Source organism: Solanum verrucosum, unplaced genomic scaffold (assembly GCF_900185275.1).
Source record: "Solanum verrucosum unplaced genomic scaffold, falcon-dt-bn FXZP01000163.1, whole genome shotgun sequence".
NCBI classification, from domain to species: Eukaryota; Viridiplantae; Streptophyta; class Magnoliopsida; order Solanales; family Solanaceae; genus Solanum; species Solanum verrucosum.
In genome coordinates this window covers 1,564,635-1,636,723 of record NW_026020379.1, presented here as the reverse complement: position 1 = coordinate 1,636,723, position 72,089 = coordinate 1,564,635, and the positions used below count along the sequence as shown (strand labels likewise).

At 34.7% G+C, this 72,089-nt stretch overlaps 4 protein-coding genes, 1 non-coding gene and 1 pseudogene across 7 annotated transcripts in view; 1 reads left to right on the top strand and 5 right to left on the bottom strand.

Annotated features, from left to right (window-relative positions):
• The first annotated feature begins 21,961 nt into the window (after positions 1 to 21,961).
• LOC125839064 (desmethyl-deoxy-podophyllotoxin synthase-like) lies at positions 21,962 to 23,631 on the top strand. Its single transcript, XM_049518040.1, has 2 exons — positions 21,962 to 22,867; positions 23,008 to 23,631. Exons 1-2 carry the CDS (start codon positions 21,962 to 21,964, stop codon positions 23,629 to 23,631), a joined length of 1,530 nt encoding a protein of 509 aa, XP_049373997.1.
• A 297-nt stretch (positions 23,632 to 23,928) lies between these two features.
• On the bottom strand, positions 23,929 to 28,436 carry LOC125839056 (uncharacterized). The gene is made up of 2 exons (XM_049518036.1): positions 28,272 to 28,436; positions 23,929 to 24,246 (listed from the first exon to the last, which is right to left on the bottom strand). Exons 1-2 carry the CDS (start codon positions 28,383 to 28,385, stop codon positions 24,112 to 24,114), a joined length of 249 nt encoding a protein of 82 aa, XP_049373993.1. The 5' UTR covers positions 28,386 to 28,436; the 3' UTR covers positions 23,929 to 24,111.
• A 2,404-nt stretch (positions 28,437 to 30,840) lies between these two features.
• LOC125838958 (LIM domain-containing protein PLIM2b-like) lies at positions 30,841 to 33,232 on the bottom strand. Its single transcript, XM_049517957.1, has 5 exons — positions 32,922 to 33,232; positions 32,314 to 32,413; positions 32,187 to 32,215; positions 31,972 to 32,061; positions 30,841 to 31,263 (listed from the first exon to the last, which is right to left on the bottom strand). The coding sequence occupies exons 1-5, from the start codon at positions 33,054 to 33,056 to the stop codon at positions 30,979 to 30,981; spliced, it is 639 nt and encodes a 212-aa protein (XP_049373914.1). The 5' UTR covers positions 33,057 to 33,232; the 3' UTR covers positions 30,841 to 30,978.
• A 1,690-nt stretch (positions 33,233 to 34,922) lies between these two features.
• LOC125839024 (desmethyl-deoxy-podophyllotoxin synthase-like) lies at positions 34,923 to 41,749 on the bottom strand (annotated as a pseudogene).
• A 27,754-nt stretch (positions 41,750 to 69,503) lies between these two features.
• Positions 69,504 to 69,577, bottom strand: TRNAV-CAC (transfer RNA valine (anticodon CAC)). Its single transcript has one exon. It is a non-coding gene; the product is annotated as a tRNA-Val (tRNA).
• A 1,117-nt stretch (positions 69,578 to 70,694) lies between these two features.
• The window catches only part of LOC125838959 (integrin-linked protein kinase 1-like), a 7,586-nt gene continuing 6,191 nt past the window's right edge, over positions 70,695 to 72,089 (bottom strand). For all 3 annotated transcript variants that reach the window (XM_049517958.1, XM_049517959.1, XM_049517960.1), the window contains exons 9-12: positions 71,924 to 72,036; positions 71,752 to 71,837; positions 71,340 to 71,458; positions 70,695 to 70,864 (exon numbers count right to left, since the gene is read on the bottom strand). In XM_049517958.1, coding sequence (XP_049373915.1) covers positions 70,726 to 70,864; positions 71,340 to 71,458; positions 71,752 to 71,837; positions 71,924 to 72,036 — 457 coding nt within the window. In that variant the 3' untranslated portion in view covers positions 70,695 to 70,725. The remainder of the gene's footprint in view (positions 70,865 to 71,339; positions 71,459 to 71,751; positions 71,838 to 71,923; positions 72,037 to 72,089) is intronic.

Sequence of the window (72,089 nt, the reverse complement as noted above, 5' to 3'; positions counted from 1 at the left end):
CTTAAAATATACTAATTATATATGAAATTATATTTAAAATGTATTTATTATTTAAAAATTATATAAAAAAAAGTGACTAAACTATTTAGAATAACTTGCAAACTATTTTTTTTTATAAAACTAATTATTTTAAATCGCTTGAAATTGATGAAGCTCGATGATTATTCTGTATTGTGGAGGTCCAAAATTGGGTGTCAACACTTATCACCCTACTTTATCCTCTATCCAGTACCCCTAGCCTCAAACCTCACTACCCACCCACCCCAAAAAAAAATATTTTAAATTTTTTTATTCGGGATGGGGAGAGGAGTGAGATAAGAAAAATATATATACTTTATTTTAAAAGTATTATTTTAGGGGGGGGGGGGAGTCGGGGTACTCAGTGGTGTTGGATAAAAGTTTTTTTAAAAAAGACTTTTAATTTTTTTTGAAGAGTGAGTGGGTGGGTGTCACGACCCAAGTCTACACCCTGGGCGTGGCCGGCACTCGAGAACCATTGTTGGTCTCCAAGCGAACTCTCATCCTAGCTGACTACAAGCGGAAGACTAACTCAAGCATACAAAAACTTAAAACTGAATCAAATCTCATTAAACTCAAATACTCAACTTTAAAAAGTTTGAAAAAAATACTCAAAAGATATCTCATAGTTTGTAAAACAACTTCAAAAGAAGTAAATACAGAAAACTCCTCAACTATGTCAATCTATGAAGCCTCTACAATTACAGAAAGACATCGGGACAAGACCCACGACATCTCAAAACTACTAACTATAAGGTAAAGGTGAAGTCTTCTGAAATATAAGAAGGCTTACCAAAGCTGACTAGAATATCACATGACCTCAACGAAACGCATATTGATGATCCTGAATACCTGTATCTGGATCATGAACAATGCATACTAAATGACGTCAATAAATGAAATGTACGAGCATGCAAGGGGAACTGTGCAACATAAAAGTATAAGCTCGATCTAATAAAAAGAAAGACATACTTACCTCGTCTCAACTCAATATGACTCAAGAATACTCAACTCAACTCAAGGTACTCAACTAAATTCAGGATACTCAACTCAAAATGAAAGCAACAATAAAAGATGCTATATACATGAAACTTTTAAAACATTAGATAATAACTCAAATGTATATAAAAATACAATAATAACTCATTACTCTTATTTGGGAGATTCTCTAACCGACAACCATCACTATGAGTAACGTGACGATACGTCTCACCCACGTTGCCAAAACTGTCCTATACCTTGCCGGAGTATAGAATATCCTCAACTAAGTGGATCCACTAAGCTATGCTTAAAAATAATAAAGAATCATATGTTTTGTTCCTTCCTTGGCAAGCTTGGGAGTTTCCTGATGTAAGCTCCCTGATACGGTTTCAGGTAAAAAGTATGGCCCTTTACCCATGTTGGCATACATGGTTTATGAGGATTTTGAGTTGTCTGAACTCATCCCAATATCGATGCTCAATACTACTCCCAATCAGGGGTGTATCTAGCTTTATGGGTGAGGGTGCCACGATACCCAGTGACCTCAGTTAAAACGTTGTATATATATGTGTATAAGTATAACAAGTTGAATATATATATTAAATTTGCCACCCAGTAAACAATACGTTGAATGGTGCAACTGCAACAGACGTAACTTTCCAAGTGAGCGTTGAGGGTTCGAATCTCGGTGACAGAACTAATTTTTTTTTATCCCTCTGCACTTTCAGCTCCTCTTATTTTTTTTCCTCTTTTTTATTTGTCTTTGCTTCAGTTTCTTGCCCCCTCAATTAGTTCATTACTTATTTATTTATCTTTAATTGATACGAGTGTTGCGTGATATTTTATATTAATTACGTATTAATATTAAATTTTGAGCGTCGTATAGAATATTAATAAAAATATATTTAAATAGTATTTCTTTTTGAAAAAGCTTTTAAAATGATGGATATAATCATGTTTGTAACGACTCGGAAAATGATAGAGTGAAACTAGAGCCTCACATGTGAGTTTGGAGTCGAGAACTTAATGAAATGATTATATTTGAATTTGACCCAAAAGTTCTTAAAAATGTGCTTCGGAAGTTACCAGAAACTTGTTTAGTGTATATAAAAAGATCCGTTTCGTTTTTCGAAAATCCGACTTCATATTCTTGTTTAGGGGGTCAAATTGAGTGGGAAATGGATCTAACCCAAATTTTAGAGCAACCGTATCAAAATCCGAAATTTCCAAGTGAAGCCTTTTTCGAGGGTCTACTTTGGAGGGTCATATCTCCTAGCACACAAATTATTTGGTGGCCAATAATATATCCATGGAAATCCCTTTGAGTTAGCTACCTAACTCACTTTGTTTCACCTCATTCGGAGTTCGGACGAAGAAGTCATGCCCATTTTCGTAAAGTCTGTCCGGCAGAAAATGCAAATTCCAATAGCTAATTTTACTGTTCATTACTGTTCACCCGCCTGAAATTTTTTCTAAGTGTTGGACCATTTTTTTCAAAGGACTTATATTATTTCCTAGATACCATAATCCAATTCCCATCCCTAAAAACATTTCCCTCTCTACAATCCTCCATTTAAGAAAGTCAAGAACTTGGAGCTAGGGCTTGGTTTGAAGGTGGTGTCTTCATCAATTTTCGTGGGAGATCATAGCAAAGGTATGGTGGTCTTGATCCTTGTCTAATTTTCCATTCAAGGAGCCAAATCCAAAGTTATTTCAAAGTATAAAAAATCTAGGTTTTCACTCAATCTCATGGGTTCTTCCACCAAATGGTTTTAAAAGGTTTCTAATGGCACTTTATGGTTATATTGTTGTTGTATTGACGATTTAAGATGAAAATACTCCATGAACCCATGATTTCTCTCTATTTCTAGTTTATGCCTTCATGAAGTGGGTTGCTAGATAATGAATGTATATGAATCAAACTTGTTTAAAGGTCTTTAGATTGTTGAAGTATGTCATTACCCATGCTTATTTTATGGTGTATTGTTGGTGTATTGGTATGTGAGGCTTATGGCCTTAAAGGCATAGTATGAGAAATTGGAGTGTTATCATGACATTATATGAATGAGAATTCAATGAAGATAATGTGATCATGTTATGAATGTAAAGGTGTTGTTGTAGGTTGTTCACTGGTTTGGTTGCATAATTACTACCCTAATTTCCATGCTCTTTGATTTCATTACATGCCTTCAAGGTGTTTGACAAAATGTCCAACTATGGAGAATTGATGAATCGATGCTTTAAATTTTGAGTTATGAGATGTATGGAAATCCAGAGATGTGTTGATGACACTCATGAATGTTGATGATATAATATGAAGGATTCTTCAATATAAAGTATACTTTGAATCGGTAGGCTTATGGCACTCTTTCATGTGTGATGATGTCAAAGTAATGAACTATTCTATGGGAATGTAGGCTAAGCACCGAGCGGATTTGGTTAGATGGAAACTCCCCCGACAGTTAGGCATGAGTTTCAATGATCGTCTACCTTATCCCATAAACTATGTGCCCGCATAGGAAGCTAGTGGATCCATTAAGCTATATATACCGGTCTTCCTTAGGCAAGTAGACCACCTCTTTTCGGTGTGGGGACTCATGACACCGGATTCCATGACAAGCTCTCATGGTCTATGTCGGTTAAACGCTTACTTCCCATCATGTGAGATTTCATTATGGTTTCTTGACAGGTTCTACAAAGTGTAGGTAGTAGTATGGGATGCTACCTATACATTGCACGAGTAGGCTTGGAGAGGGTCATAGTGAGTTTCTCTAAATCCTAATGACTGTGACATGAATGTACCCTAAATGAGGTTATTAAAGAATGTTGGCTCTTAAATGCTTAATATGTTATGCATGTTATACTTGGGTTATATTACGAGTTATTTTCCCTTGTCATGTCTTAATTAATGATATACCTCTTATGTATGAATATTGTGCAAAAGTGAAAGAAAGGAATGATAAGTTACTTTAAGTGACCTAAATGTGGTGCCTTAGTATGGATGGTGGTATGGGACGCCATCCATACATTGCACGAGGTATAGCATAAGGGTTTCTTGAGGTGAAGGTCCAAGGTAAAGGTTTTCATGTTGATATTGTTTAAAGGTGATATTATGACTTACTTGATGTTATGCTTGTCTTGTATGTCTTTTATGCTATTGTTCATGATATTTCAAAAAGGTGGCATAATGCATGGTTTCTAACTAAAATGTCCCTTTTTAAGCATGTTTTGCATGGTCATCATACTTAGTACATTTTGTGTACTAACCCATATTCTTCATATTTTTACTATAAGTGTAGGTTCCGGCAAGTGATCCCTCCTAGCTAGTTTGAAGTGTTGGATTGCTTTCTTCCAAGACTTGGTATGTCCTCATGGATTCGAGGACAAGACTTTTAAGTTCTTTTGTTCATGTAATAGACTTCTTTTGATTGTAAAGGGCCGTGTCCCTACTTATGTTTTGCGACTGTGTCTAAGATGGCCATGTGAGACTTAGACTTCCGCTGTGTGTTTTTAAAGTTGTTTTAAGAAGTTTAAATGTGTGGATGTAAATAAGTTTTTTTTTATTCCGCACTATTTTCATTATTGAATGCAATGAATGACTATGTGGCTCGTATAAGACCCCTTCGGGGTCGAGTACGCCTTGTTACGACTTGGGGGTGCTCCCGGGTCGTGATAAACATGGTATCAGAGCATAAGATTTTGGAAATGTTTTTTTTAGGATCGATGTCTCACATGCCACATCTAGTAGAGTCTTGTTCATCGGTGTGAGTCGCGACACATCTATGAGCGAGAGGCTATAGGATGCTAGAAGTTACACTTCTTTCATATTCTTAAAGTCGTTCCTTAGAGTGTGGTTCTATAAGTGTTCTTATCCTTATCCTTCTCTTGTGTTTATAGAATATGAATACAAGAGGGAGACCCGCAAGGAGAGTAGGAAAAGAGGATGTGAATGAGGAAGTTCCTCCCCAAGTTGTGCAAAATGGTCAAGGTGTGCAATGCAATCAAGTTCCTATAGGTGAGCAAGAGAATGAGGTTCCGGTGGTTCCCCGGATATGACCAATGAAGAGATTAGGTCGGCTTTCTTAATCTTGGCCCGAGCCATGGCGGCTCAAGCGACTAGAGATATGGGGCCTAGGGTGAATGCTAATGAGGGTACTATGGCTTCTAAGTTGAGAGACTTTGTGAGGATGAATCCTCCGGTGTTTCTAGGTTCTAAGGTGGGAGAGGATCTCCAAGAATTTTTGGATGAAGTGTATAAGGTAGTGAGTGCTATGGGGGTGACTTCAAGAGAAAAGGCGGAGCTTGCCTCCTATCAATTGAAAGATGTTGCCCAAATTTGGTTCACTCAATGGAAGGCTAATAGGCCGGTGGGAGCGGATCCTATAGAATGGGAGGAGTTTAAGGAAGCTTTCCTTGGTAGGTACTTTCCCCGTGAGATGAGAGAGTGTAAGGTTGAGGAGTTTATCAATCTTCGGCAAGGTAATATGAGTGTGCAAGAGTATTCCTTGAGGTTTACCCAATTGTCTAAGTATGCCCCATCTTTGGTGTTAAACCCTAGGGATGAGATGAGTAGGTTTGTGACCGGCGTATCCGACCTAGTCAAGGAAGAGTGCCATACGGCAATGCTCCATAATGACATGAACATTTCTAGGCTCATAGTGTATGCTCAATCCATTGAGGAGTCCAAACTTAAGAGGATGAATAGGAATGTGAAGAGGGGTAGATCCGATGAGCAAAGTCAACCTAGGTTCAAGAAGAGGGCTCAAGATCAAGATTTTTCAAGTGCTCCTAAGGTTAACCAAGATAAAGGTGGTGGATCTCAATTTTCTAAACCTACTTGCACCACTTGTGGCAAGAGGCACTATGGGAAGTGCCTAGCCGGTACTAATGGATGCTATGGTTGTGGGAAGAATGATCACAAGGTGAAAGATTGTCCTACTTTTACGGCTAGAGGAAGGGAGGCAAAGCAAGCTTCTAAAGATGGAACGGTTCCTATTCCTCCAAATTATGGTCGTTTCTATGCTCTCCAAGCTAGCAAGGACAAGGAAGCTAATCCGAATGAAGGCGCCGGTAAGTTTTAGTTCCTTATGGTCATGAATGTCTTGATGAGGTTTCTATGGTGTTGTTTTTCATGTTTGCCTTAATTGGGTTTTCTTCTAAGTGGGGGATGGTAGGTTGAATAGCAAGGTTGTTGAGAGTGTTGATATCCTTATCTCATTCCTTCTATTCTTATTCAAGCTTGAGACCAAGAGTTCCTAGTAGCTTGTTTTATGTTTTGGAGTCTTGGGTGAAAATGAGTTTCCATGGTCTCCTTATGTTATGCATGTCCTATTTGAATTCTTGTTAAATGATAAAATGAGTTTTCATAAACGTGTTCCTTGTGTTGATGTGCATTTAGTTGAGTTGTCTATATGCTTCATGAGGATAAATGTTGAACATGCTTAAATGTTGCATGAGTTGATTTATTAGGCATGCTTAAATGTGTTCTTGAGAATGTTGCATAATTGTACTTTTGTGAGAAAATTGCATAATGTGCCTAATAATTTTGGGATGAGTGTGATGTAAATTGGAGAAGGAAGTTCATCCAATGAAATGAGAAATGGTAAAGCTTGATGCATAAGGAATTGGTAGATGTATTCCTAATTTCTTGAATTGCATGAAGTTGTTTGAGCCTCATTGATGTGGAGTTGATGTTTCCTCCGATATTTATGTACTTGTATTGATGTTGTATGCATGTTGATGGGCTGTATACTTGAGTTGTTACCCCTTATGTGTTTAAAGTGTCATTCGAGGACGAATGTTCCTAAGTGGGGGATAATGTAACGACTCGGAAAATGATAGAGTGAAACTAGAGCCTCACATGTGAGTTTGGAGTCGAGAACTTAATGAAATGATTATATTTGAATTTGACCCAAAAGTTCTTAAAAATGTGCTTCGGAAGTTACCGGAAACTTGTTTAGTGTATATAAAAAGATCCGTTTCGTTTTTCGAAAATCCGACTTCATATTCTTGTTTAGGGGGTCAAATTGAGTGGGAAATGGGTCTAACCCAAATTTTAGAGCAACCGTATCAAAATCCGAAATTTCCAAGTGAAGCCTTTTTCGAGGGTCTACTTTGGAGGGTCATATCTCCTAGCACACAAATTATTTGGTGGCCAATAATATATCCATGGAAAGCCCTTTGAGTTAGCTACCTAACTCACTTTGTTTCACCTCATTCGGAGTTCGGACGAAGAAGTCATGCCCATTTTCGTAAAGTCTGTCCGGCAGAAAATGCAAATTCCAATAGCTAATTTTACTGTTCATTACTGTTCACCCGCCTGAAATTTTTTCTAAGTGTTGGACCATTTTTTTCAAAGGACTTATATTATTTCCTAGATACCATAATCCAATTCCCATCCCTAAAAACATTTCCCTCTCTACAATCCTCCATTTAAGAAAGTCAAGAACTTGGAGCTAGGGCTTGGTTTGAAGGTGGTGTCTTCATCAATTTTCGTGGGAGATCATAGCAAAGGTATGGTGGTCTTGATCCTTGTCTAATTTTCCATTCAAGGAGCCAAATCCAAAGTTATTTCAAAGTATAAAAAATCTAGGTTTTCACTCAATCTCATGGGTTCTTCCACCAAATGGTTTTAAAAGGTTTCTAATGGCACTTTATGGTTATATTGTTGTTGTATTGACGATTTAAGATGAAAATACTCCATGAACCCATGATTTCTCTCTATTTCTAGTTTATGCCTTCATGAAGTGGGTTGCTAGATAATGAATGTATATGAATCAAACTTGTTTAAAGGTCTTTAGATTGTTGAAGTATGTCATTACCCATGCTTATTTTATGGTGTATTGTTGGTGTATTGGTATGTGAGGCTTATGGCCTTAAAGGCATAGTATGAGAAATTGGAGTGTTATCATGACATTATATGAATGAGAATTCAATGAAGATAATGTGATCATGTTATGAATGTAAAGGTGTTGTTGTAGGTTGTTCACTGGTTTGGTTGCATAATTACTACCCTAATTTCCATGCTCTTTGATTTCATTACATGCCTTCAAGGTGTTTGACAAAATGTCCAACTATGGAGAATTGATGAATCGATGCTTTAAATTTTGAGTTATGAGATGTATGGAAATCCAGAGATGTGTTGATGACACTCATGAATGTTGATGATATAATATGAAGGATTCTTCAATATAAAGTATACTTTGAATCGGTAGGCTTATGGCACTCTTTCATGTGTGATGATGTCAAAGTAATGAACTATTCTATGGGAATGTAGGCTAAGCACCGAGCGGATTTGGTTAGATGGAAACTCCCCCGACAGTTAGGCATGAGTTTCAATGATCGTCTACCTTATCCCATAAACTATGTGCCCGCATAGGAAGCTAGTGGATCCATTAAGCTATATATACCGGTCTTCCTTAGGCAAGTAGACCACCTCTTTTCGGTGTGGGGACTCATGACACCGGATTCCATGACAAGCTCTCATGGTCTATGTCGGTTAAACGCTTACTTCCCATCATGTGAGATTTCATTATGGTTTCTTGACAGGTTCTACAAAGTGTAGGTAGTAGTATGGGATGCTACCTATACATTGCACGAGTAGGCTTGGAGAGGGTCATAGTGAGTTTCTCTAAATCCTAATGACTGTGACATGAATGTACCCTAAATGAGGTTATTAAAGAATGTTGGCTCTTAAATGCTTAATATGTTATGCATGTTATACTTGGGTTATATTACGAGTTATTTTCCCTTGTCATGTCTTAATTAATGATATACCTCTTATGTATGAATATTGTGCAAAAGTGAAAGAAAGGAATGATAAGTTACTTTAAGTGACCTAAATGTGGTGCCTTAGTATGGATGGTGGTATGGGACGCCATCCATACATTGCACGAGGTATAGCATAAGGGTTTCTTGAGGTGAAGGTCCAAGGTAAAGGTTTTCATGTTGATATTGTTTAAAGGTGATATTATGACTTACTTGATGTTATGCTTGTCTTGTATGTCTTTTATGCTATTGTTCATGATATTTCAAAAAGGTGGCATAATGCATGGTTTCTAACTAAAATGTCCCTTTTTAAGCATGTTTTGCATGGTCATCATACTTAGTACATTTTGTGTACTAACCCATATTCTTCATATTTTTACTATAAGTGTAGGTTCCGGCAAGTGATCCCTCCTAGCTAGTTTGAAGTGTTGGATTGCTTTCTTCCAAGACTTGGTATGTCCTCATGGATTCGAGGACAAGACTTTTAAGTTCTTTTGTTCATGTAATAGACTTCTTTTGATTGTAAAGGGCCGTGTCCCTACTTATGTTTTGCGACTGTGTCTAAGATGGCCATGTGAGACTTAGACTTCCGCTGTGTGTTTTTAAAGTTGTTTTAAGAAGTTTAAATGTGTGGATGTAAATAAGTTTTTTTTTATTCCGCACTATTTTCATTATTGAATGCAATGAATGACTATGTGGCTCGTATAAGACCCCTTCGGGGTCGAGTACGCCTTGTTACGACTTGGGGGTGCTCCCGGGTCGTGACAATGTTAAAGCTTTTGAATTTAAAGGTTCTTTCAATCTTTAGCGTCACCCCTAAGGGGAGATAATTAGATTGAAGCTATAATTTTTATTTTTTTTCTCGACTATATGGTATTAGATGATGTATTTGAATTTTTAAGGTGAAAAATCTCTTGTTTTCTCAAAGTTATAGAGAATAAGGTCTCTTATTCCAAAAAAAAAATCAAAAAACAAACTATTTAGGTGTATATCTTTAATATTAGAATATTTAAAAGAAAAAAAAACATTACTAAATATGTATATTTGATCAATGTATTTATTGAAATAGAAAAAACTAAATAACTCAAATCATAACCTAAAATGAAGGAACCGACCCGTTTTCCATTTAGATGATATGGCACCCCTAACCTCCGAATCCTAGATCCACCTTTGCTCCCAATAATATATACTCATGCTCATATGTTTAAAAAAACATAATTATTCCTCTAGTTTGAGATAATTGTTCAAACTACTCTCTTAAAAGAGGTAACAGCTCTTGAAATATCTTTTGAACTCATAACTCATGTAGAAATCTCAGTTTCTCTTTTATCAATGCAAAAATTAATGCCTCTCAGAATACATAGTCCCTTTATATTCTTACTCAACTCATACTTGAAAACTCTTTCTCAAAACCATATCAAATTCATATTATAATAGGATCATTGATGACTCGGGAAGTCATTTTGCATAAATATTGAAGGTATATCTAGAAACCATACTGCTCATACATTGATGGCATACTCGATTGTCATACGAATCATGTTTTACAACCCCTTTTCTCAAAACTTAGTTTAAGAACTCAAGTGTTGGCTTTAAAAAGCTTCTCAAAATTCATAAATCAACTTGTCGGGTTCATGTGGGACATCACCGACTCAACTTAAGGATCTTAATAGCAATATGGAAACTCAGTACTCAGAACTCAAGACTCAAGAACGAAAGGACTTAAGAACTTGAAACTCATAACTAAATTTATGGAGTTAATGCGGAATCATGGGCATGAACGACTCGACTCAAAGATCTCAATTACAATATAGACTTATGAATACAACTCTTCTCATTCTCCTCAAACTTTACTCTTATTTCTATCTTGAATTTGAATTATGAATTCAAGAGTTACCATTTATGATATATGAATTTTCAATGATTAATGAAGGTTTAAATAGTTAGGATTGAGAAGAGAATGAAAGCTTGACTCAAAGGAACAAGTACGGAACGAGAACGGAGAAAAAAGTGGCCTAACGCTCTGGGCGCACTGCTGGCGCGCCTCGCCAGTCCTCCATTTACTGGGTTTGGTTGGGCTCATTGCTGGCGCGACACTGTAACATCTCGCAATTTGAAATAACTAGGAAGAAGCTAATAATTGGAAATAGTCATTTTTGGAAACAATGAAAATCTGGAAATTTGTTTAAGTTAGGAAAAGTTGAGTTTTGGTCAACTTCAAACGGCCATAACTCCTAGCTCGTGATGAGTTAGGTGTACTACTTCCAGATATGGTTGGAAAGATCTTGGAATGATATTTACAACATCACCGAGTTTACGCGATTCCGAGTTCGTATGAGTAAGTTATCCCCTTTGGAAGTTGGGCGGTTGGATTAAGAAAAGTCTAATTCGAATTTTAGAAGGGTAATTTAGTCTTTTCCTTACCTAATTATTCTAATTCATTTTTAGGAGATTAATTGGGTTAAAACCAGATTTTGGTCAGTTTAGAAAAGTTAGAGTTCACGCTAGGGCTTGGATAAAAGAGAAAAGAGGAGAAAGGAAAAGAACGTTCAAGATTCGTAGATTTCGTCAAGGATAGCTTGTGGAATTCGTCGGGGTGATCCCTAAAAGGTATGTGAGATCACATAGCGTTGGGTTAGTTCACCTACGCGCCAATCATGATTCAATTTAGCGAAATATGTGTGATGTGAAAGTAAATCCTTTGAATTATTGATGAAATTCGTTTGAATTCTTGTGGGTTGTTTTGTTGAAGTTTCTTGCGATTTGATTCATGTTTTTGGGTGTAATTTCGGTTTGAATCTATCATATATTGAGGGTATAAATGATCCTAAGTTTTTGGGTAAAGAACCATTGAAATTTAGAGGGTTTAGAGTTGAAAAACGGAGAAGAAAAGTCGTCAAACACCTGGGGAAAGGGGTGGGGCGTCGTGCCAGCCAGCGCACCCCAAAGCAATCCCTGAATGTGGGGCACTGGGGTGACGCGCTAGCCAGAGTGCCCTAACTTGTTCTCTGAATATTGAGGGCTGGCGCCCCGCGCCTCTCAGAGCGCCAGGGACGCCAGTTCTTCTCATTCTTCCCCCATATTTTTGTACTTGTTCCTTAACAATGTACCTATGTTTTCTAGTTGATTCCAACACTCTAAGGTACATCTAAACATCATGAAATCATCCATAAACATGAGATCATGAACCTTGAATCCATAATCCAATTCAAGGAAAGTTAGGATCAAAGTCAAGATAAGTTAAGAGTCAAGTCTAGAAGTTAAGAAGCAAGTCAAAGCAAAGTTTTAAAAGTTTACAAAAGTCTTTAACAAACGTTTTAACTTTGTTTTAAGACTTAAGTTTCAAGTTAAGCAAAGAGTAAAGAGTTGAGTTCATTTCTCAAAAATCTATAAGGGAACTAAGTATTCCCCAAAGAGTTTATAAATGTTTTCACACTTGAGCAATAAAAGGGAACATCGATTCCAAGAGAGCTTTTAAGCTAAGTTTTGATTAATTATCTCAAACCAAAGAAAGAAGTTTGTTTTTAAAACATATGAGCTAAGTATATTTTTGGGAGTAGTATTGAGCACCGATATAGGGATGCAAATTCATTTTAACTCAAGTCTTCATAAACCATGTAACCATCATGGGTAGGAAAGGATCATACTTTTTAGATGACTCCTTAAGATACTTTTAGCATAGACTAGTGGATCCACTTAGTGAGTTAGGTTCTATACCCCCGGCAAAGTATAGGACAGTCCTTGACAGCGTGAGGTATAACGATGTACCATCACTTAGGCTCATAGTGGTGGTTGTCGGTTAGAGAATCTCCCACAGAAACTATATTACTTTATTATATGAGTAACGTTGAGTTTGTTATTGCATTTTCTTTAACGAACTAAGTTGATTTTAGTGTTTTACAAAGCTTTTCATATATTGCATGTGTTTCATTGCTTTATTTTGAGTTAAGTATTCATGAGTTGAGAAGAGCCAAGGTAAGTGTTTCTTGAAGATTCCTTTCAAGCTTCAGTTGTGCTTAGCATTCCAACTCGCATACTCGTACATTCAATATACTGATGTCAGTTGGCCTGCATCGTTTTATGATGCTGACACATGTAACTCGGATCAACATCCAGCGCCTCGTTGATCAGGTTCAGCACTCAGAGTCAGTTGGTGAGCATCATTGCATTCCGGAGGACTCTTTTATCATTTGCTTTCTAGTTTTCAGTTGTTAGGATGATCGGGGGTCTTATCCCGACATCTCTCTTTGTTTTAGAGGCTTCATAAACAGATAGTATTAGTTCTTTAGTCTTATTCATTTCAGTTGTATATGTTTAAGACTTGAGTTGCCATTTTTGGCTAAGTTATTATCTTCTAAGTTATTGCATGAGCTATATTTCTTGTGTTTAAGTCTTTCGCTGAGTAAGTAAGCCATGTCAAGGGTTCGCTTGGGGCCAACAATGATTCTCGAGTGCCGACCACATCCACTGGTATCGACTTTTCAGAGGAAAACCTTTGGTGTTATTTAATATTTATTCTGTAAAATTCTTATGTGATCATCTATTTCTTTTTGTACACGGTGGTGAGTATGTCTCACTAGCTATGCTCACGTGTGTTTTCACTTTTATGGGTGGATCCCTAGTGGTGGATCAGGTGTACTGATCCTGCGATATTCTCTTGGTTGAGTGAGATGATTGGGAAGATTTGGTTATTTTAGAGGACATATTTGGTGTCGTCTTGGAGTTGTTAAAGTATTTCAGTGCTTCTACATGTACCACTTGCTTATGAGAATTCATAGAAGAGCTACCCTGTGTAATCATGATTGTCCGACAATCTTAATATTTGTCTAGTCGTCGAGGTCATGTATTGATTGTGTGTGGTTGAATGTGGGGATCATTAGGTCCAATTCTACTGTTCTCAAGGGTAATCTACAATCATAATTGCTAAATCTAGCATTCGATAATGTGGTTAAAAGGTTTGTATGCTTGGACATATCCTTCGATGAGTATATGATGTCTAAAGATCAAAGTTTTATAACTTAAGCTTATGGAAATTTATGCTATGAGACGGAGATGTTGATAAAGACTATGATTGTTTGGGTATTATGAGTGTGTGTTGGCTGGTTCAGGTTCACTTCTAATTGTAGCGAGTATCGATTTAGAATTATATCATACTTATGTGAGAAAGAATTCATCTTGATGATTGTGTCGAGGTAATTGATAACACGTTGCGGACATGGGTACGATCAACTTTGGTGGTTGCTAGGAATCACTTTTGTTGTTAGTTAAGTCTACATACAATAATAATTATCCCTCGAGTATTGAGATGACTCCATTGAGGCATTATATGGGAGGATGTGTAGGTATTCAATTGGTTGGTTTGGGGATGAAGGTTACATCATAAAGTGAGATTCAGTTTGTTAAACAAGACCTTTTGTATGAGGAAGAACAGGTTGAAATTCTTGATCGCGATGTTCAGAAGCTAAGGACATGCGGGACAAGTATCCCCAGTTGTTCAGTGATTCAGGTACTACTCTACCCTTACTTTAGCCAGTCTTTCCTAGTTGATCACTCGGGGACGAGTGATGTGTAAATTAGTATCTATTGTAATGACCCGATTCCGTCATTAGGGAAGAGCCAATGGAGAAAGAATTGGGGCCATAAATTTTTTTGGTAGTAACTTGGAATTTCCTAACTTAGTCCAGATTTGGACGAAATCAGAATTAGTGGGGTCTAGGTAAATCTGGTAACGAATGAGAGATCTAATTATGAATTTGATCACATGATTATATAGCTAATACGTTAAGGAACCCGTACGACTTTACAGAATAGAATTCGGGCGAGTAGAACTCCCGAAACTGATATTAGCGTGAACGGGTATTTTCTCAGTGTCATGGGATGAAGGTGTGTTGTGAAATTGGGGTTTGGAACTCTTAATTTAACTCTCTGATTCCGTGCAAGCCGCAAGGGCGGAATTATTCCCGCCAGGGCTGTTATGACCCAAACCATCGTGATTGGCACCCATACTAATTCTCCGATGGGAGAACCACTATTACAACCCAAACCAAGCAACTAAACCAAAACTAAGACATTTAAGTTACGGAAGCAAGTTAAATACTAAGGAGATAAATAGAGTTCCCATAAACTCTAACAAAAGTCTAACAATAATAAACTAACATTGCGGAAGTAATGCCTAGAACCTGAAAGTCAATGTACCAAAACATCTAAAGTTCAACAAGTCTAAACAAAAAGGGATGCAACCCCAATCTAATGAACTAATCAACTAACTAGAACATAGTCTAATTCCGAAAATGGTGGACATAGACGAAAGAGAACCCATGGAAGCCCGGAAGATTTGGCTCACCCTTGAATTCGAATGATCACTGATCTCCTAAGCGAGGTCTGTCAGTAGCCGCTTGAAGATGCCCTGTACTCAATAAAAATAAGAGCAAGTGCAGTATAAGTACACAACCACAGTGTACTAGTAGGATCATGCGTCTATCCCACTAAGTGTAACATACATAAGTCAAACAACAATATAATAACATGCATATATCGAACATATACAATATCATCAACATTTACGAACAACGAGCAACTTCACATGTCTCAAAATACACAATTATGATACGACATTGGTCCTCTCATGGAACCTAAACTCAAACAGTTAGCATACCAGAACGTGGTACCCGATCCAATGTTTATGCCGGAATGTGGCAACCGATCCCATAATTATGCTGAAACGTGGCAATCGATCCAAGTTAGTGTGTCGGAACGCAACACCTGATCCATTCAACACACCACAATCACAATCACAAGTATATCATCAAGATCATACAATTAAGTCATGATTTCATGGCAACCATCATTCATCTACCTCATTATAACAAGTATGATCAATAATGAAACATTCATATACATACATGTATCATAATGAAGCAAGAACAAACATACATCATACAATCATAGAATCACAACCATCACCTACCTCGAAACAAGCTTGAAACCCTAAGAAACTTGATCCTTCCCTTTTCGAATTCGTTCCGCTTGTTCTTGGTCTACAAACAATCAATATAATACGAAAATCAATAAACAATCACTAATTACCCGTATTACTAACAATTCTAACAACCCTATATCATACCCATGATCCCAAGTATCCAAAATAGGGTTGTTTTCACCATAGAATCTAGATCAAAACCCTCCCCCATCATTAATTGTCCATTCTATTACGTTCTACAGATCGAAAAATGGATTCGGAGAGTAAAAAGCTTACCTTTAGCCTCAAGAATGGTGGAAAACTGTTAGGAGTCACCTGGGGTTCGTTCTTTAGCTCTAAAAATCGAAAAGTGCAGAATGAGGTCGTTTAGGGGTTTATTTACAACCTTAAGTCGCGTCAAACTTGCCATAGCAGCCCTTATCCCGTTTTAGCGGTCCCGCCAGAGCGGCCAAAACCCCCACCAAGGCGGCTTGCACGAACCAGAGAGTTATTTAAAGAATTCCAAAATCCCCATTTCAGAACACACCTCTAACCCACGACGCTTAGAAAATACCCTTCACACTAAGATCGATTCCGGGATTTCTACTCGTCTGAATTCAATGTAAAGTCGTATGGATTCCTTAACGAGTTATCTAACTACTCATGTAATCAAAATCATAATTAACTCCTCTGATTGTTACCAGATTTCCTTACACCTTAAAGACTCTGATTTCGTCTAAATCTGGACTAGGTTGGAAAAATCCAAATAATACGAAAAAAGTTTTTTGGCTCCAAATTTTCCCCCACTGGCTTCTCTATAATGACGAACCCGGTCGTTACAAGGGTGGAGCCGTTGTGGCGGGATTGTGGCCGCCATAGCGGGTCAGTCGCGATTTAAGTAAAAAATAAATCCCAAAAACGTTATTATTCTGCAACATTCGATCTTGAGAGCTAAGGAACGACCTAGGGATACTTCTTAAAGGTTTTCCACCTCTTCTAGCACCAAAGGTAGAGTTTTTACTCCCCGAATCCATTTTTCGATCCGTAGAATTTAGTTTCTTGGGTAATTATCGATAGATGAGGATTTTGATTTGGGAATTATGGTGGAAAAAACCCTAATCTGGGTATGGGGATCAAGGGTTCGACCTAGGGTTGATATTATTGATTATGATCTGGGTAATTAGGTCTTGTGTATTGATCCTCACGTTATATTGATTGTTTGCAGACCAAGAACAAGGGGAAAGAATTTGGAAAGGGAAGAATCAAGTTTCTTAGGGGATTCAAGCTTTGTTCAAAGTAGATGGTTGTGATTTCATGTTTTGTGTGATGTATGTTAGTAATTGCTTCATTGTAATCCATGTATGTATGTGAATGAAGAGTATTGATCACACCTAATGTATTGAGTATGAACGAATGAATGTATTCCATGAATCAACACTTGATTGTATGATTACGAGAATGTACATTGTGATTGTGATTGTGGCTTGTTAAATGGATCGTGTGTCACGTTCCGACACACTAAGTAGGATCGGATGTCACGTACCGACATATATATTGGATCGGGTGTCACGTTCTGACACACTAACTTGGATCGAGTGCCACGTTTCAGCACACATATGGGATCGGGTGTCACATTCAACACACTAATTGGGATCGGGTATCACGTTCCGGTACACTAACAGTTTGGGTATGAGTTCCATGAGAGGACCATTGAATTGGGTTCCATGAGAGAACCATTGATTTGTTATATCTACTTGTTATTGGGAATGTGGAATCGTGCATTGCTCCTGAAATGATAATCGTTGTGTATATATATATTTTGTATATGTGTGTTTTACTTTGTTGTGACTGCTTATATATATTTCGCTTACTGGAATAGCCGCGTGATCCTACTAGTACACTGTGGTTGTGTACTGATACTGCACTTGCTTGTTCTTTATTGAGTACAGGACATCTTAAGGCAGCTATTGACAGACCTCAGTTAGGTGACTATTGAGCGTGACCGGATTGAAGGGTGATCCAGTTCTTTCAAGCTGCCATGAATCTCTCTTGTTTAAGTCCACTCTTTTCGGACTCAAACTATTTGTTTAGGGTGTTTGTTTAGTTTCGGGGTTGCACCCCCTTTTCTTAGACTTGTTGCACTTTAGATGTTTTGGTACAATGACTTTCAGGTTCTAGGGGTTGTTCTTCCGCAGTAGTTTGGCTAGTTTATTTAAACTTTTGGAGTTTATGGGAACTCTATATAATTTCTGCATTTAAACCTGCTTCCGTATCTTTAAATGTGTAGTATCTTGGTTAAGGTATCTTAGTTGGGTTGTAGTATCGGTTCTCCTACCGAAGGGTTAGTGTGGGTGTCAATCACGTCGGTCTGGGTCGTGACATTTTTATGGAGTAAAAAATGTCTGAAATATGTTTGAAATTTGACCGAAATTATTGTAACAATCTTAAACTTTGGACATGACCTATTACCCTCATACACTATTTAATAGTGTATTTAAAGATATATAAGTGTTCAACTGAACAAATTACTATTTATAATGATGCAATATTTATGATATCCATGTGAGCATCTATATATCTTTAAAATGCACTATTAAATAGTGCATGAAGGTATAAGTCCTGCCCAAAGTTTGGGATTGTTACAATAATTTCGATCAAAGTTCGAATATATTTCGAACCCTTTTCCCCTTTTTTTATTTGTTTATTTGTTTCTTCGTATAAGTTTTTTATAATTCATGTCTTATTTTTTTCGTCTTTCTCGTGCTAAACTGTTAAGAATCATTAAGGTATTGTCTTATCGGTTATCGGTTTAACCGTTAAGATTTGATACAAAAAATAAATGATTGAAAATCACTTAGAAACATGGTGACATGAGTTGATAGATTGTATCTTGCTCAAAAACAACATAAACACATTGTAGAATAACCGAAAGTTTGAGACTGCTAGAAATAAAAATATGAAACTAAATCCTAAGTGAAGAAATTTATAAACCGAATGCTATAAATACAATTTATTAATTTACTATCGGGTTAACCTTGTTAAGAAAAAAACTCAAACAGGTAAGAACCAATAACCCGATTATAAAAAAAAGCAAAACCCTTATCAAAATCATTAAACCAATAATCGATTACCGATGAACTAATAACTTTTTTCGATTTAGATTATCGATTTTGAATAACCCTAATTGATTTAAAATAGAATAAAAAGTGTAACACCAACAAATTATTAAAATCAAATATTAATATTGTTACTTCATTCTTTTTGTTTTTACAATATGACAATGTTTAATTATTTTATTTTAGTAGTAATGGGCCTCCCCTGATAATTATTGCTACAGCCACTGATGGAACATATGTTTTTTTTTTTTTTGAGAACGCAAATCGAACATAGTCTAATGTTATCACATCTTCCAAATAATAAAATATGACTAGTGATGCTTCACTAGTATTTGCTGACATGGTTTGGCTGGTAGCTTGTATGAGTAATATGATAACTAATACTCTCTCCATTTCATATTAAGTTAATTTTTGAGGCATTTTTCATTTTTCAAATTAACTTAATTGTTCAGTTTTCAATACTACTTTTAGAGTGTTCTTCCAATTTTACCCTTCATTAGTTAGTATTGGAATTAGTGATTAATTAATATTTAGTTATTTTAATCATAAATTTGACAATAATTAATAAGGGTAATATTGGAAAAGTAGGTTCAATTTATGTCTTAATCTACTTTTCTTAAAAGGTGTGAAACACCTCAAAAATTAACTTAATATGGAATGGAGGGAGTATTGGTAACAAACAAATATTAGAATCTTTCATCATTCATTGCTTTGGTTCGATAAAGGGTCATAATTCAACCCGTCCAGTTTTTACTAAGTTTTAATAGCTATATTTGTTATTTTATAAGTTTTTAGTACCTAATAAAAATATTTCTTTATTATAACTATATATAACATATAAAATAAAATAATTTTTTTTTAAAAGTATTTTGACAAGATTTATCAAAAATCATTTTGGGTTACATATCAATCTAATTTTTAATGAGTTGAAATAGGTTGAGTTGAAATGAATGGAGCTAACAAATGGTCAGGTCAATAACCAATCCAAACCTAAATGGGTTGGATCGGGTTGGATTTGATTTTGTCACCTTTGTGTATAAGGCAATAACATATATTTTAGGGAATTATCTCAAGATAAAAGGATGTGCTTATGGGAGAATAAAAGTTTCACATTAGAACTTCGAAAAAAATAAATAAAAAGAAGCTACGTGTGAATATTTTTAATGCTATGAAATTTTTTTGAGAAAAAAAATTGTGCGATTTTAGTTCTAGACAAGTAATATTGTTTTATGTTAGAGTAATTTTAGGTTGACGTTCAACAACTAGTTAGAGTCTGTAATTTAACGGGATGAAGATAAACATGAAGATGACGAAATAATATGTAGGGCTTAGTGTCCTACCTTTACCCCACCAAAAGAAACAAGTTTTTGAGCTTTGGTTATCATAAATACTCTTATATAGTGCAGTAATTTCCTGTCCTAGATGGGATATTTGGTTATCACGAATACATTTGATTTGTATCAACAAATACAATTATATTAAGTGTATAAATAAATACAATTTGTATTAACGAATACATTTATATCAAATGGTATATCAACGAATACAATATGTATCGCCAAATATCAGGTGTATATGTTCCTTGTGTATTCACTAAGTATCAACTATATTAACGAATACAATTGTATAAGCAAATATAATTATATCAAGTGTATATGTTTCTTGTGTATTCGCTCTATATTAATGTATGTGAGTGTATTTGCAATTGGCTAAAGATTTGTATTCAATGTATTTAACTGTAATTTGTCCTTGTTATACATCTATATCATATTTTGTATACTCTTTTAGAATACAATTGATATAATATTGTATTTCTCCCTCGTTCAGACATATTGAGAGACTGACTATGAAATAAAAGAGGAGAAGACAAATAAGGGAGGTCTCCACCATCTCTTGCCTAATACAAATCTCTCAACTATAAATGATACAAAATACAGTTGCCAAAATACAATTGATACAACTTCTTTTGCAATCTGAAACTTGTATTGGACTGGAGATACAAAGAGAAGGAGAGGGGAGAGTCGAGGAAGATAGAAATTTTCTATAAAATTCTAAATATAGCTATAAATTGTAATTCTTTTAAACTATAGTTGTGTATAGTAAATAGATATCACATGTTTGCCTTACTATGTAATTTCAAAAATGACTTTAGTTTGGTCATAACTATAAATCTATAGTTATAGCTTGCTTAGTTACGATTCATACTTACATATTATAAGGAGCAAAGAGGTGAACGATATTGGGAGAGGGAGGAGAGACACATGCGATATTTGGGAGAGAGATAGCATGAATACGTATTATATCGTTGTATGAGGTTATGCCACGAATACAATTGATTTGTATTACAAATATAATTGTATCAAGTGTATTAACGAATACAATTGTACAGGTTGTATCAACGAATAAAATTTGTAGCACTGTCAAGTGTATATGTTCCTTGTGTAGTATCAACAAATATAATTATCAAGTATATTTGTTCCTTATGTATTCACTATATATTAAAGTATTTGAGTGTATACTGGCAATAGATTTTGTGTCAATGTATTCAACTGTATCTTATCCTAGTTATACATTTGTATCATGTTTTGTATACTCTTTAATACAATATTATATTTCTCCCTCGTTCAGGCGTACAAAGAGTCCAAGTATGAAAAGGAAGAACATAGATCTCCACCATCTCTTGCTTGATACAAATCTCCCACTTATATTTGATATAATACAAATATAAAATACAGTTGATAGAAACTATAGTTGTATATGGTAAATACATGTCACATCTCCTACTATGTTGCAACACTCATCCAGACACAGTTAAAAGTACCCTATCCTGTCTATAAAAGCATGACTAAGATTATACATGATTGATATAAATAGAAATAATGTTACATGAAGATATATATAGTTTAAGATTTAAGGAGGTAAAGTCCAAAACTCTATGATTGATCAATTTGATACTCTCATCAAGATAAAGGAATAGAGTTCTGCAGTAACAATTCCAATGATGATTACAGTAACAACTTGCATTAGAGAACAAGAAATTGAGATATTATTTAATTCTTGAAACTTTTCTATAAAGATTAACATTGTAAAAGTTGTATTCACATAACTAAATCTCATTGAAATGGAGCTTCCATTCTCCCAATTCTCTATATTTCTTAGCTTTCTACTCTTTCTAGTCATAGCTATTAAGCTTATGAGAGAATCCAAGAGAGGAAAAGGGCCAAATTTACCCCCCGGTCCACGAAAACTTCCTCTTATCGGGAACTTGCATCAGTTAATGGGATCACTCCCTCATCATACTTTGAGAGACATGGCTAATGAATACGGACCGATTATGCACTTAAGATTTGGTGAAGTTCCTACTGTTATTGTATCCTCGGCTGAAGCAGCGAAAGAAGTTATGAAAACACATGATCTTGTTTTTGCAGATAGGCCGAAAATTCTTGTTGCAGATATAATTGGATACAATAGCACTCAGATTACATTCTCTCCTTATGGTGATCATTGGAGACAACTTAGAAAAATATGTGTTGCAGAGCTACTTAATGTCAAACGCGTACAGTCATTTGAGTCGTTAAGACAAGAGGAAGTGAAGGATCTCATCAAGACGATTTCCTTGAATCCTGCTGGTACTACCATAAATCTAAGTCAAATGATATTTACTTTGACAAACAACATAATTGCCAGAGCAGCATTTGGTAGGAAACTCGAGAATCAAGATGAATTTATCGCTACCTTGAGGAAAATAGTTGATCTGGCAGGTGGATTTGACTTGCCAGACACATTCCCTTCACTCAAATTTCTCCATCCTCTAACTGGTGCAAAGGCTGCAATGGAGAAAATACATCACCAAATCGACAAGATTTTAGAAAGCGTTCTCCAAGAGCATAAAGCTGCAAGGAAACTAACAATCAATCGTGAGAACAACATGCACAAGGAAGATCTTGTAGATGTACTATTGAGAGTTCAAGAAAGTGGTGACCTTGAAGTTCCTATCACAACTGACACAATCAAAGCTGTCATTTTGGTATGTTTTTACAGAATCTCACTTTTACTTTAATGTTTTAGAAAGCTTTCGACTTGAGTTTAATTTCTATATACAGATAGTGTAAAAGAACTATTTACGCGATCAACTCATCTGAGATATAATTTTAATTGCATTCTCAGGAAACATTTATTGCGGGGACTGACACATCATCGACAGCCTTAGAGTGGGCAATGGCAGAACTGATGAAGAATCCACAGGTAATGGAGCAGGCGCAGGCCGAAGTGAGACAAGCATTCAAAGGAAAAAGGATGATCACAGAGTCTGAAGTGCAGCAACTGGACTACTTGAGATTGGTTATCAAAGAAACATTGAGATTGCACGCGCCCGTGCCTTTGTTAGTACCAAGAGTAGCTAGACAAAGATGTGAACTTGGCGGATACGAGATACAGGCCAATACAAGGTTAATGGTTAATGCATGGGCAATATGCAGAGATCCAAAATACTGGGAAAATGCTGAATGCTTTGAACCAGAAAGACATCGGAATTCGACACTCGATTTCAAAGGGAATAACTTTGAGTTCATACCATTTGGTGCTGGAAGGAGAGCATGTCCTGGAATTTTGTTTGGAATTTCAAATCTTGAACTTCCACTTGCTCAGCTTTTGCTGCATTTTGATTGGAAACTACCAAATGGAATTGAACCAAACAACCTTGACATGACAGAGGCTTTTGGTGAAACAGTAAGGAAGAAAAACAACTTGCATGTAATTGGAATTCCTTATGTGAATACGAGTGATTATTAGAACGTAAATAAACAATTTGAGTCATTTTCTAGGAAAAGAAGGAACCACTATAATAACTAGTACGTGCATTTTATTTATTTCGATCTTCTATTTGTAATATAAGTACTTTATGATCCTTCTTTGGACTCAGGGGCTTATCTCATTTGGGAAATTTTATTAATAAAGGGGTGATCACAACCTACTGTTTCTCCCTAATGTTCTTTGCCAAATACCTCTAGTTTCTCTACAGAAACTTCATGAAAGGCCTACTTCAACTAATATTTCCAATCTTGCTATGTGGTTAGCAAAACTATCAGATTAAACAAGCTCTGGTACCAGTTAACATTTACAACATTAATAACAAGCTTAAATGAGAGCTATTCTAAATATTCACATTCACCTTTAGAAGAAAAAGCATTCAGAAAATGAAGTAAAAAAGAGTTCCAGATGTTGGATTAAGCTGTAGTCCAACAAACTGCATGATTGGAAGAGGAAAACCAGTTAGCCACCAGACTTTTGATGTTTCTCCAAAGAGCTAGGGGGCAGTTTCTCGGCCTCGTGTTCTTGAACACCCTTCTTTGGTCCAAAGATAGACTCTTTGAGAGAATGCTCTGCTGACAGTATTGCATTTTTAATCTGATATTTTAAAAGCAGAAACAACGCCATCAGGAAGTGCTTATTGTAAAGCTAACTAATATGCATTGAATGAAGAAAATTCTTGAAAGGTTACTTGATACTAACACTCTGACAGAAAAAAGAGAGCACTTCACTCTTACTACAGGAAATGACAATTTCTAATACATGAGGCTAGTATTATAAATTTCCAGATTCATGTGTCCCAAGGAATGAGCGACAGGAGCTGATGAAGATCGATCAAACTGAGAGCTCATTGACGCCATTACCATGAAGAAGAGCTGTTTTATAGTGTTCCTCCACCAAATACTTGAACACCAATTTAAGCATGCTGGCCATTCTTGGTCCTATGCTTTCGATGTCCCAGGCGCCATCACTTTAACAGAGTGCCATCAAGCACGCCACGTGGAAAAAAATTTGCCACGTGGCCAGTCCACATCAGCATCCACCATGGAAAATCATCCAATTTAATACCCATCAGCCCCCCCTGTTTAAAACCTGCCCCGCGTGAATCCCCAATTTTCTTGGATTTCACTCTGTGCGTTGAGTGTATTGAGGTTGTGTGTGGTTTTAGGTGAGAAAATTGTGTATGTGAGGAGTGTTCATGGAAGTTGCTAGGATGTGTAAATTTGGTGGAACTTGTATTCTTAAGTGTATGGAGAAAATTGGAACGAAGGGTGAGTGTATTTTGGTGTTGGAAAAATAAATGGAAAGGCTGATCTTGTTGTTGATCACTGGAAAAGGAAAATGGGTGGAGGTCTATGAGTTTGTTGTTGTTGCCCGGGTTGTTCTTGTTATGTTCTTGTGGAATTGTAAAATGGACTATGGTTCTTGTTGGTGTTTTACCCGTGAAATTCTCTCCCCAAAAATCAAGAGTGCCCCCTGTATTTTTTGTATTGTGTGCCTTTGGTGTTGTTGTATTCCCTCTGTTAGGACTGGTAGAACAGGGGGTCTGGTCTTAGTTTTACCTTTGACAAAAGGTTGGTGCGGGTGTTAAACTGGGCGAGCTGATGGGTATTAAATTGGGTGATTTTCCATGGTGGATGTTGATGTGGACTGGCCACGTGGCATTTTTTCCACGTGGCGTGCTTGGTGGCACTCCGTTAAACTGAGGGGTATTTGTGAGCCAAAAAAAACAATCGGAGGGGTAGTTTTCAGCCAATAAACAAACAGAGGGTATTTTTGCTCCATTTCGGATAGTTCAGGGGTAGTCTTGGCCCTTCTCCATTTTTCTAAAAAAGTACTAGAAATTTCCCAAAGTAGCAGCAACTCAAAGTGATGCACAACATCCATTGCTTTTTCTTTTGCTTTTGAATGAGGTTCAAATGGTCTTTTTCGATGTCTTATTAGGATGTACAAAAGGCTTCCTCGAAACCTAACAAACCAATCAACCACATTACAACTAAGGGGATCTCCCTGATGTCTAACAATGACTTCACTAGGGTAGGGAACAAGATTCCACACTGTATTAATTACCCAAAACTGTAAAGCATGGGAGTTGGGACTATTGGAAAGGATACAGATAGTCCAACAGGGTATGTTAAACATAACCAACACTTTCGTATGGAATGAGCTATATAATTAAGAAGTCTGTTAAAAAACTCAAAGACTCTTCTATTCTACAATTTAAATAGCCAAGTAGTTCAAGCAAAAAACAAAATATGAAATTTTTTGTGGGTTCTATAAGAACCAATAAGGAAAATCTCAAACCTTGGAAATGAGTGTCGAGAACAACATAAAGTTGAGATATTATGCAGACTACATCATGTTTAGTCAACTATAATCCCCCAGGAGTTTTATAGCTCCAATGGTCAAACACAAAGTTTGGCAGCAAGTCTGCCACAAACATTACTTCTGCGCATGTGAAGAGAGGCTACGCTAGTTTCTTACAAATAAGACACAAAGGGAAAGAAATTAGTTGGCCTTAAGTATTTACTAATTCGTCCAAACATACAATTTCCACAGGGCATGTTAGTACACCAAGAGCTACTACCCAGCACGGACTAAAAATCACTTTATACGAAACAGACTTCCAACTGTAAAGCTCCACTTCTCCCAACAGGGTTTCATGCATCTTTGCATAACCCGAGTAGTGGATACAAGTGCGAAGGTGCATATGGTTGTTGGAGATTGATAGGGGACAACTCCATCGAAACAAAAATGAAGGTTCAGATAATATAGAATGAGAAAGGACGGAGTAATAAGGCTTTTCTTTTAAAAGATTTTGAGCAATTGCTGGTTCAGTTCTTTAAAAAGTATAATTCAATTTTCTGAACTAGAAAATCCATTAAAACACCTAGAATATCTTTGTTTGGTTAAAGTAAGTCGTAAGATGCATATAGTACTGTCTTTTCTCAAGTGCAATTGTCAAGCTTTTGATGCATTTCTCAGGCAACTTATAGTGACCTCGGGTAAAATAGCCCTTCCAGGTTACGTGGGCAAGTCCTCTTACATCCTAAGATCATATTTGTTTAAGAAGCCCCTTTTCCCTGACTTGTAGTACTAATTAGTTGGAATAAAGTTTTAGTCATGGTAGTACGTTTACCATTAGGTCTTTATGCTTTCTAGGAGTTCTTTAGCCGTGTTAGAGATTTACCTGCTAGTAAAAAATATAGATAACTTGCAGTACCTTTTATTTTCTATAATATAGGACTGATATAAGCTTAAATGGAACGACATGACCAGTGAGAATTCATATATCCACCCTGACTTGCTTAGGATTAAGGCGTAGTTGTTGTTGTGCTACTACAATATTCTAATTATCTATTTCCTACAGTATGTTCCAGGGTAAACCAACCTATTTGCTCACTCCACTACAATTTTCTGCTCTAACATGCTTTAAGAAGAAAAGGGAATATAGAGGGCAAGAGCAGGCTCACTCCACTACAATTTTCTACTCTAACATGCTTTAAGAGCCAAAGAAGAAAAGGGGATTTAGAGGGCAAGAGCAGGAAAAAAATTCTAAAGAACACCAAAACTGGCAAGGATCAAATGAGACCTGTAAGGCTAAATTCTTCACCAGCAGGAAACTAGGTGTACGCGGAGGCACCTTATTGGAAGACATGTGATTATTAACAGTTGATAATTCCAATTTCCACAGAATGTAATATTTTTTGGCATAATACATGAACAAACACTCAAACTTAGCCTCAAATAGCAAGTAAGCACTTCAACTTTGAAAGTGCACATTGAGACATCTCAACTTGGTCTTAAGTGACAGCTAAACACTCCAACTCGTCCCTACTATGTCTTGTTGACACCCGACGCTGAGGTAACACAAATTTTGGGGTGCCTGGATGATCATTTTATAAGTTGGACTGTTCAACTAACATAATGGAGACGAGTTGAGGTGTCTAGATGTGCAATTGTGCATACTCAAAGTTGGAGTGCTTACTTGCGAGGCCAAGTTTAAGTATCTATTTATGTATTATGCCTTTTTTATGTATCGAGCCCAATTGATAGGTTCGGTGGTCATACTTGTACCTACTTTCTTACCAGTACCATTAACACTATTCTCATAGTTTCTTGTTCTTCAATTTTGGTTATCACCAGTGTTTTTTGTGCTTCGGTTATCGCATTATTTGGTTGTCAGTATTGTTCTCTACTACTCTCCGATTCACTTTATTTCATTATTATTACTGTTTTCATTTCTGTATTCTCTTTTTCAAACTGCTTTGAAATGTTTTATTTAAGTGGACGTTCTATCAAAAATATCCTCTGTATCTATGCTAGGTAGAGATTAGGTTTGTGTAGTACAGTGTACACCATACCTCCCCAGATCCCACTGTAAGATTACACTGGGTATGTAGTTTTTGTTGCAGTATCAAGCCAAATAAATCCATTATTTGTTAAAAGTCTTTAAGTCCTAAACCTTACACACCAGCGTACCTAATTTTTTATATTCAAAAACCAAATATTACATTTCACAATCAACTTCTCAGACAGAAAATGACGAACATAAAACTAAAAACGTTAAATTGAAGATTAGAACATCAACAAGGCATTGAAGGACGCAATTAGAGATTTACCGGATCGAGAACACTTGGTTCAGTACCATAATCTGCAGTTAGAAGGAAATAAGAAGCAGTAACAGTAGCCACCATGGTTGTCCTTCTCACCAGTTTATCAATTCTGGGATCCATTCTTCTTCGCAGATTCTGAGTGAAACTATTGAGGGTAGAAAGAAGAAGAAGAAGAAGAAGAAGAAGAAAGTAATGGAAGCGATGGGAAGTGTTTAGAAAGTATTTGGGTACGACAGAATGGTCCCTTAAGATTTTTGAAATGTCTGAGGCCCCAAATGAATTACTTTTTACATTTTGCACTTAAAGAAGTTACTAATGTGGAAAGATCCCATATACTTTCTGAAATATTTCTTAGGTTCCAAGTAGATCTCATTTTAATATTATGCACCAATACTTTCTACTTGTTATCAAGCTTATTTAGTCTACCTCTGACTATCCTGAATATATATTCATAATCAACCTCTCACACCTTCACATTGACATTCTTGCATTTGTTCATCACATGCTTGAATCATCTCAACCCTGCTTTCCGCATTTGGTCGTTAACCGAAGTCACTCCCACTTTGTCTGAAATATTCTCATTTTTAATCGTATCTCTTTTAGTATACCCATACATCCATTACAATATTCTCATCTTCACCACTTTCATTTTCTGAATGTGAGAGTTCTTGACTGACCAACATTTTGTTCCATACAACATAGTTTGTCTAACCATCAGTTTGTAGAACTTGACTATAAGTTTAAGGGCACTTTTTTATCACACAAGACTCTGGATACGATCCTCCATTTCATCCATCATGCACCTATATATGGTGAGTAACATCCTCATCAGTCTTTCTATTTCCCTTGATAATAGACCCAAATTAGAGATGTCAAAAATGAGCTCAACTATAGGCCGGTAACCCGCCCAACCCGTTCAGAATTTTCAGGGTTGGACTCAAGATAATTTGAATTAGGTTCAATCTCAATCCATTCAAGCCTTAACCCACTTTAAGAGAATCGAGAATCCTCATTTGAGCCCAATTTAATCTCTAATTTCAATTTGTTTTAAGACTCTTTATTTGCATTGAAGTAATGTATGTTCCTATATTGAAGGTATGAATTAGTATCTATTTTATATCTTTTAGAATTTATCTATTAATTTGTAACTTTTTATTTTAAATTTTATTGAGTTGAAATTCAAATTGCATTTATAAAACTTAAATAACAATATATTAAAATTATTGAGATTAAGCAGGTCAAATTGGGCGGGTCAAGACCCAACCCATTTTTAAGCCCATTTGAGCCCAACCTATTTGAGCACAAAGCAAACTTGGGCGGATCAGAACCCAACCCAAATTCTATTTCAACTCAATCAGCTCATTTGACTCCCCTAACCCAGATACTTGAAACGACCCCTCTTTCGGATGACATGTGTATCAAACCTTACTTCCATGTTAGTCTCAAACATCATATCACTGAACTTGCACTTCAAGTATAGTATTAACTTCGTCACGAATTTTGTCAATCAAAACTATGTCATCCGCAAATAACATACACCATGGAACCTCACCTTGAATTTTTCGCGTTAGTACATCCATGATCAAGACAAATAGAAGTGATAACTCTATCAACACGAAAAGTGGTTTGAGTCTCCTCCCACTATCTTTAATCGAGTCTTGACTCCATCGTACATGTATTTAATCGATCTAGTGTACGCCACATGTATACCTTTAGCCTCCAAACACTTCCATAAAACCCCTTTGGGGACTTTGTCATAAACCAATTCTAGGTCAATGAATACCATATGTAATTCTCTCTTCCTTTCCCTATATTGCTCCACTAATTTCCTTACGAGATGAATGACCTAGGTAGTAGAGCGTCCTAGCATACATCCAAATTTCTCCATCATCTATACCACTCTCTCTCATACCTTCATATTGTGGCTTAGCAACTTGATATCCGTATAGTTGTTGCAATTTTGACGGTCACCCTTGTTCTTGTACAATGGAATCATCGTACTCCATCTATTATTCTTCAAGCAACTTTGCTGTCTTAAAAACAATATTAAACAACTCACTCAACCACTCTATGTATGCCCCACCTAAGCTTTTCCAAAAATCCATTGGAATTACGTCTTTCCTAGTCTCTATGACTCTACCCCTTTGCAACCTACAAATAGCACCTTTAACCTCCTCAACTTTTATATACCTACGGTAACAATCATTGTGACATCTCTCTAAGTGTTCCAAATCCCCCGTACAATATTGTTGCCCCCTCTTCGTTCAAAAGTTTATGCATACTTTACTCTCCCAACTTGCACATAATTTTTTTTTACTTGCCTTTTCGTTACAACCATCCTTTTACACTCTTTATCTACCATTTTTTTTTGTAGTGTAATCGACTTTTTGTATTATCGATATATAAAAGTTAAACTCAAAGAAATTTGCGCTATAAATAGAGGATGCATACACATAAGTTGAAATTGCTATTATCTAACATGATCAAATTTATAGAGTGCATATCTTCTTAACATGTTTACAAGCTCAAAATTAAAAGAAAGGTAAAGTGAAGAATAAAAAATCCAGGAAAGTAATTTGATTACAATAAGAGGGTTTATCTATTGATCACAAAAAGAAAAGGAAAAGCTTTATTTACTGATCAGCAACATACAAACAAATTTGGATTATTTTTAATTATAATAAAAATTCATCAATAATCCAATATCTTAGGGTTATTCTTGTGACTCTTCCTCATGAGGTTCCTTTTCTGGTTGCTCATCTGTTTTTGTAGCCTCATCTTCAACTACTTCATTAGCTGCTGCTTGATCAGCATTCTTCTTATTATTTGCAGCTTCAAGAACATGTTGATACGTGCCTTTCTCCATGAAAAGTTGTGCAAAATGATGTTTGCAATAGAGGATTCCATCAAGTGATGCATATGTTGCATGTGTAAGTGGACACCCTCCATGAGCACATTTGAAACATGACTTGTGGAATGATTCTCCCTCCATTGTCACCTATAACATAAATTTCAACATCCATCTTATCAATCACTATATATCCCCCCCCCCTCCCCCCCTCTTATAATTACCATTGTTGTTTGGTACGACGAAAGTCATTTTCTATCAGGAGGACATTTTCTAGTGTTTAGTTACCAAAACATATTTTCGAAGGAAAATAGTTTTCATCAAAATGGTGAAAATGACCTCCCTTAGTGAGTACATTAAATGCAAGCTTTATAATATGGGCTTAAAAGGACTCAATAACTTTTGTCCTATTCTTATGTATGTAGCTTAAAAATCAACTAACTATATATACAAAAATAAAATTCAAAATTAATCCAATTACTAATACTTGAGGTTACTATCCTAAAAATTCACAACCCATAAAATTCAAATTCTAAATCTATCACTGTCTTTGCCCTTATTTGTAGAAAGAATCATTTTTCCAACAATTATTTAACTTTTAACTTTATACTATCTATTCAAACTAACACTTAGACATTTTTATTAATCTTAATTACACAAAAGTTTCATAAAAACATTCTTCAATTTTTATTATCATCAACTTTTAATGTATATTTTTGACGGATAATATTCTTCACTCACCAACAAAACGACAAAAAAAACGTCTTTACAGAGAATTATTTCCATCATACCAAACACATGGTAACTAGTGAAGGGGCTTATTTTTTTTTTAAAAAAATAAAAAATAATGAATCTAACCTTTTCAAGAGGATAGACAGTTTTGGTGCAGGCTGCACATTTGTCTTGGGTTCCAGAAAACATGGCAGAGAGTTTGCTTGGAGTTCTTGCCTACACAAAATTTTACAGACTATTAGGATGGTTTAAGGAAACATAAAATATAATTTTTCAAATTTTCAAATTTCATTTTATAATAAAACTTGATGAAAATGTACTTAATTAATAGCATAACGTACCAATGCATTTTCCTTGTCAGGCTTAGGTGCTGAAATGTTAATTAAAAGGACAAAAATAATTAGTAAAAATGAATTTAAAAAATTAATTGGTATGTATTATGTAAATTATATGAAAAGAATGTCTCACAAGTCTGAAAGTTCTTGCTAAAGTTTCCACATTCCTTAAAAAGTTGTTCAAAATGTGTCTTGCAATAGAGGACTCCATCCATGGAGGAGTAGTTGCTCATCTACATCACATTATATTAAATGTCATATTATTATTCCATGATCATAATAGAAAAAAGAAGTACAAAAAAATTTGTTGATCATCTCATGATCTATTGAACAACAATTTAAATTCTCTAGCGAAAGCCTGAATAATCGAGGAGGATTGAGGTAGATTGACCCCCAATATAAAACTACTCATATGTGACATGCTTAAATGGAATGACATAGATAGTAAAGATTCATATAATTAATTCCGGCAATTACTTGTCTGAAATTGAGGCATGGAATTTGTTGTTGTTGATTTGATGTGAAGAGGAACGATATCTTGCTAACTTTTAGTGGTGTTTTGAGATAAAAAGGACAAACTTCTTTTAGTCAATTTCTTGAAAAGTAGGTGTGGCATGTTGCAACAACAACAATAACCACGCCTCAATTTCAAGTAAACTACTGCCTATTATAATGAATTCTCACTGTCCATGTCGTGATAATTACTTATTTTAAAAGAAAAGATAAAAAAGATTCACCAACCACAAGAGTTCCTTTGCAATGTGTGCATTTGAAGCAAGATTTATGATAAGTTATTCCATCAGCAGACAACAAATCAACAAAGTAAACAGTCTTATCACAAGCTTTGCATTTATCCAATGTTCCTGTGAATGACATTTTTTAATATTTTTTTTATTGTCTTCTTTGCTTTTGTTTGAAATTCAATCTCAATAACTTTTTTAAAACAGAGTTAGAAATGGCAGAGGGAAAAAAAAAAATTCAACAAGAAATGCTCTTCTGCCCAATTTTTTTGGTTATTGAGATTAAACAAACAACAAAGAAAAGCTTGTGTAATAGAGAAATTCATTAACTTTTCCAATGGGAAATAATTAGTTGAATTCTGCTATATCAACCGATAATTTTCGGACACGTGATTGGGAGATCAAAATATTAGGAGGTACAATTTACCTCTCATTCTCTTGAATTTGAGTGAAATTAGGACCTTCTTTGAACCTTTCCCTTTGTTACAACATTGTAATTTAATCCATTCTAGGTAGTTAAGTTAGTTCAAACTTGGTATTTTCGTTAAAAAATATAATTTAAAAAGAGGACTATACGTCATTTTTCTAACTAGTTATGAGCCCATTTGGCTTGACTGAAAAAAAAAATGAAGAATCGAAACTTGAGACTGGCTTTCAAAAGTTATCAATATGAAACCTTACTTTGACTTCTTGGCTCGTCCAACCTAGCAACATTCATGAGTTGCTAGTTCAACTGACCAGAAGAAGTTGAGAAGTAACAAGCGCGGTGTTTTCTTTCTATCACTCTCATCTAACAACATTGAGTAAAATTTGGGGTAATATATATCCTCTCATTTTTATGAAATCATATGAAGAATTTAAAATATATCCTCTACATAATAGTAGCGTTATATATGTGTGTGTAACCATAGATACTAATTAGATCAATTTGAATATATGATACACTAAAAATTAACAGAAACTAGAGGCAGTTGGCAAAGAACATTAGGGAGAAACAGTACATTATTAATAAAATTTCCCAAATGAGATATGCCCCTGAGTCCAACAAAGGATCATAAAGTAGTGATATTACAAAGAGAAGATCGAAATAAATAAAATGCACGTACTAGTTATTATAGTGGTTCCTTCTTTTCCTAGAAAACGACTCAAATTGTTTTTTACTGTTATTTGTAGTTTTGATGATTTGACAAACCCAGGGACCTTGTGAAGGGGTTTGATCCCTTGTGCACATTTACACACAACTGCCAGGATGGAAAAAGTACAATTGGTTGGTGCACAGTCTCCAACTCTGGTAGAAGTGGCAGAAATCTCGGCCAATGGCATGGCCTCGAAGGTTGTGACTATTCTTCATAAAGATTATGTCCAATAGTCATAACCTCAATTTTTGCAACTTGAAAACACTCAAGAACTCTTGCAAAGGTTGACACTCAAGTGAAGAATCATCCTCAAGAACAACATGGACCTGATAGAGCTGCAAGCTTAGGTGTCTTAGGATTATTTCTTTTGCATGTACATTGTAAATCTGTTCCTAATCTATAAAGGATTCAGATATTGTGTTCGGTTTCTAAAAGTCTAAATCAGTTAAGGTTAACAAATTTAGTGGGCAGCATTGTGTGCTGCTTAGTCAAAGTCTAAGTCATCCGGAGAGTGGTGGTTTAGTGGGCAACCTACGTGTTGCTTAGTTGAAGTCTAAGTTGTCTAGTGGTGATAGCTTAGTGGGCAGAATGACATCTGCTTAGGCTCTTCAAGTAATAGAGTTATTACTTGGTTGTGAGATTAATAACTTCTTCTCACGTTGGTTGTAACTGTGGTTCACTTTTGCTTAAGAAGATTAGTGAAGTTGAAAATCCTGTGTGACAGGTCGTGGTTTTACTCCCTTGAGCAAGGAGGTTTCCACGTAAACTGCTTGTGTCTTGTTTACTTCTGTATCTGTTCTTTATTACTGCTTGTACTGAGTCAAGGGACCTGGTCCATTGACTGACAGGTGGACGCACGCATTCTATCATTTACGTTCACTCGTATTCCCATAAGGAATTCCAATTACATGCAAGTTGGTTTTCTTCCTTACTGTTTCACGAAAAGCCTCTGCCATGTCAAGGTTGTTTGGTTCAATTCTGTTATAGAATGTATATAGACTTAAATCTAGTAATATACATAGCTATATTTAGGTAGCAGATTTATAGGAATCACTGCAGATTCATAGGAATCAATCTTAATTTCTTTCCTTAGTTAGCACCTAATGTATTGTATTTATTCACTGCTAAACTACTGCAATAAGACAAGAGATTTTCCATTAATTTACATGGTATCAGAGCCTATTGGCTCGTGTCGTTTTGGCTGTGTTATGGAAGAGTTTGGATTTCTAATCCACTGATTTAGAGTGGTCAGTCTGCGTACTGCCACCACAGAAGGAGGTGGAGTATATTTTCCGGCCAAACCAGTCTTCTCTATCATCTGGGTGTGAAGCCAGTGGCAGTCACACACTGCTCATACAGTTCGCCTATTCATCACACACCAGCACGTGAAGGTGCATGTTCTGGTGTTAAAACACGATTCAAAAAGTCTGTTCTTCACTTCCAGGTTTGTTTCTGTTCTGCGACATTGAATCTGGTCTGTGATTTGTGGTTCCGTGGCTGCTAGCTCCTACTTCAGTTCAGATAATTGGTGTTGTGTGGATAAACTGCTGGTTCAAGATTTCTTTTTTTCTGAACTACTTATTTGGGTATTTTATTGTTCACTGCTTGCTGAGTCTACTGGTCAAGTAGTCAATTTCTTTATTCTGCGTCGACAATTGGTTTCTTGGTTGATAAAATCATTTGACTCTGTTCATCTGTGTTTGTGGGGTCACAAACTGACGTACATGCTTCTAGTTATACTTGCTGTTGATAAGTTCATATGCTACTAAAATATTTGGAGAAAATGACTGAAATTGTGACTCCTACATCTTCGGATAAAGGAATTTTGGTTTCAGCAGAAGAGTTTGCAAAATTCTCGCAATATCAAAACTTACAAAAGAAATCTGTTCCGGTTACTACCCTTGTTGAGTCAGGAAAAGCATGTCTTATATCCTCTTCGAATAAATGGGTGATCGATTCAGGTGCCACAGATCACATGACAGGTAATCCTAATATATACTCTAGCTTTCGATCACATGGAGCACTCTCTCCTGTGACGGTTGCTGATGGTTCGCTCTGTAAGATTATAGGATCTGGGATTGTAAAACCAACATCCTCTATTACCTTGTCATCTGTATTAGGTCTACCAAAGTTAGCCTTTAATTTGATGTCTGTTAGCAAGCTTACTAGGGACCTAAACTGTTATATCTCGTTCTTTCCTGATCATTGTTTGTTTCGTGATCTGAAGACAAATAAAGTTATTGGAAAAGGACATGTATCTGATAATCTCTACATTCTTGATGAATATTGGGAGCCTCGATTTGCTGCCTTCTCTAGTGTCATGTCTCCATTCGAGGCACATTGTAAATTGGGACATCCTTCTTTGCCTACGTTGAAGAAACTTTGTCCTCAATTTCAGAATATTTCTTCAGTGGATTGTGAGTCATGTCTATTTGCCAAACACCATCGTAGCTCAACAAATCCAAGGGTTAATAAGCGGGTGGAGTCGATGTTTGAGTTAGTTCATTCTGATGTTTGGGGACCATGTCCTGTTGTTTCTAAAACTGGATATAAGTATTTTGTCACATTTGTGGATGATTTCTCTCGAATGACTTGGATTTATTTTATGAAGAGTCGTTCTGAAGTGTTTACTCACTTTTGTGCCTTTTGTGCGGAGGTCAAAACTCAATTCAATACTTCGTTGCGTATTCTGAGGAGTGATAATGCTAAAGAATATATGTCAGAATTGTTCCAATCCTACATGAGACAACACGGTATTCTCCATCAAACTTCATGTGTTGATACACCCTCTCAAAATGGAGTTGCCGAGAGAAAGAATAGGCATCTGCTTGAGACAGCTCGAGCACTTTTGTTCCAAATGAAGGTCCCTAAACAATTTTGGGCTGATGCAGTCTCCACAGCTTGTTTCTTGATTAATCGCATGCCATCGACTGTTCTTGTTGGTAATGTGCCTTACAGTGTTCTTTTTCCAAACAAGCCACTATTTCCAGTGGAGCCTAAGGTGTTTGGAAGCACATGTTATGTTCGAGATGTTCGGCCATCTGTTACCAAGTTGGACCCTAAAGCATTGAAGTGTGTTTTCTTGGGTTATTCTCGCCTTCAGAAGGGGTATCGATGCTATTCTACCGAGCTTGGTAAATATTTGGTGTCAAATGATGTGGTATTTTCAGAGACGACACCATTCTTCTATGCACCTCCCAGTTCGACAACTCAGGGGGAGGAAGATGAGTGGTTAGTCTATCAAGTTACTCGTGATGTGACAAAACAATTAGATGATGTCCTTCATTCTCTTAGTTCCCCTATTGAACACAATTTGACTACTGGGCCCACATCTTCTACTCCGGTAAGACCACCAATTGTTCAAGTTTATTCGAGAAGACGAGAGATCGATGATACATGTTCTGCACCAGCTCCTTTGTTATCAAATCTTTCTTCACCCGATCCTTCAGATGATCTTGATCTCCCTATTGCTCTTCGCAAAGGTAAAAGGACTTGTCAATCGACGTATTCCATTGCTAATTTTGTTTCTTATGACCGCTTATCCTCTACGTCAAGGTCCTTGGTTGCTTCTTTAGAATCTATCTCTGTACCCAAAACAATGAAGGAAGCTTTGACTCATCCTGGATGGTATGATGCGATGCTTGAGGAAATACATGCCTTAGAGGAAAATCACACATGGGATTTGGTGGATTTACCTAGTGGGAAGAAACCAGTGGGATGTAAGTGGGTGTTCACAGTTAAAGTAAATCCAGATGGTTCTGTGGCAAGACTTAAGGCCAGGCTTGTGGCTAAAGGGTATGCTCAGACCTATGGGGTGGATTATTCAGACACTTTCTCTCCAGTTGCCAAACTTACTTCCGTCCGCTTGTTCATATCTCTAGCTGCTTCTGAGAATTGGCCTTTACATCAGTTGGATATCAAAAATGCATTCCTTCATGGTGATCTTCAAGAGGAAGTATATATGGAGCAACCACCTGGTTTTGTTGCTCAGGGGGAGTATGAGAGAGTGTGTTATTTGAAAAAGTCTTTGTATGGCTTGAAACAGAGTCCGCGAGCTTGGTTTGGGAAGTTCAGCGAGGTAGTCCTGGAGTTTGGGATGAAGATGAGCAAATGTGATCACTCAGTCTTTTACCGACAATCAGCAGTTGGCACTATCTTACTGGTTGTGTATGTCGATGACATTGTCATCACAGGAAGTGATTATGCGGGGATCTCTTCCCTCAAATCTTTCCTGCATACTAGGTTTCATACGAAAGACTTGGGTCAGTTGAAATACTTTTTGGGTATAGAGGTAAATAGAAACAAGAAGGGAATTTTGTTGTCTCAGAGAAAGTATATTCTTGATCTTCTTGCAGACACTGGAAAGTTAGCAGCTAAACCTTGCAGTACTCCAATGGTTCCCAATGTGCAGCTTATGAAAGATGACGGCGACCTCTTTGATGATCCCGAGAGATATAGGAGGTTAGTTGGGAAGTTAAACTACCTCAGTGTGACTCGTCCAGACATTGCTTTTGCAGTAAGTGTTGTCAGCCAGTTTATGTCCTCGCCTACAATCAAACATTGGGCAGCTTTGGAGCAGATTTCATGTTCCAGAGGATCAACAGACGACGCTTCTGCTTCATCATGACAGGTTTCCAACGGGTTTGTACTGTTGTCAACATTTAGTTCCCCCACTTGAGCCAAATTGCAATTTATCGATTGCACTACAGCTTCCGCTTCCTTCATTTACGTGATTCTGAAGTCCAAGGTGGCTTGTATGTAACTTGGACATATTGTGTACAGAATCATGAGCATTCAAACATCCAGCTTCTATATAGGAGGAAAGCCTCTTGCTTTCATTATCTCTAATGATATGCTCGACCAATTCAGAATTCTTTTCAATTGGTTGACGCCGAAGATACTCAAGTCCTTGCTGAAATCCAACTAGTAATCTACTTCCCACTTCCACTAATTCATCAAACTTTGTAATCCTAAGCATAAAATCTGAAAAAGTATGAAAAATCTTCTCTTTGGATTTATACAAGGTACAGCCATCTTCTATTTCCATGGCGAAGTGAACGGAAAACACTCTTTCACCGGCAATGGCTTCCGCCTGAAAGTTATCGGCGGCGATTTTGTTCTGTTTACCTCTTTAAGGAGTTTATAACCAAAATTTGAGCACATTTAGTCCAAAGTAACAAAATATGTTGAGTGTTGAGTGTTTTGCAGATGCTGACTATGCCGGATCCAAAATTGACAGGAGATCGACTACAGGCTATTGTGTCTTTGTTGGAGGGAACCTAGTTTCATGGAGAAGTAAGAAGCAAAGTGTTGTATCTCGATCTAGTGCAGAATCTGAGTATAGAGCTATGTCACAGTCTACGTGTGAGATTATGTGGATACATCATCTTCTAACTGAAATTGGGTTGGAACATCATACACCAGCAAAACTTTGGTGTGATAATCAAGCTGCCTTGCATATTGCCTCAAATCCGGTGTATCATGAAAGAACTAAACATATTGAGGTTGATTGTCATTTTATTCGTGAGAAGATTCAGGAAAACTTGATTTCCACTGGCTACGTGAAGACAGGAGAGCAAGTAGCTGATTTACTCACTAAGGCATTGAATGGAACTCGAGTTGATTATCTTTGTAACAAGCTGGGCATGATCAATATATATGCTCCAGCTTGAGGGGGAGTGTTATAGAATGTATATAGACTTAAATCTAGTAATATACATAGCTATATTTAGGTAGCAGATTTATAGGAATCACTGCAGATTCATAGGAATCAATCTTAATTTCTTTCCTTAGTTAGCACCTAATGTATTGTATTTATTCACTGCTAAACTACTGCAATAAGACAAGAGATTTTCCATTAATTTACAAATTCCATTTGGTAGTTTCCAGTCAAAATGAAACAAAAGCTGAGCAAGTGGAAGTTCAAGATTTGAAATTCCAAACAAAATTCCTGGACATGCTCTCCTTCTAGCACCAAATGGTATGAACTCAAAGTTATTCCCTTTGAAATCGAGTGTCGAATTCCAATGTCTTTCTGGTTCAAAGCATTCAGCATTTTCCCAGTACCTGGGATCCCTGCATAATGCCCATGCATTAACCATTAACCTTGTATTGGCCTGTATCTCGTATCCGCCAAGTTCACATCTTTGTCTAGCTACTCTTGGTACTAACAAAGGCACGGGCGCATGCAATCTCAATGTTTCTTTGACAACCAATCTCAAGTAGTCCAGTTGCTGCACTTCAGACTCTGTGATCATACTTTTTCCTTTGAATGCTTGTCTCACTTCGGCTTGCGCCTGCTCCATTACCTGTGGATTCTTCATCAGTTCTGCCATTGCCCACTCTAAGGCTGTCGATGATGTGTTAATCCCCGCAATAAATGTTTCCTGAGAATGCAATTATAGTTAATACTTAAGAAGGGCCTGTTAATGTCCTTAATTAATTAATAATGACATTATTTGTCTAAGCTACACTTTATCGCTCCTTAAACGTCTCTCTAACTTAGCATTCCACTGATTGGAACAATAAGGGAATATCTAAAAAGAAGTTCAAATTGTTCAGCCTGCAATACCTTGAAACAGAATAACTAAAATGAAGTTTAACCTTTGTATAGCTTGTAAATGAATGAAGTAGAAATAGATGTGCTGAGTCTTGTAGCAGTTATTCTTCATCGGATACCTATAATTATATCTCAACTGAGTTGATCGCGTAAATAGTTCTTTTTCACTATCTGTATATAGAAGTTAAAATCAAGTCGTAAGCTTTCTAAAACATTAAAGTAAAAGTGAGATTCTGTAAAAACATACCAAAATGACAGCTTTGATTGTGTCAGTTGTGATAGGAACTTCAAGGTCACCACTTTCTTGAACTCTCAATAGTACATCTACAAGATCTTCCTTGTGCATGTTGTCCTCACGATCAATTGTTAGTTTCCCTGCAGCTTTATGCTCTTGGAGAACGCTTTCTAAAATCTTGTCGATTTGGTGATGTATTTTCTCCATTGCAGCCTTTGCACCAGTTAGAGGATGGAGAAATTTGAGTGAAGGGAATGTGTCTGGCAAGTCAAATCCACCTGCCAGATCAACTATTTTCCTCAAGGTAGCGATAAATTCATCTTGATTCTCGAGTTTCCTACCAAATGCTGCCCTGGCAATTATGTTGTTTGTCAAAGTAAATATCATTTGACTTAGATTTATGGTAGTACCAGCAGGATTCAAGGAAATCGTCTTGATGAGATCCTTCACTTCCTCTTGTCTTAACGACTCAAATGACTGTACGCGTTTGACATTAAGTAGCTCTGCAACACATATTTTTCTAAGTTGCCTCCAATGATCACCATAAGGAGAGAATGTAATCTGAGTGCTATGTATCCAATTATATCTGCAACAAGAATTTTCGGCCTATCTGCAAAAACAAGATCATGTGTTTTCATAGCTTCTTTCGCAATAACAGTAGGACCTTCACCAAATCTTAGGTGCATAATCGGTCCGTATTCATTAGCCATGTCTCTCAAAGTATGATGAGGGAGTGATCCCATTAACTGATGCAAGTTCCCGATAAGAGGAAGTTTTCGTGGACCGGGGGGTAAATTTGGCCCTTTTCCTCTCTTGGATTCTCTCATAAGCTTAATAGCTATGACTAGAAAGAGTAGAAAGCTAAGAAATATAGAGAATTGGGAGAATGGAAGCTCCATTTCAATGAGATTTAGTTATGTGAATACAACTTTTACAATGTTAATCTTTATAGAAAAGTTTCAAGAATTAAATAATATCTCAATTTCTTGTTCTCTAATGCAAGTTGTTACTGTAATCATCATTGGAATTGTTACTGCAGAACTCTATTCCTTTATCTTGATGAGAGTATCAAATTGATCAATCATAGAGTTTTGGAAGTTTACCTCCTTAGTCATGCCTTTATAGACAGGATCATAGGGTACTTTTAACTGTGTCTGGATAAGTGTTGCAACATAGTAAGACATGTGATATGCATTTACCATACACAACTATAGTTTCTATCAACTGTATTTTATATTTGTATTCTGTCAATTGTATTCTATCAAATATAAGTGGGAGATTTGTATCAAGCGAGAGATGGTAGAGATCTCTCTTTTTCCTTTTCATACTCAGACTCTTTGTACATCTGAACGAGGGAGAAATATAATATTGTATCAACTGTATTAAAGAGTATACAAAACATGATACAAATGTATAACAAGGATAAGATACAATTGAATACATTGACACAAAATCTATAGCCATTATACACTCAAATACATTAATATATAGTGAATACATAAGGAAAAATACAGTTGATGATTATATTCGTTGATACAATTGATACATAGTGAATACACACGGAACATATACACCTGACGGTTATATAAATTTTATTCGTTGATACAATTGTATTTGTTGATACAAATTGTATTTTTTAATGCACTTGATACAATTATATTCGTAATACAAATCAATTATATTTGTTGGTAAAAATCAATTGTATTCATGACATAACCTCATACAACAAATATAATACATATCCATTTATTCTCTCTCCCTCTCAAATATCTCACGTCTATCTTCCCTCTCCCATTATCCTTCACCACTTTCCTCCTAATACGTAAGTATGAATCGTAACTAAGCAAACTATAATTATAGATTTTCTAATCATGCCCAAACTAAAGTCATTTTTGAAATTACATAATAAGACAAACATGTGATATGTATTCACTATACAGAACTATAGTATAAAAGAATTACAATTCATAGCAATATTTAGGATTTTATAGCAAATTTCTATCTCCTTCGACTCTCCCCTCTCCTTCTCTTTGTATCTCCGGTCCAATACAAGTTTCAGATTGCAAAAGAAGCTGTATCAATTGTATTCTGGCAACTGTATTTTGTATCAACTATAGTTGAGAGATTTGTATCAGGCAAGAGATGGTGGAGACCTCCCTTATTCATCTTCTCCTCTTTTATTTCATAGTCAGACTCTCAATATGCCTAAATGAGGGGAAAATACAATATTATATTAATTGTATTCTAAAAGAGTATGGATGTTTGCTGAGTTCTTGAGGTGAGGATCTTGCGAATGAGTGTAATTCTTGAGGGATTTTGAGTAGTTTTTATGCACTTGTGTTGAGTTAATAAATCTAAGTAAGTTTGGAAGAAATCGATTGATTCCAGGTGAATTAGGATAAAAAATCGAGAAGAAAAATTCATCGGGATATCCTGAAATTTGGCTGGGGCGGCGCGCCCCTGTTGCGCCTGAGGGGCTGGCACCCTGCGCCTGCAGTGTGTAACATCTCGCACCTAGAAATGACTATAAAGAGTTTAAAATATGAAAATATTGATTTTTGGAAAGAATAAGGAAATCTGGAAATCTTTGTCTAAGTTAAGAAAGTGAGTTTTGGCCATTTTCAAACGGCCATAAATCCTAGCTCAGGATGAGTTAGGAGCAGCTCTTGATATGGTTGGAAAGCCCTTGGAGATATCTTTCCAACGCCGCCAAGTTTGCACAATTTCAACATCATATGAGTGAGATATGCCTTTCAGAAGTTGGGTTGTTGGATTGAGGAAAGTCCCAATCTGGAATTAAGGAAGGGCAAAGTAGTCTTTTCTCTAATTTATTTCCTAATTCGTTTTTAGGGATTTATTGGGGTAAAAACTTATTTTTGTCAGATTAGAAAAATTAAATTCACGCTTAGGGCTTGGAGAAAAGAGAAAAGAAGAAAGAAAGGGAGAAAAACCAATATTTTGCCAAGAACGTCAAGTGTTTGGAGTGGAATTCGTCGGGGGTGATCCCTATTAAGGTATGTGAGATCACATAGTGTTGGGTTAGTTCACCCACACGCTAAACTTGTTTCAATTCAGCAAATTTGGAGTTGTTTGAATGTTAAGAAAGTGAAGTTCTTGAAGAACATTGTTGAATTCTTGTTGGTAGATTGTTGAATGCCTAGTGTTGATTTGATTCATGTTTCCGGGTTATTTTTCGAGTTAAATCTATTGGGTATTGAGGGTACTAATGATCCTAAGTGTTTGGGGAAAGAACCATGGAAGTTATGAGGGTTTAGAGATGAAAAACGGAGAAGAAAAATCATCAAAAACCTGGAGAAGGGGGTGGGGCATCGCGCCAGCCAGCGCGCCGCAAAAGGGGCTATGAAGTTCACCCTCTAGGGCGACGCCCCAGCAACTCCTCTGAAGTTTGAGGGCTGGCGCCCCGCACCTCTCTGAGCGCCAGGGACGCCAGTTCTCCCCATTCTTCCCCCACCTTTTCGTACTAGTTCCTAAGTGATGTACCTATGTTTCCTAGTTGTTTCTAACACTCTAAGGTACATTTAAACATCATGAAATCATCCATGAACCTTGAATCCATAATCCAATTCAAGAAAGTTAAGATCAAAATCAAAAAAGTTAAGAGTCAAGTCTAGAAGTTAAGAAGCAAGTCAAAGCAAAGTTTCTTAAAGTTTTCAAGAGTCTTTAACAAACGTTTTAAAGATTAAGTTTCAAGTTAAGCAAAGAGTAAAGAGTTGAGTCCATTTTCTCAAAAAAGCTATAAGGGAACTAAGTACTCCCAAAGAGTTTATAAATGTTTTCACATTTGAGTAAGAAAAGGGAACATCGATTCCAAGAGAGCTTTTAAGCTAAGTTTTGAGTAATTATCTCAATTCAAAGAAAGAATTTTGTTTTTTACAAACATATGAGCTAAGTATATTTTGTTGGTAGTATTGAGCACCGATATGGGGATGCGAGTTCATATTAACTCAAGTCTCCATAAACCATATAGCCATCATGGGTAGTAAAGGATCATACTTTTTAGATGACTCCTTAAGATGCTTTTAGCATAGACTAGTGGATCCACTAAGTTAAGCGTTCTATATGACAGCAAAGTATAGGACAATTCTGGCAGCGTGAGCAAGACAATGTATCACCACTTAGGCTCATAGTGGTGGTTGTCGATTAGAGAATCTCCCACAAAAGTTATATTACTTTTATATATAAGTAAAGTTGAGTTTGTTATTGCTTTATCTTTAACGAATCAAGTTGTTTACACTGTATTACAAGCTTTATATATATATATATATATATATATATATATATATATATTGCATGTGTCTTATTGCTTTATATTGAGTTCAGTTATTCATGAGTTGTACAGAGCCAAGGTAAGCGTTCCTTCTTACTCTTTTCAAGCTTAAGTTGTTGTTTAGAATTCCAACTCGCATACTCATACATTCAATGTACTGATGCCAGTTGACCTGCATCGTCATATGATGCAGACGCAGGTAACCAGGATCAGCATCCAGCGCCTCGTTGATCTAGCTTGAGCATTCAGAGTCTGTTGGTGAGCCTCCATGCATTCCGGAGGACCCCTTTTATTCGCTTTCTAGTTTAGTTCATTAGGATGTTGTGGGGTTTGTCCCAACATCCATCCCAGTTGTTTAGAGACTTTATAGACAGTTAGTAGTTCAATTGTCTTTACATTATCATTCAGATGTTGTTTAAAGACTGAGTTGCCATTTTGGCTAAACTATTATTTCTTAAGTATGCATGAATTATATTTTCTTATGTTTAAGTATTCCGCTGAGTTAAGTAAGCCATGCCAAGGGTTCGCTTGATGCCAGCAATGGTCTTCGAGTGCCAGTCCCGCCCAGGGTGTAGGCTCGGGGCGTGACACAGTGTGCCCCAAACCAGCCTAAGGAATTTGAGGGTTGGCACGGCGCGCCACTGCTGGGCTAGGGATGTCAAGTCCCTTCCGCCTCTGTTCTTTGTTCCGTAGTCGTTCTTTCAAAATGTATTTTTGCTCTCTTCCTGATTTTAACTATCAAAACTACATCTAATCAATGAGAAATTATATATATCCAAATCACAATTCTTGAATTCATATTTCTAATACAAGATAGAGTTAAGATAAAGTTTGAGGGAGTTCTTCGAGTCATTTTGAGAAAAACCTTTGAGTCCCCTTTTGAGAAAGTCCTTAAGTCAAGCTGAGAATTCCTTTGAAATTAATTATAGCTTTGAGCTAAGTTTTGAGGAAGTAAGCATGAGAATGAGAAAAGTTGTACCCAGTTCTATATTGTCATTTAGACCCTTGAGTCGAATCGTTCATGTCCATAATTCCGCATGAACTCTATGAATTGAGTGTTCTTGATAGGAATAGCATCTTCACGTTCAGAGTTCAGAGTTCTTGAGTATTGAGTTTCTAATTCTTTTTGAAACTATATTCCTAAATATGGGATTACTATATGTTATTCATGGAGGTCCTAGAGTTGAGTCGTTCATGCTCATAATTCTGCATGAACCCCATGAGTCGAGCATTCTTGAGATGAGTAGCATTATTGAGTCCTTGAGTTCTGGAGTTATTGAGTTTCGAGTATTGAGTTCTATATATGGTTATTGAAATCCTTGAATTGAGTCGTTAACATCCATAATTCGGCATTTTGAGAAGTCTTTTACAATTATTTATAATCTGATTAAAGACTTGAGTAAATGAGTACGAGGATGAGTCGAATCGAGTTTCATTTTTCAAACTGATTATAAGGGAACTAAGTGTTCCCAAGAGTACATACTTTTACATGTAGCACGAGAGGAAACCTTGATTTTCAAATGACTTCATGAGGAGTTTTTGAGCATAATCTCTTTTAAGAGAACCTTTTGAGTAATAATCTCAAAGTATGAGGATGAGTTATATTATTGGGAGTAGTATTGAGCACCGATATGGGAACGAGATCAGACAACTCAAAGTATTTCATCTCCCCCCACCCCCTTCAAATAATAATTTAGATATTATTTTATTTTTAAAAAAAAATATTTTTTTCCCACTCCACCTAATCCTCCACTTCCAATTTTTCTCATTTTGTGTTTGATATATACATATCTTTTTACGAAAGTATTGTTTACTTACTGCCGCAAGATTTTTTTAAAATAAATTTTTATCTATGTTATATTTGGTACACAAGTAGAAAAAATTCATAAAAATATATGTATATACCTAACACAAAATGAGAAAATGTAAGAAAATAAATAAAGTAGAAGCAGGGGGTTATATTGGGGTAGAATTTTAAATTTTAAAAAATAAAATAATATAAATTGTATAAAATTATTTTATAAAAGAAATTTAAAAAAATAAAAGGATGGGGGATTGTTCGGGGGGGGGGGGGGTTAGTGGAGTGAGATAAGAAAAATAATTTAAATTTTATTTATAAAAAAAAAAACTTTTTGGGGGCAGTAATACTTTAATCTCTAGTTTTAAATTAATATTATTAGTTTATTTATTTATTTTTGTCAAAATGGAACTTTTTATCCATATGGAATGTCATGTGTCAAGGTTTTTTCTAAAAAGGGAGAGAGAGTGTATTACACATATCATTAGGTGTGTTTCTCAAACTAAGAAGTGATAGTTTATGATGAAACTCATACTCTCAATAGTTTAGGTATGAACTCAAGAAAATGAATAGTTTAGGTGTGTTTTTGACACTTATCTCCAAAAAAAATATTTTATGAAAAGTACTAGTTATAAATGGTATTAGAGAATATTTTTTTTTAAAAAAATGGTATGATCATTTCTCAAACTTATTTTCTTAAAAAACAATATTAAATTTGCATTCTGACCTTTAAACAAGTGTCACAACTTTGAGAAGTTGCAACTCTTCATTAACTTTTTAGAAAGCCCTAAAAAGTTGCACTCATTCCTTCACTTTGCTTTCTAATCTTTTAGAACCAAAAATCATCCTTCAATAAAAAAAATGAAGAAATTTTGTTATTAAACATTAAAGTAAAATACACATTACTTCTAATCAAATTAAAAGAATAGTATCTTCTCTTTTTTTTTAAAAACATTGTACTATAAAAGTACAAGTACTACAAATGTTACACTTCCAAAATTATATATATCTATATATATACGACATGCCTGCTTCTAGCAAGGGTAATTTTGAAATTTCAAAAATTATGTTGTTTCTATCAATGTTACTTAATTGCTTATGGGCTTGCACTGTTTCTCCTTAAGACCAAGCTATCTCTTATTTATTTCTTTTTTTTATCCTTCAACAGACTTATTTGAATGGAGAAAGGTGGGCCCAATTATATTTTATTTTCACACTCTCACTAAGGAGCCTTTTTATTTCTCTTCACAAAATATTTTATAAAATAGAAAATACAAGCCCTACTTTGAACATGTACTCCCACGTGCTACTCTTTGCAATTATTTTAAGGAAAAATCACCCCATATACACATTTAATAGTCAATATTACAGGTTTTAAATTTACTTTTAAAAAATTCTTGCTTATAACAGTTTAATTACGGGTTATAACATATCACTAATTATTTATAAATTAATTAAATTTTACTTTATTAAATAAGTAATTTTTTATAATTTTATATTATTATTAAATTATTTAAATAAAGAATACCCCATAATTATCTCTTACACAATTATAGGGATTTTACATTGATTACACTTCCTTTTTTAATGTTATACTCATAACCTCCCATTAGTCAATCCCACCACCCTTTCCCCACACATATCCAACTATACACGCTATCACCCCACTTTCACCTTCTTCTCTCCCATTTTTCTCACCAGCCAACTACACCAACATTCAATCTTTCGTTCAATTTTTTTCCAACTAAATTATGTCTAAGAAACTCATTGAAACGCCTCAAAAGAGTCCCAGATTGGGTGAAGGAACATCTAATGATGATGTTCATGTTTCAAATTTTAATATATTAACTCAAACCCCCTCCCCAGCCTAAAATTGTTGAAAATCCGGCGAATATTCAAAATCCAACGACGGATGGTTCATCTAAGTTGAAGGAGCGACAAAGAGAGAAAGATGAAGAAAAAAAAAGGTCACCCCTGCAAATCAAAAGGGGAAGAAGAGGAAGGGGAAAATTGTTGAAACCCTTTCTGATTCCGATTTTGATTTTGTTACTGAAATCAAAAAGAAAAAAAGAAAAAAAACAAATGTAGAAGTTGGAGCATCTTCAAAACCATCAACAAGAAGAACAACAAAAAGTTATTTTTTTAACTTTTGGACAATATTTTTGTGTTTAAATATTTGATGATATATAATATCATATGTTTTCTTCCAGGCAGATACCGTTTACATATGAATTACTGATTGTCTATTACAATTTCAAGATACTATTTTGAAAATATCATTGTGTTTCCAAACTGTACATTTATTGGATTGAATCTGTATGAAATCTGATTAATATGGGTATGACTACGCTTAAATGTTTTGATTTTGAAAATTTTATGAATTGTGATATAATAATGGTATGCAAATTGTATGAATTGCATTTTAACATTGGTGTGATTGTCTATTAACTGTGTTTATGGTATAAATTATTAAATTGGTATGAAAATTGTATGATTTGTCAAACTACTGATTTTTACTAAAAAAAAATCACATTTTGCTTACTTTATATTCTAAACATGTTTTTGGATGAAATGTGTATGAAATCTGATTAATACGTGTATGCCTATGAGTTTAATATTTTATTATTGGATATTGTATGAATTGTGATATAATATTGATATACAAATGGTATAAATTGTGTGATTATATGAATTTATCAATTTTTATACATGTTGATTGGATAAAACGTGTACGAAATTTTGATTTATATGTGTATGACACTAACTGAAGTTAGTGTGGGAATGAAACACTAACTGCAATTTGTTTTAAATTTATTTATAGTAGGACACCAGTTGAAAATCAAATTATTATTCATGTAAACTTACATTAAATTAAATACTCGGGATACCATAATTACCTTTTATAATTATCACTAATATTTACACTATCTTATGTATTAAGCTGGATTAAATTTTATTTTTAACAGTATGCAATCTATATGATTAATGAATGAACAATGTATAAAGAATGAATGGTATATTAAACACTAAGTTTATAATGCCTTTCAAACCAATTATGTTTCATATCAAAACAAAACATTAATCTAAACGACAAAATAAAATAAAAATTATATATAGTCTAAACAAATAAACAGTCATTAGTTTTGCACAGGATAATTTGAACATGCTTCATGTTGTGGCCAACTTGACAACATCTACTGCAAGTAACTTTGGACCTTTTGAATTTCACATCAGCAACCCTCTTTCATATATAATTCATTTCATTTGAAAATCAACATAATTCTCTGTTTCATTAAAAAAATTAACAATTAGTCTAACATTATACAAATCAATTAGAAATATGTTAAATAATATTAACTTTTCATTCCAAAGACAATACAAATTTCATCCATAAAAATCATTATAATAACAACAAAATTATACACACTCGTCATTATTTTTTCATACAAATATCATTCAGACAGTACATTACAAAACAAATTTCATACAAAACATAATATTTCACATTTAATACTCACTTAATACACATTTCATACAACAATCATCATTCATACCAAATTTATACACTTTCATACTCATTTAATATACATTTCATACAAAACGATTATTCATTCAAACTATATACATTTCTCATCCCAAATAATTAATTATTGTCACCAACTTTATACAGAAATAACAAAACTAATATAAACTCAATAATTTCACATTTAATACCAATTTAAAACACTTGTAATACACTTCGTCAAGAATTCCAATTTTTTTTTACATATTTCTTAACACACTTTTCATACATAATTCATTCGGCTTATACTATCAAATTCATTATCAAATAAAACATTTTTTCATAAATTCGTCAACTTATAATTAAATTATTTTTACAGAATAATTAGCACACTTTCATACAAATTTCATTTAATTTATTCTATCAAATTTATTCATAAAATCACATTAAATTTATAATTTCACAAAACAACAACCGTATACAAAATAAACAAATAAACAAAAAAAACACTAAATTTTTTACATTTCATAACATTAAACATAATATGATATCAACAGTTAACAAAATATGACTCCACCTTTCAATTAATCGACAGTTTGATCATTTTTGTTTCATTTCGCTATCATTCTAAAACAAACGTTAAACAATAATAAATACTAACCCGAAGGATCCCATCTTTTACCATGTTTGATTAAAATTGATACGTAGTTGTCCATCACAACAAAATCAAGAATTTTCAAAGATGAAAAAAACTTCAATTACTCAAATGTGGGATTTTTTTTTGTTGAAAATTGAAGAGAGAAACGTTGAATTTTTTTTGTTGCAAATTGAAGAGAGAGAAACGTTGAAAAAAGAAGAAGATAAAATCTGAATTTTTATTTGATTTTAACTGATTTGAGTGAATTAAGGATACTAAATAATCTTAATTAGTTTAAATTCCTTAATTCGTGCTATTTATTAATTATCTACAAAAAAATGATATGATCTAATTTTTTAGTTTATCTTAACTGATTTTGAGTGAATTAAGGATAAAAAATATTGTTAATTTGTTTGAATCTCTTATTTCATGTTAATCATTAATTATCTACAATAAATTCAAATTAAATTACAGGCCACACTTTCAGTTTTTTACTTTATTATCACTAATTTCGTTTTTTTTTAATTTTCGTTTATCTTTTCTTTATCTTTTTTAACTTTTTTCGAATTAATAAAAACATTTCTTTTATTTATGAATTTGTTATAACCTGAAATTTTTAATGTTATAGCTTGAAAGTCTAAATCTACTGCTATAGCCTGAAAATAGTACTATAATATATGTCATATATGAAATTTACACTTATTTTAAAGAGATGAGTTACGCGTATCCATTATCAACTTATATATGTGACATCATCATAGTACTTTATCCGCTAATTTTTAGCTATTTTGTACTTCCTCCGTCTGTCAATTATACTATTTTGTTATGTCCAACAATATTTGTCCACTTTATGAAATTAATGAAAAATTTTACACTTAGTTTCTATTTACCCTTATCATTAATTATAGTCATTTCTCAATTATATTTTTCAAGACATTATATTTATTATATTCAAAGGATGATATAGTAAAATTATCCTTCCATTTATAGGTTCTTAAGAAATGTACAAAATCAATAGTGGACAAGTATTGTTGGACAAATAGAGTATTAACTTACCATATTATTTGAGAAGTAATAAATAAAGTATTGATTTTAATGTATTATTTCTCAAATTGATTGAGTAATAAATATAAAAAGCTTTTCTAAAAATTACATAAAATACTATAAAACAATTTAAAATATTTGAAAGTCATATAAAACTTGATTAACTCTCCAAAGTTTATATGTGTCACATAAATTGAGACAAAGGAAGTAATATATTATTTAAAATTATGAATATACTATAAGTAACAATAATTAACAATTGTAAAAATTTGGCTGGCTCTCCAAATTTTATCGATATCACATAAATCAGGACACTAGAATAACATATATTGGGCATGGTGTTGGCACTGGCTCATATATCTAGTATTCATAATAATGCACTACATATAGAAGTTCAACTTTAGTCACTTGTATATGTATATAAATGAGATAAATATTGAAAACACCCCTAAACTTGGCGTGAATTATTACTTTAGTCCTCCAACTATTGACAACCTTAAAACATCCTTCTACTTGATTAAGTGAATTTAAAAACACTTCTCTTATGTCACGTGTGCATATATGTAGAATTTTCTGCTGACGTGGCGTACACGTAGATATATGTAATAGTAATTTTTTTAAAGAACATTTAAATAATTAAATGTTTAGAATTTAGCAATTTACGAAGATAAAAGATTTTTTTCCCCTTATCACACTACTTCATCCTCTATCCAGAAACCCTAGCCTCACACCTCACTACCCACCCACCCAAAAAAAATCTTTTAAACTTTTTTCTTGACGGGGAGAGGAGTGAGATAAGAAAAAAAAATATTTGATTTTAAAAGTAATTTTTTTAAGGGGGGAGTCGGGATACTTGGTGGTGTTTGAAAAAAACTTTTAAATTTTTTTGAGGGGTGAGTGGGTGGTGGGTTTGGGGGACCTGGGTAGGGGATGAGGTGATGTAAGAAAAAAAATTCAAAAAAATCTTTTGTACTAAATTTTAGCATTTAATTATTTGAATGTTTTATTTTACTATATATATATGTGTGTGTGTACACTCAACAGAAAATTCCACATATACGCATAGGTGGATGACATGTGGCATACCATGAATGTTTTTAAATTACTTAATCAAGTAGAGGGGTGTTTTTAAAGTTGACAATAGTTGAGGGACTAAAGTAATAATTCACACTAAGTTTAGGGGTATTTTCAATACATATGTCACGCTCCGAGCCTACACACTGGATGTGGCCGGCATTCGAGAATTATTGTTGGTTCCCAACCGAACCTTGGCGTGACTCAATACTCAGCGGAAGACTTACTCAACAATATAGGAACTCAAATGCAAAGATTTAACTCATATGTTTCAAAGTAATTAACTAAGAATATTTAGAGAAACATTCAACTGGCCAAAAGAGGCAACTCAAGTCTTAAGCATTTAACAATGGAAATGAACAAGACTCCTCAAAACACTACTGTCTATCTTGAAGCCTATAACAACTATGATGGAAGTCGGGACAAGATCCACGATATCCTAACAAGACTGAAAGTAAATGTGGAACTCTCCGAAGCAAGAAGGCTCACCAAAGCAACTCTGGAACTGCAAGTGGTATCAACAAAGAGCCTGTTGATGACCCTGATTATCTGTATCTGCATCATGAAAAATGCAAGTCAATGGCGTCAGTACATGGAATGTACGAGCATGCAAGGGGAACTCTAAAGGACAAACATAAGCTTGAACTGATAAAAAGGAAGAACATACTCATCTCATCTCAACTCAACTCAAGGATACTCAACTCAAAATTACTCAACTCAAATTCAATATAAAAGAAACAATAAAGATGTAGTATAAAGAAAGCTTTTAAAACAGTGGATAATAACTCAATGTAGTGGATAATAACTCAATATATTTAAAAATACAATAATAACTTGTTTGCTCTTATTTGGGAGATTCTCTAATCTATAACCATCACTATGAGCTATGTGATGATACAACGTCTCCCCCATGCTGCCAGAACTACCCAATACCTTGTCGAAATATAAGACATCCTCAACTAAGTGGATTCACTAAGATATGCTTAAAAGTAATAAGGAATCATCTAAAAAGTATGACCATTTACCCATGTTGGCATACATGGTTTATGAGGACTTTAAGTTATCTTAACTCGTCCCCACATCAGTGCTCAATACTACTCCCAATAATATAACTCATGTTCATATGTTTAAAAACATTTTCTCATCCTCAAACTTTGATATTATTACTCAAAAGGTTCTCTTAAAAGAGATAGTACTAAATAACCCCTTATGCACTCATTTGGAAATAAAAGTTTCCTCTCATTTTAAATGTAAAACATTTACTCTTGGAAATACTTAGTTCCCTTATATTCATTTTGAAAAAAATGAATTCAACGCTCCTTATCCTCATACTCATTTACTTTAGTCTTAATTCAAGTTTAAAAAGATTGAAAAAAACTTCTCAAAGACTTTCTCGAATTCTTACTCTTAATCTTTACTTTAATTTGAAAAGTGAAATTAAGATACATGATTAGGATATATGAAGAATCTTTCGATGATTTATGAAGATTTAGATAGTTCGAATTAAGAAGGGACTAAAAACTCGACGTAAGTACAGAACGAGAACAGAGAAAGAAAGTAGTTTGACGCTCCGAGCGCACGGCTAGCATGTTGCGCCAGGCATCCATTTACCGGGGGTTTAATTGGGCGCATTGATGGCACATCGCGCCAGGAGTCTGATTGGGCGCACTGTTGCGCTTTGAAACAGGCCCCCATTTACTAGCTCTGATTGGGCACACTGCTGGCGCGTTGTGCTAGGACCCCTGGCGCTATAGGGGGGCGCCGCACCAGCCCAAACCTAGAAATCCGACTAATTTTCTTCTTCGATTTTTGGCCCTAACTCGCCTAGAATAGATTGATTTCTTCCAAACTCCCTTAGATTAATTAACCAAACACAAGTAAACCTAAATCCACTCGAAAATCCCTCAAGAACAACCTTCATTGGCAAGATCCTCACCTTAAAACTCAACAAAACCCCATTATCAAAGAATAAAGCACAAATCTCAAATAACTCAATATACTCAATTTCATGGATGAATTTGAAATTTGAAAACGCATGATTTAGCTGTTTCTAAGATCGAGGTGTTACAACATATCTCTATATAAATACAAATTATCACATGTATCTATTATACAAAATTTTGGGCCTTTTCTCAATTAAGTCGGTCTAAACCACCTAAAACTCGCACCGTAGTAGCCTCTATCCTATCAACCCACTAGCTATTGGGGAGATGAAATCTCTGATTAACTTAGATGAAATGACGAGATGCCAATCTCCCTCACTACTCCTAGCGGAACCAAACCTAGCATGTCCTCTCAATCCACTAATTCATGAGGAACCCAAACCTAATCCTACAATCGCGACTCAAGCCACTTTCTCTTCAGAAATGAAATCTCCGATCATTATGTCTCTCCTTTTATCAACGGGAATCGAGATCAAGTTGTGAAACGCCGCCAATCTTCTTCTTACTAGCCCTGCAGTGACAACAACCACCAGGTATTTGATTCTTTCATCGTTATGGTAAAATCAAAAATATATCGGTTAATCCCTTTTAATAAATAAATTATTACAAATTTATTTAAAAAATAATAATTTATTCTGTATTTAAGTTCCCACCCAATTTTTATCTCTTTCAACTGGCAGTTACTAATTTATTTTTTTGGTTAAGAATCTGTTTTGTTTCCACCTTCTTCCTTAAAACAATCCCTAAAGGTTTGTTCTATCTTCTTCATATCAATCTCTATTGTTTTTCTTTGTTACACAACAATGACATCTGATGGCGAGGCTCTATTTTTGTAGTTCTTGAAGCAGAGAGATACCACACTTATCTAATGTTTGATGATCATGCCTTTTTATGTGAAGTAATATATGTATGTAAACACATAATATAATAATTTAGAATTGTCATTTTTATTCTTAGATACTACTTGGTCTCATTGTAGTATATTGGTAAAATACATAAAATATATAACTTCAAATAATAACATAATTATTTATAAAAGTAAGAATAGGTTCTAGTTAATAATAAGTTAGCTTTTTGTATACAATACATTACCTTAGATATTGTTGTAAAAACTTTATTTATTAATATGAAATAGTTTAATTCAAAGTTCTAAAATAATTCTTCTAAAAAAAAAAGTAGATAATTTTTTTTCTTTTTATATAAATTTTGTATCTTTTTTTTTTTTTTTTTACAATCTTCACTATTGATACAAGTGAAAGTTTTTTTGTACGTAAATTTTGTACCTTTTTTTTTTATCATCTCCAATATTATTTTAAGTAAATATATGTATATATGATAAGTCATGAGATTTTGATGTTATTTTGCACTCGCTCCTTATACTTTTGGGGTTCTTTTTATGAATTTTTGAAGAAAAAACACAAAAAAAGAAAGTAGTTGAAAGTCCATCATATATATGAGACCGCATCTTAAATGTTGCGACCACAAACTTGGGAGAGTTGGCAAAATAGACACTCTAAAGACTTAATGTGACATTAAGTCACAAGTCTTGCATAATTTGTGGTATACCCACTATTAATAATATCATCCATGTGCCCTAATTGACACATACAAAAGACCTCCCTAAGTTTCCATACCTCCACTTTGGTCCCCCCTTCTTTTCCAACTAATTTGGAATAATATATATTTATTTGCATTTGTTAAAAATTATATTAGAAAAAAAAAAACCAAATGGGAAAGAAGAGCAGGTCGTTTTTGCTGCTGTCGAAACTATCGATTTCAGCGAGTTTTTCGGCCAAAATATTCATTTTCAAGGTAAACTCATCATCATCTCCTACTCCATTTTCATTTTTACTTCATTTTCTTTCAAAAACCAAGCTTCAAAATGATTTTTTCCGCCATTTAAGAAATTTGAGAAATCTTCCATAATCACTTGATAACTCATTAGTAGATACATTTGTTTAGTTTAAAAGCATTAAATAAACATTTCGCCATTGCAGAAGTAGAATTTTGTACCCTGATCTCATCCAGTCGCGTTTTTGTACGGATTCCTTACCTTATAGATTGTTAAAGACTGAAATTGTAATCTAGTATCGATATTTGTAGTCTATAATGGCAGTAGCTGAATTTGTTGTTGTTGGTGGAGATTATATGGGAGTATGGGAGGAGACTCCCAAAAGATGGAATTGGAAATCTTTTAGTAAGACGACAGTGCCTATTGCGTTGCGTCGCAATGGTTCATATGACGATATGATTGCAAGCGTAATTGAGGTCGGTGAGTTAACTTGCGAGCCAAATGACTTGGTGATTAACTATCAAATGAATGGGAGAGGAAAAATACATCCCACATTCATAAAAAATGACTGGCACATTAGCTTGTACATGTTAGATATTGGTATTGATGGCTCTAGTCCTACATTGAGGATACATTTCAATGTGAGGCCTCCAATTGAACCAACAAATTCAGTTAACGACGACAATGATTCTATTGGAAATGAAAGATTGGGTGATCATTCAAATGAGAGCTTGGGTAATCATTCAAATGAGAGTTTAGGTGATCATTCAATGAATATACATGACGATTCAACTAATGTGGAAAATAAGCCAGTAGATATGGAAGTTCCCGAACGCGAATGTTGTGAAGAAATGTATGGAGAACAGGAATTGAGATCACAATTCAACCATTCCTTCTCCGATGAAACTAATTTATGCATAAATCAAACTTTCAGTAATAAGAATGAGTTGCAATTGTTATTAGCCGAAGCGGCGGCAAAGAAGTCTTTTGATTTTGCTACTTTGAGGAGTTGTACTAAATATTTAAAGGTGAAATATGTATCTCAAAACTGTGCATGGATGTTGCGAGCGAGGAAATATGAGTGTTCGGATAGATTTCGTATCTACAAGTACATTGGCGAGCATAGTTGTGGCGTTAAACATGCCAACAGTAGCCAAGCTATTGGAAATGTTGTAAGGGAGGTGTGGTTGCCAAGGAAATGGTCTGAGGGACAGTGGAAAACGGATATTCATGCTTACCGGCTTTTTCCTACATGTTTGAGACACTTAATGTTGGTTCTAGCTATTGTATCATGGTAAACAAGGATAGTCATATGTTCATGTATTATTTCTTGGCCTTCGTTGCTTACATTAAGGGATTTGCCCACATGAGAAAGGTAATTGTGGTTGATGGCACTCGTTTACATGGTAAATACGAGGGCGTGTTGTTGAGAGTTGTTGCACAAGATACGAAAAATCATGTTTATCCAATTGTTTTTTGTGTCATGGACAAAGAAATGATGCATCAGCTTGGACATTCTTCTTTGAGAAATTGAAGGAGATTGTGGTCGATGAACCAGATTTGTGCTTTATCTCTGATAGACACAAGAGCATCGCCAACGGCATTTTGAACGTTTACAATCATGCTCACCACAGATATTGTATGAGGCATCTCGGTGAAAATCTCTGCGTAAATCATCATTGTGGAGATTACATTTATCTTTACGACAATGCGGCAAAGGTTTATTCTTTGGAGGAGTTTGACAATCATTTTGTAGAATTCAAGAACAAATGTCCCGCGATAGCCGTCGTCCTTGAGGATGATATTGGTTTTGAGAAGTGGAGCAGGGCACGTTTTCCTAGCAATAGATATGATGTGATGACCACAAATATTGCCGAGTCACTCAATGCTATATTGATAGACGAAATGGAGTATCCCGTGGCATCAATATTTAATTCGATTGCTAAGAGGTTTGGAGAATTGTTCAGGGAGAGGCATGTATATATCCTTAAATCAATGGGTAATCAAATGATGCCTTCTGCCGAAAAAATTGCAAGAAAGAAAATACGTAATCGGGGACGACAATCAATTTACCATGTTCGGTGCAGGTGTTACTACCTATGTGGACCTACTGGAAAATCATGTTCTTGTAGGGAATATGACTTGATCAAGATACCTTGTGCTCACGCGATGGCCACTTTGCGATCGAAGCATGACAATGAGTACGGTATGAGCATTTATGAGTACTCTTCGCCTTTGTATAAAGTTGAATCGTACCTCCTTGCATACTTAGATTCTATTAATGTTGTCCCTCTCGAGTCGGAATGGTGTGTGCCAAAAGAATTGCTTAATGTGAAGATTCTTCCTCCTCTTGTCGATACCAAGTTTGGAAGAAAACGAAGGAAACGTGTCAAAGGTGTCGATGAGAATTTCAAAAACAAGAGAAGGAATAAATGTTCAATTTGCAAGAGAACCGGACACAAGAGAACCACATGTGTGAACAACAACAAATCTTAATTAAGCTTGGTTGAATTTGTTGATTGAATTTGTTTTTGCTACTGTTTTTTTTTTTTGCTGCCAACATTTTGGTCAACTTAATGTCAGCTATTATCGTATTTACTCATGGTCTAATATAGATCAATCAAAAGATGACATAAATTTTGTAGATTGTCTATTAATGTTTATTATCAAGTCCACTCATTGTGTATTAAGCTATGTATTATTAATATATGAAAATTATTAATTTATGAAAATTCATGGTATTTGTAATGCAATGATTTAATGCATGAATTAGAATAAGATTAAAGAAGGAAATGCTCTAAAAAAAAATTGTACTAAAATTGTGACTATTTTTAATGCACCAAATCAAACAATGCTTAAGAAATAATCTAAGTATAACTAATCCAACTATAACTAATACAAGCATTATTTGCATATACACTCTACCTAACGAACCCTTAAAAAATTGTCAAAATAACCAGATGTTATAGTTGAAAATGTTGGAATTTGAACTTTTGTTACCGTTGTAAAATTTGTATATCTAAATATTTATTGGTTATCAAAATATATAGACCCTTTATACAATCAATACATCTCTATGTGCGTGGTGTATGTATGACCAATGAGATCTACACTCTGACATTATTAAGGTATATTCGAGTTTATATCTATTTTAAAGCAATGTTGATATTTCACCTACTAGAATCTGACACTTATATGTAGACCAAAACTAGTAGAATTTAGAAAAGACAACAATTAATTAATAGTAAATTATATTTTTGAAATTTATCCAATTAAATAAGTTTAAACAAGTCATATGATCATGTAAGAGTCCACATAAATTGGGTGTGGTGATTAGAGATGTATGAGGAAGAGTTGTGGTTATACAATCAACAGTAGTGTTTGAGAAAACATAAGTATGTTGTGAGAATGCCACTTGTTTAACCACACATTGTTGATTGTCACCCCAATTTATGTAGACTCATACATGATCACATGCTTATGTTCTAAAGATGTTGATTGTATAACCACACATAACGAGTTACATCCATACAACATACTTATGCTTTCTCAAACATTGCTCTAAGGATGTTGATTGTATAACCACAACTCTTCCTCATACATCTCTAATTATCATACCCAATTTTGTGAACTCTTTTCTAATTTCTACTAGTTTTGGTCTACAGATAAGTGTCAGATTCTAGTAGGTGAAGTATCAACAATGTTTTAAAATAGATATAAACCTGAATATACCTTAATAATGTAAGAGTGTAAATCTTAGTGGTCATACATGAACCACACACATAAAGATATATCGATTGTATAAAGGGTCTATATATTTTGATAACCAGTAAATATTTAGATGTACAAATTTTACAACGGTAACAAAAGTTCAAATTTCACTTTTTCAACAGCAACATCTGGTCATTTTTTTTGCATAAAAGAAAGGCAATCCCTCATAAACACCTCCATTTTTACGATGTCTCAAGCATCTCAAACATCCAAAGCAAAAAAGTCTTACAATTGTCATTGTGGTAATCCAGCTACGTTGAGGACGTCACACACCGATATAAATCCAGGCCGATAATTCTTTAATTGTGCAGTTGGCATATGCTCATTTTTTAGGTGACTTGAAAATGAATCATCAACGAGTAGCCCATCAAATTTTCAAGGCGTTGCCAAATTTGAATTATTAAAAAAACTACGAAAATCCGAAGAAAATAGGGATCTGCTAATGACTTTCTTAAAAGAAGTCGAAGAGCAGAGGAATCACTTGAAAATGTTGCTAAAAGATGTTGAAAGAGATAGAGATCAACTAAAAGTGTCACTCCCCGAGCCTACACCCTGGGCGGGACTGGCACTCGAGAATCATTGTTGGCCCTAAGTGAACCCTTGGCATGGCTTACTACTCAGCGGAAGACTTTACTCAAGATAAATATACTTTAAAAGAATAACTTAACTGCTTAATAAACAACTTAGAATGTAATAAATAACATTCACTACCAAAGTGGCAACTCAAGTCTCAACTTAACTGAAAAGGGAAAGTAAAGACTCATGAACTAACATCACTAACTCTGTCTATGAAACCTCTAAAAAACTGAGATGGACGTCGGGACAAGACCCACGACATCCTAATGAACTAAAATACTTGAAAGCAATAAAAAAGGATCCTCCAGAAAGTTAAGAGGCTTACCAACTGACTCTGAGTGCTCAACTGGATCAACGAGGCACTGGATGCTGATCCTGGTTACCTGTGTCTGCATCATAAGAAGATGCAGGCCAACTGACATTAGTACATTGAATGTACGAGTATGCGAGTTGGAATGCTAAACATAACTTAAGCTTGAAGGGAACTGAAGAACTTACCTGGCTCAACTCAACTCAACATAACTGAACTCATTTCAATATAAAGCAGTTTAAAACAAGTGCAATATAAAGAAAAGTTGTTTAAAAACATGATGTCAACTTTGTGTGTATGCAAATATACATATAACTCTGAAATGTATGTAAAAATACAAATAAACTGTGTGTATATAAGAATACCATTACTTATGTGGGAGTTTCTCTTAACCGACAACCATCACGTAAGAGCTATTGTGATGATACATCATTTTGCCTCACAATGCTAGGGCTGTCCTATACCTTGCTGAGGGTATAGAACCTGAACTACTAAGTGGATCCACTAGTCTATGCTAAAAAGGACTAAAGGAATCATCTAAAAAGTATGACCATTTTCTACTCATGATGGCTACATGGTTTATGGAGGCTGTGAGTTGTCTGAACTCTCCCTCATATCGGTGCTCAATACTACTCGCAAAATATAATACTAGCTCTTATATTTAAAAACATGCTTCTTTTTGTGGTTAGAGATAATTGCACAAAACTTAGCTCAAAAGCTATCTTGGAAATCAAAGTTTCCCTTCTTGCTTAATTGTGAAAACTTTTACTCTTTTCTGAAAACTAGCTCAAAGGCTCTTTGGAAATCAAAGTTTCCTTACTTGTCTAAATGTGAAAACATTTTAAACTCTTTGGGAATACATAGTCCCCATATACTTTTGAAGAAATGAACTTCAACTTTACTCTTTACTGAACTCAAAACTCAAGTCTTAAAACAAAGTTAAATCATTTGTAAAAGACTTTTGGAAGACTCTATGAACTTCTTTTAAATTGGCTCTTAACTTCTCTTTACTTGACTCTTAACTGATCCTTGAATTGAATTATGGATTCAAGGATTGTGATTTGTGATAGGAAAGATCTCATGATGTTTAGGAGTGATTTTAGATAGCTAAACATGAGAAAATATCAAGAAATCACTGCCTGGAACTAGTCCATGACGCGGAGGTGTATTTAAATTTTTGGTCGCAAAAATAATTTTTGAGGCAGAATAGTCCATCACCGCTCTGCGACGCCAAGAAGCTTTCTGCAAAATTATCGGGCAGGTCCGTGACGTGGCCTGGGGTACCAGATTTGCCCAGTTTTTTCCTTCTTCATTTTCCAGCCCCAATTCACCTAAATTCAATTATTTTTCTCAATATATCTTTAGATTCAGGTACCCACAACATATACACAAGAATCTAACTCAAACCACTCTAATAATCGACTCCACAATCTCAAGAAACTTCTCAATCTCATCCCAATTCAACGAAAGCAATTCAAGAATACAACTCAAGAACATCAAATTCTTAATCTTTTTAGGACGAAACTACATTGAATAAAACATGTTTGGCGCGTGGGTGAAGGAACCCAATGCTCTGTGAACTCACATAACTCGTAGGGATCACCCCTGACGAAATCCACGAGCCTAGCTCTAAGAATTTGACGATTCCTTTCTCATTCTCCTCTTTTCTCCTCTTCTTTTCTCTTCTCTCAAAATCCTAACTCAAATTCCAAAAGCGTAAACTGAATTCAATTAGTTTAGACCTTGAAATAATTACCAAAAACGTAATTAACTAATTGGGTATGGAAAAGATCAAAATACCCTTCTAAAATACGGATTGGACCTTCCTTATCCAGACAACCCAACTTTAAAAGAGCATATCTCACTCATACGAACTCAGAATCGCGCAAAATTGGCGGCGTTGGAAAGATTATTCCAAGATCTTTCCTACGGTATCTGAAAACACACCTAACTCGTTCTGAGCTAGGAGTTATGGTCATTTGAAGTTGACCAAAAACTCAAACTTAACAAAACAAATTTTCCAAATTTTCATTCTTTCCAAAAACAACTCTTTCAAGTTCTTTCAATTAGCGAGATGTTACGAAAAGAAAGGTTGATTTTGGCAGAAGAAAAAGAAAAATGCCTAAAAACTGTATTGTGTGGTTTATTTTTGGTGTTTGCTTTTTGGAAATGTGTAATAGGAATGTAATCTGAATAAATAAAAGTTTTTCTTTCTATTTATTGCACTCTTATATCTTTCATAAAAACCCTTCATAATAAAACATGTTAAATTGTTTCTCAAAATTACCATATAACCATATACAAAAATATTTATAATCTTTCAGATGTACATTTTTCTCCTCAAAACAGCAAAACCACAAACTTCAAAATGTCTTAAAATGCCATTACTTTAAAAACCATTGTCTTAAAATGTCAATACTTCAAAAACCATTGTCTTTAAATGCTAATACTTCAAAAATCACTTCAATTGTTTTTCTCTTCACCATTAATCTCACCATTGATTTCCATAACGATATTTATCACATTGACTGAATTTTCAGCACAATCATCTTCTTCTTTCTATTCTTCATCATCTACTGACTTCTTCTTTGTTTTTTCTTCTTTATTCTCTTTTGTCACTTCATCAATTGCATCATTTGCCACTTCATCAGCAATATCAACTGTCACTGGATCAACTGCACTAGCCACTTCATCACCTACCACATCATCAACTGTCACTGCCACTTCATCAACAACATCAATTGTCATTGGATCAACTGCCACTGCCACTTCATCAATAACATCAACTGCACCTACCACATCATCACCAACTGCCACTGGATCAACTGCACATGCCACTACATCACCTGCCACACCATCAATTGTCGCTTCATCAACTACATCACCTGCCACTTCATCAACATGATCACCTGTCACTTTATTAGCAACATCAACTGCCACATCGTCAACTCCATCCGTAAAGTATTCATCAATTGCATCAAAGTCTTCATCAACTGCTGCAAGGTCTTCATCAAATGTTGTAATGTTCACATGTACTATATTACTTTGACAAAAATTATAGGAATAAATTACTTGACACTAACAATAAATATATACACTAATTTACTCTTCTCTTATTTTTTTTATTCATTTCAATTCTTCTTAATTTTTCTTTTCGTACATAAGCAACAACTTCCATCATTGATTGCTCAAGGGATACAACACGATCACTCAGATTTTCCAAACTTCCATCATTAGAAGTACTCGATACATTGTTTTGTCTACTAGAAACAGAATTAACACAAGGTTGGATAATCTTGTGATCACCCAAATATTCATCACCTGCAGTGAGGGCAGTCACACCTTTCAATTGGGTCTTCAAGACATCGATGACCGCGTCCTTCACTTCATCTGTATATGGCTTAAAGGTTTTCATGTAATTTTGTCCCATCTCACGGACAGTAGGGATGAGGTATAGGTGCACAATCTAAAAAATATATAAATATTACACAATATTCACTAATTTAAAAATATTGCTAGATAATAACAAATAAATGTATACATGCGTACTTCTTCCTTTGTACTTAAATGGATCACCTTCAACTATATTATCGCTTTTGATGTGTACCATCTTAGTAAACGGGGAATGAGGAGTGGAGTATCCGAGGACTTTCCGGTATACTTTCCAAGATATGAAAAAGCCTCATATATCCAAACCTGGAATCCATAAAAGAATAAACAAATAAATAGAGTCTATGAAGCACTACACAAATAAATAAGAGTATATCATAAACTGACAAAATAGTTGATAATAATTATCAGAAATACCCAGGGAAAGCCGTACAAAGCATAATATGCATTCTTTTTTTCATTATACATTCCCCCTGCTTCCTCAAATTAATTTGATTCTTCAAATAGGTCAATGTTAAATCAAATGACTCTTTTTTCCATGGATAAGTTTTGAAAAAAATCCAAATCATCTGCCATCTTGATATGGTTTGAATCCACAATCTTAGACCGATCATGGACAAGCAATATCGAGTGGACGAACCAAACTAAAGAGCACTGAAATTTCTGCTCCTTATTTAATTTATTACTATTTATTATTCTCATCAACTTTGCACCAATGATGTTCTTGTTTCTTGTCACCTTGAAATGAAATTTCTCACCTTTCCTAAGAACTTTGTTTAATTTTGATTCACGGAGGTATGCTGAGCAATTCATCCCCGTAATAAATGTAAATTCTTTTAAGCCAAAACATGCAGGCTTATCATTTAACCAAATTTCATGCAACTTTTTGTCATTTCTCACACGTCGCAACAGCATATAATGGACAATCTGTCCATTGAACTTAAAATAATTCGGAATGTGCCTCAAATGTCCAAAGCAAGTACCCTTAAATTCATTATAAAGTTTTTGTTCAATCAAAATTTTTCGAAAGTCATGATAAAGTTTTCTTTTTCCTATCACAGGCAGCTGGCAAAGCCGTGTTTGATCGTTGCGTACATGCTCCGTTACAGCTTCGTTCATGCGCCAATCAATTGACATTGAAGCAGAGAAGGAAGAGTTTTGATCACCGTGTGGGTAGTCTCTAAACTGTCATCCTTGATCTTACAGAGATCTTTGTTGGAAACGATCCTACCTCATCTAACCACGTCGCTAGGTCATACAACTCACCTCAGATATCTCTTGCACAAAATGGCAAGGATAGAGAATCATCCTTTCTCGACTAGTGTCTCTACTACTCTCCTCGCTATCACTTTCTCCTTCACTACTCTCAACATTATCACTAGCATCATCACTACTGTCCTGATAGTTGTCAATCTCCGCCATTGTTTCAGTTTCTGAATCAGGCTCGAATTCTTCGACTACAATTTTTTTCTTTTTTCAAGTTTTCAGAACTTCTTCAGCCTTTCGTTTCTTCTAAGAGCAACATGAGCAGATGGTTTAGTGCTTCCACCTCTAGTTTTAGCCATACTTTATAATCTACAAGCAAAAACATATTTATCGACCACTAGTTTATTAACATAACCAGAGTAAACCTCAAATAAAACATGCAAAATAAATAGCAGATCCAACAGAAATCAACAATGTGATTGACAGAAACGCCACTAAAGTCGATCAAAGTTTAGTAAAAATTTCAAAATCAATAGGCGAGATAAACATAATTTTTTTTAAAAAAAAAGCAACCAAATAGGGTCAAATATTTATATCTAAACAAAAAGGTCATTAGAGACCACAAATATTCATTGAATATGGCGAAAAACTTTCATCCTAAACAAGAACATGAAGAAAAACAGTCCAGAAAAAGGGGTCATTAAATCATCACACTACTATAACAAAATAAACAATCAAATATGGCTAAAAATTACCGAAAAATACCATTACAGAAGATTCAACTTACCAAAGATGAAAGCTTTGAACTTGGGGAAGAAGATTGAATAAAACAGATGAAGATTTGAGAGGGGTTTAGGACAATGAAATGGTTGAATAAGTTAATGGAAGAGAAGTGGGTGAAATGGTTGATTATACTGGTTTCATCTTTCAAGAATAGAAGATGTTCTTGAAAGATGAAAAGTCTTGCTCTTGGAGAAGAAGAAACGTCGGAACAGAAACAAACAGAGATTCAGAAAATATTTGCCTCGATTTTCATCAAATAATAATATTTTTAAAAATGTATAGGGATTATAATATATTCTTTTAAAGTTATATCTTTTCCTCAAGTTTAAAAATAATAAATAAGCCCATGACCCCACATTCACAAATATACCCTAAGTTTTAAAAAGGCCAAAGAGACCCATGACCCCACACTTTTTCCTTTTTAAAATGCCCAATCCTAGAAAATAAAGCAAAAATAAATTAAGTGGGTATAGAGTAAATTAAGTTATAAAGGTCTCCCCAATGCCAATTCTTCTCCACAAACTTCGTCAATTATTGAATCAATTACCATCATTAGTTACCAGTTTTAAATTCAATCAACATTACCCTTTTTTTTCTTTAGAAATTTAGACTTTAAGTTGGACATTACACTTTTGAGTAAATTTTTAATTGTATTCTATGTGGGACTTGACTTCTACCTAATTGAATTCATATTTAATCAATGACCGTTTTATATCATTTCAAGATGGTATTTATGCGTATCAAATTTTGACGTCATTAATGGAGAATAGGATTTAGAAATTACTATATAGTATTTTAGATTTTACTTATAGCCTTTATTTCTCATGTTTTTTTTGTGTTATGTGTGTTGATACATGTGTGACAAGAGGACATAGAAAATACGATTGAGCAGAATTTGACACAATCAAGCTTTGCTAATTAAAAAATTATAATAGATAATTAAAAGACAGAGAGTATAATCAATATGAGATATACCTGATCAATTTTTATTTTTTTTTGGTATATATGCAATGCATAAAAATTGTATTTTATATATCTATGATCTGAACTAAATTTATAACAAGAACATAGTAGATTCACTATAATCTTTTCATACAAACTGACTAGTAAAATCATAATTCACTATTAAAAACTAAAGCAAACGTTTTACTAGCTTATAAGCTTCCACCTCATTAGGGAAAGCCTGATTGAGCTCCTCGAGGAGATGCCCTCGTAAATCCTTGAATGCATCAGTTTTCCCTTTAGTGATTTGGTTCTTGGCTATACAACTATTCAACATATCTCTTGTATATTCATCTGGATTCTTTCCATCATCGATCAAGTTTATAACATCTATTGGCACTTGAATATGACATTTTTCTCCCAATTTCGCCATATTATAAAGTTCAACCACAAGATTATTCATGCCTTGAACAAGAGGAATTACGTTGTAAGAAGAGCTTGTGAGATAAAGTTGGTTCAGAATTTCTAGGGCTTTATCGATTGAATTTGTGACTTGATTGAGATTTTGTTTTGATGAGTCCATGACTTATGTTTGGAAGATCGAGTATACAAGTGAAAGAGGGAAAATCTTTTGAATGTTACTTCAAGTTTTTTTATTTTCCTATCGTTCTTTCTAATCTTTCTATTGAAAATAATTAATAACATCCTTATATATAACTTATATATAATAGTAAGAAACCAAATTAAATTAGGACTAGAAAACATATTCCTATATAAATTAGGACAAACAAATTCTAACTAGACATGATTTAAATAAATATCAAAATAACAAATTTTAAATAACTTAAGATTCTTGCTCCAATTTTAAATTATTATTCCAGCAAATAAGAGATGTATTATAAGGAAAATAAAGTATTCTGTCCGTGTTTTGTTGGGAATAGAAGGGATGCAAATTAAGAAATATAAAGGGTAAAGGGCAAGTTATTGGGAAGAATCAAAGAAATATTATATTATAGAGATTATAATATTCATTGTATATTCAAATGAGAAACTAGATACTTCATATATTTTGTTACTCAAATTTCAACCTTGATTATTTTCTTGATGCAAAATTTGCCATCTACAAATGCAAGTTGAGGAAGCAAATTGGCATAGCAATCTTAAATTCAATACAACTTTCTCTCCATTGTTTTTGGTGCTTTGCAACTCATTCAAAAATCGAATTTGACCAACTTTAGGTGGGATGTTTCGAGCTCAAAGGTACGATGGAGTCAGAATTTTAAATTATAATTTAAAGTAATTTTTAATATTATTGAGTTCTAAATTATATATTTATTATGCATATATTAAATAAACTTCTTAAAATAAATACCGTGTTCGGATCAAGATTACTTTGGTTTGATCAAATTCGTACCCTATATGCTTGTGTTTAATATAATTTACTATTTGTGGCAAAAACATGAATACAAAATACAAGTGTCAAATGTCCTAAGATCCTACTACTAGTAAATACACCAATTAAAGATTGCGCTAATCAATTAACTAAACAATTTAAAGGGGAAAAACAGAATGCAAAAACAAAAAAGAAAAATAACAATGTCTGAGCCCGGGTTCGAACCGGGGACCTCTAGTGTGTGAGACTAGCGTGATAACCGACTACACCACCCAGACTTGCTTATGCATCAAATGTTACTTAAAATAGTATCTGAAATTATAATTTGCTTATTCACAAATTGCATAATTTTGTTTGTTTTAATTAAAAGTTTGTTACTCTGTGTCCAACAATACTTGTCCAATTTAGAAAATCAAGAAATATTTACCTTTTGTGCTATTAAATATTTTTTATTATCTAACACATTTCTCAAAACATTAAATTTAATAAAGTCAAAGGATAATATCGTAATATTACCACTATTAGTATTATTTATTGTTTCTTAAGGGTGTTCCAAGAGAATACTCCCTCTGTCCACTTTTAATTGTCATGTTGCGTTTTTCGAAAGTCAATTTGACTAATTTTCAAAGTTAAATTAGATATCATTAATTTGATATTTTAAACAAAAAATTTAGATATTCAAAAACTATACGAAAAGTACTATAAATTGAATTTTTTGCATATCAATATGATGAAAAAACAAATCGTAAAATGTTAGTCAAAATTATTATAATTTGACTCTAAAAAAAGAAATTATGACATTTAAAAGTGGACGGAGATAGTAGTAAATTAAAAATACGTAAACAAAAACCATATAGCACACAAACATAATAATTATCACTGAACACAATATAGATAATAGATGTAAAAATGAAATCAGCCATGTCGAATTCTTTATTATCTTCTAAGTTTTTTTTTTCTTGGGGAACCCATAGAACCTACCACCTGTGCCACAACCTCTGTCTTTCGGGTGAGCACTTTGTGATAACTTGATCACTGTGCAATAGCTCGCAACCATGTGGGAGACCGGAGACCACCTCCCAACTACTCAACCATGCCCTTGCGGGCTATCTTCTAAGTTGATTTTCAGACAATTGTGACTTTTACCTCAGCAGAGTGAAAATTTTATGTGATTTTCCACAAAAGGGACATATTTGATAGATATTCAATCGATATATAGTAAATGAGTTATGATAGGCAAAATTGTATTAGTGTAATGCTTTTAGCAATGCCGGTGTATACAAGTGAAACTCTTAACAAAATTTGCTGCAAAACTCACTTTATTTATGTATTTTCAAATCTGAAAGGGCTATGCAGAAGCTCCTTTGTAACCAGAGAAATGAAATGCAATATGTGATAACATGAGATCAGCTTGAGATGATTCAACTTATAATACCATACAGCTACAGCATGTTCCCAAGACTATCTTTTCTTGCAAAGTCGCATGGATTTTCTCAAGACGATCAATTATTTCTTGAAACGAGGGTCTACGATCAGGGTTCTTGTGCCAGCATTCACGAAGCAACCTGCACACAATGTCAATGTCAGTTTCTGTTATGTCTCTATGCACATTCCTAGTTTTCGATGACGCAGCTTGTGTCAGTGAATATAACTTGAGCTCAATTTTCGATATGCTGAAGGAGCTAAGTTTGGCTAATAAGGAAATTTGATTCTGCTCACAAAAATGATTTCTTTCACCTTTCAAATCAGTAAACACATTTCCAAGATTTTGCGATCCAAACAAGTTCAATATTAGCACACATTTTGGCAGCATAAGTAATTAAAAAAAAACACAAATTTCAGTAATAACCACACAAAATATACTACATTTTCACTTTCCCCCAAACCTTCAAACTCAAAATGTACCCTGCATCATTTAGACACACATGGAATACAAACTATAACAGTTAGACTTTGATGATCACCACCTAGACATAGTTCTTGTTAGCAGAAAAGGAAAAATGGTAAGGTTTGGAAATATGCAATAATTGAATAACATACGTCTTGATTTGCTCAGGAAAGATGTATGACGCGAGATATGGCCGATAATCTTCGTATGCTGTCTTATCTGCCACTTTCTCTGCAGCTTCCTCCCTATTTGATGGTCCTCCTAGGAACATCTGTAGTGCAGAAACATATGCCTACCCTTTACTTTATACTTGAAAGAAATTAATGTGCAAGACCAAGAATATGCTAATATTAAAGATGATCAAAATGTGTGTGGATTGTTTCCCTAGCTATATTACTCTTATGATTCAGGGCCTAAATTCCCACAGCAATATTTGAGAACACACTACCAAGTCAGCATCTAATAGGTGCAAGGGAATTTTTTCAAAATAAACTATGATGATAGGTAGGGGAAAGTTGTGTTGTCCTGTATTCGAGTAAATGTAAGCATGTAAGTTCAACTCACCTCATGGACGATTAGAGCAAATGAAAAAACATCAACACTCTTCCCATATGATTCTCGACGATAAACTTCTGGAGCCATATATCGATCTAAATAAACATGGATATAATTACGTTTCAGGAGTCGACTGATGGAGGAAAAGGAAAATACAGATTAGCTTAGTAATACTCTGTACATGATCCAGTCCCTCCAGTCATTTTGTAACCATAAGAATCCTTCTGTTGTGCAATTTTACTGAGTCCAAAGTCTGTGACTTTTAGATGCCCTGCTTCATCCTGCAATACATTTCTGCAGGAGTAGAAAGTTGATATGATAGCTGCACAGAAATACTAAATCCGAAT

Excerpts from the sequence above, each read along its gene's own strand:
- LOC125838958 (XM_049517957.1), bottom strand. The coding sequence starts at position 33,056 with ATGTCATTCACAGGAACATTGGATAAATGCAAAGCTTGTGATAAGACT. Across the intron at positions 32,414-32,921 it reads ATTGCAAAGGAACTCTTGTG|ATGAGCAACTACTCCTCCAT; the intron begins GTTGGTGAATCT and ends AATGTGATGTAG. Across the intron at positions 32,062-32,186 it reads CTGACAAGGAAAATGCATTG|GCAAGAACTCCAAGCAAACT; the intron begins GTACGTTATGCT and ends AATTTTGTGTAG.
- LOC125839056 (XM_049518036.1), bottom strand. The coding sequence starts at position 28,385 with ATGGATCCCAGAATTGATAAACTGGTGAGAAGGACAACCATGGTGGCT. Across the intron at positions 24,247-28,271 it reads AACCAAGTGTTCTCGATCCG|ATTAAAAATGCAATACTGTC; the intron begins GTAAATCTCTAA and ends TTAAAATATCAG.
- LOC125839064 (XM_049518040.1), top strand. The coding sequence starts at position 21,962 with ATGGAGCTTCCATTCTCCCAATTCTCTATATTTCTTAGCTTTCTACTC. Across the intron at positions 22,868-23,007 it reads CAATCAAAGCTGTCATTTTG|GAAACATTTATTGCGGGGAC; the intron begins GTATGTTTTTAC and ends TTGCATTCTCAG.